This window comes from Rhea americana, unplaced genomic scaffold, assembly GCF_003343005.1.
Source record: "Rhea americana isolate MKP2758 unplaced genomic scaffold, rheAme1 scaffold_41, whole genome shotgun sequence".
In the NCBI taxonomy this organism is placed as follows: Eukaryota; Metazoa; Chordata; class Aves; order Rheiformes; family Rheidae; genus Rhea; species Rhea americana.
Genome location: NW_028186546.1, coordinates 423,938 through 495,262, shown reverse-complemented (window position 1 = coordinate 495,262; position 71,325 = coordinate 423,938). Strand labels below are relative to the sequence as shown.

The 71,325-nt window shown below is 45.8% G+C and overlaps 1 protein-coding gene across 13 annotated transcripts; it reads right to left on the bottom strand.

Annotated features, from left to right (window-relative positions):
• Positions 1-46,077: 46,077 nt before the first annotated feature.
• On the bottom strand, positions 46,078-69,200 carry LOC146590368 (uncharacterized). 13 transcript variants are annotated; one of them, XR_014897014.1, is made up of 8 exons: positions 67,140-69,200; positions 64,867-65,608; positions 64,446-64,481; positions 64,216-64,274; positions 62,459-62,571; positions 57,410-57,876; positions 56,991-57,108; positions 55,148-55,461 (listed from the first exon to the last, which is right to left on the bottom strand). XR_014897014.1 is itself a non-coding variant. In XM_085314644.1 (7 exons), exons 2-7 carry the CDS (start codon positions 65,011-65,013, stop codon positions 46,107-46,109), a joined length of 486 nt encoding a protein of 161 aa, XP_085170770.1. In that variant the 5' UTR covers positions 65,014-65,608; positions 67,140-69,200; the 3' UTR covers positions 46,078-46,106. The 13 variants fall into 13 exon arrangements, 9 of the variants coding, with proteins under 9 accessions (XP_085170770.1, XP_085170769.1, XP_085170771.1 ...); XM_085314644.1 differs by lacking the exons at positions 55,148-55,461; positions 57,410-57,876 and adding an exon at positions 46,078-46,119; XM_085314643.1 differs by lacking the exons at positions 55,148-55,461; positions 57,410-57,876 and adding an exon at positions 50,550-50,903.
• Between the last annotated feature and the right edge of the window lie 2,125 nt (positions 69,201-71,325).

Sequence of the window (71,325 nt, the reverse complement as noted above, 5' to 3'; positions counted from 1 at the left end):
TGATTCTATGATTCTATGATTCTAAGTCTGGGACTTGATCCAGACACTGTGCTACTGGTTCCCCCATGGCTGGGAGAGACTGGRTTGCAATGATGGTAGTGCCTGGTGTTAGGACAAGTCACTTCACGCAAGGAATGAGAAGTAATGACCAGTCTGCTATGCCTTGCAGAGACTCCTAAGTGCCTTCCATGGGATAATCCAGCACTTTTCCATGCTGCAGAAAGTAATGCAGAGAGGTTGGGGGGGGGGGAGAGGAGGGGAATACACACATGCAGAGGGCTTCTTGTTCTCCAGGAAGGCGGGATGAAGCTACCACACTTCCTCCAAGGAGATGTATCTGGCTTTTTGGAGCTGGCCTCTGAGGAGGTTTCTTGGCTAGTGAATGCAAGTCTAACATGCCTGTCAGCTCACAGTAGCTCTTGACTGCAGTCCCCAGCAGGAATCAGGGGGTCAGCATCAGCTCAGTGAAACATTTTTATGTGCCCTTTTCTTTCCACCAACAAAGTGAGGCACTTCTGACCACCTGGAAAGGCCCACAGGATATACATTTGGATCCAAAAATTATATGGAGATAAATGAAATGCCTTTTTCTGTATTTTAACTGATTTTATAAATTGGAAAATAGCTTCTTCTGGCTTTTGGTTGTTTTTTGAAACATGGCATCATTTTCCTGTAGACATTAGCTGGTCACATCTGGAGCTTTACTTTCTATTCTGGAATCGGCAGTCATTGTTAGATGTTTTTATGACATTACTTGTGGCAGGAGAGCCCAGATGTCCCCCTGACAGCTGGTTATCCAAGGTAATAACCCCACTGAGGACGTGGATAATTCACATGCATACAATATTCTGCAGATGAGGGGATATAGCCTCATTACAAGGCTCACGGCTCCATATAACACCCCTGTGTTGGCACTTTCCGAAGTCTGATGGCAGCAATAGCCTCTGTTTAGGGGAAAGCCCGAAGAACAGGGCTGGTGTGAAGTGATACCTTTTTGCATACAATCTTTTAATTTAGGGCTTTCTTGAGCCAGATCATGTTCACCGTGCTGCTTTTAATTACTCTTGTGAGTTATTCTTCTCTAGATGTTTTCAGCCCATAGGAAGCAGCAGTGCTGTTGTTTAGAAATTGGAAACTGCTATGTCAGAAACTTTTTGATGTAATCCCTGACTATAGATGTGTAGAAGACAGTTACAACAAACTCCAGAGGACTAAGTGACGGAAGATAACGAAGAGGTTTTTTTCTTTCCAGGCTCTGAAGGAGAGGATAGGTCAGCTGGAGTCAAACGCAACTGTCCCAAAGCACTTCAACACAGTAAAGTTATTTCATCTGCTAACAAGCCACAAAGTCAATGCTGAGAAACAATGAGAGCACCAGCGAAAGCAAGAGCAGAGCAGAGCAGTGCTGGCGTGCCTTTCCTCTGGGTGACCTTTATGTCCATAATGCAGCTACATGCTTGGAGCTTGCCAGTAAATTTCCCTTGAAAGAGGGACAGATGCCATGCGGGGAAAGGGAATCCTTCTTGGGATACCCTTTGCCAGGAGACAGAAGTAGATGCAGTTTGCATGCCCTGAGCTTTTATACCAGCCTAACTGGCTGTGCAGGATACATTTCATTTGTCTTTTGTATTCTCCTCCTCTGGCTCTATTTATTTATCATCTCYCCCTTTTCTTTCTTGTGGTTCTTTCCTACCTTTCTTCATTTTTTTCTGATTCACACTTTCAAAGACATCCTTGGCAGAGGGGCGGGGGAGAGAGGATACAACCCCATGGAAGCTTCCCTCTTCTTTATTTTCAATCTTGATGAGAAAACAAGCAGGGGTGGAGGAGAGAAAAAGAACCCACCCCACTGAAAACCCTGGAAATATGCTCCTGCTGCTTTCTCAAATGTCAGGGGAGTGTTATCTGGCCTTGCACACAAGCAATAAGAACTTGCGCCTCACGAACTGTAATAAGGAACACAGAGCCTAATGGAAAAATCATTTGCTTGTGGCATTTAATTAAATATGCAAATTTATGAGCGGCCCTGAAATCATCAAATGAAAAGGCAGAGCTGTCATGAATTTTGATCTGATTTTTCTCCACGGGCTTTCCTCCCCATCTTCCCAGGCTCCCTCTCCCTCTAATCAAAGAGGTGGTGTGTGGATGGCTCAGTGGCCTGTCAGGTCTGTCCTCAGGGTTTCCCCAGAAGTGACAAACTGACAAAGCGTTTTTGTTCCCTGCACATCGGCCAGAGGTCCGAGGAGATGTCAGATGCGCACACACTTGCACCGTCCCCCTTTCCCTGCAGGGGACGGGGTAAACAGAGCAGAGGGTGAAGTTTGCCTAGCGGAGGGGTGGTGGAGCTACTCACACCTGAGGATTAATGTGGCAAAAAATGCGGAGGTGTCAAGACATGGACTGGCTGGGCCTCTGGGTGTTATAGCCAGGCTGCAGCATCATATGCAGGGAGACATAAGCAGCTCTCTCTATCTGGCCTCCCCAGGGCCCCCCAGGGTTTGATGGAGTGACACCACATCCCTGACGACCTGCCCATCCCCAAACCCACCCTGCACGTGGAGGTTTGTGCATTGTGCCCCATGGTTCCTATTCAAAAGTGCTGTACAGCCAGAGCACTGTCCCCATCATCCTTAACTCACACACTATACCCAGTACAGCCAGTGTCTCCAGTGGGAGGCTTCAGTACTTTGCTCAGCTCCAAACTAGCATCTTGAGCTTGGTTCTCTGTGCTACAATTCACACCATTCGGTGCTACTATGGAGGTAGGTCAGCCACACTCTGAAAAGCTGCCTTCCATCTTCAGAGTTGGATGCCCAGGGCAGTTTTGTCAGACCTTTTGATTTGCAGCTGACCCAATGGAATTTGGAGGTGCCTCCTCCTTGTCTCACCTGGATCAGCTTTTAGGTCTGAGGCCAGCAAAGCCTGAAGCAGGCCAAGTTTTCATCTAACATTATCCTCACGCCCTACCAACTCTTCACCCAGATTTTGTCCATGCAGTCCTGCAAAGTTCGGGCACAATGCCTTTTGGAGGAGAAGCTGTGAGACAGAACCAAAGCTAAGAAGAGCCACCTCTCCTGTAGAGCTGATCCTGTCTTGTACTGCATTATCCTCTCAGGATCCTTAACAMCACCAGTTTCTATGAGTTTCTGGTCATTTAAGGAGGTATTTTTCTCATGTTCCATAGCAGTTTTGCTTTTGACAGTAGCCTTGCCAGCTTTAACAACTGAGCTGTGCACYTCATGGTACATGATACTCATCATATGAAGTTGGATCCTGGAATGAAGCAGTAATATTTTACTTTTGAGGGGCCGTTTTGCTTGTTTTCTTATGCAAWTGCTGAGCCCTTACTATGTAGTGAAAGGGCACAGAAAAGTGAGCTCCAAACAAATAAAAAAGACAGTCTAGAGAGAGGACAAATCAGACAACAGCAGCTGACTGCAAGGAGCCCAGCCAATGCCTGAGTAAAGCATTGCTTGTAGGGTCTTAAGGCAAGTAGCTCCTGCTGATCCTTTTCCATTTTTGCAATCCCATCAAAGACTTTTTCTYGGAGCAAAGTCTGGGCAGCTGCATAGCACCCACATTCATTTCTGCTCAGTTGTCTGCTAAGCAGCTGCAATGAGTGTTCAGGTGACAACAGAATTGCTTTTCCTTCTCTCGCAGTGGTCATCAGCCTCCTCCATGGGGTCCCTCCAGACAGGAAGTGCAGAACCGAAGAGAAGTAAGTGCTTCTGAGGGAACCAAAACTGGAGAGCACAAAGAACTGTGGGGAAGGTTAGGGATGACACAAGCACAGCAAACTCCCAYGCCTGTGTAAAGTGAGTATTGAACTCCAAATGACAGAAGAGCAAAGAAAAGCAGAATGGAGGGGAAGAAGAAAGTGGAGTCTTTGACAAAAAGGCCAATTGATGCTTTCATTGAGCTGTCACTAACACTGGAGCTATGCCCATGGGGAAACAGTTGTGGTGCTCTCCATCACAGCAACCTTGCATGAGGCCAGGAGGTCTGGCTCCTGTGATTTTTTTCCCCAAGAGGCAGCTCTCACCCAGACTGGCAAGTGTGCCTAAGAGGTGGCCTCATTGGCACCAACACTCCCCTATCACCATAACAACGCCTCCTCTGCGTGTGGATCACGAGAGAGTGATGAGGAAAATCCTGAGATTTCAGCAAGTTTCTTTTGAAAGATCCTAAAGTTTCGCTGGCTTTTCAGGGTGACTGAAGGGCATCCCTCAAACAATTTCATCAGCATTCCCACCAGCTCTAGGCTTTACACRCTCTGGCTGCTATGACAAACCTAGCTGAGGGAAGACACTTTACAGGGGCCACCCAGGGTTTCCAGGGAGCAGAATTTAGCTCCTTGTTTCTTATGTTTAGAAGAAACTGATCATTTTTTGTTGCCTTGCCTGGGCTGCTTTAGCTCTGGGGTGAACAGGTCTTAAGGTGTAAAATCTGGCTTGGTTTGGTACTGAGAGCTGAGACATTTCCTCTGCACAACTCACAGAGAAAGYGAAACACCTCACTTTTCACTTACAGCTCCTTGCAGGAGATGCTGTAAGTGGATTGCTGACTCCCTAGGTATACTCACGATTATCCGTTCGGTTTATTTATACACCTGTCCAAAGCGGATAGAAGAAATCTGTCRTTAGCATCTGGGATATACAGCAACATATTTATCCCACCAAGGTGCTRTACTGATACACTTGGAAAACAGTACATGGTAAAGGGGTGTCCTTTCTTTCAGTTCATTTGTATCGCTGGTTTTCTGAAGAGACCAGGAACAGCTCCAGCTGTGCAAATGAAATTCAACAGACTTAATAATATTTTAATGCATGCTCTTAGCATTTTTTTTTACTCTTCTTGCTTTCTCTTTGATGGTTATAAATGGAGGGGATGTCATTTGCTTGTACAGCTGCAAGGCCAGGTCTTGCAAGAAGGTAGTGAGGAAGGGGGGGATGATTTTATCAGGAGCTTGAAAGAGGCATAAAACAGCATTATGCAGGTGTCCTGATTTCCCAAAGAGCTCTAATCAGCTAATAATGTAATCTATCAGCTTGTCACAGCAGCAGTATAGGACTTCACGGTTACTGGGRTGAAACTACAGTGTCCATTGCCCCAGTTCCAACAATGAGCTGTTTGGGTCATTACTGGAGGAGACAGAAACCTGGCTACAAACATCTGCCTGGGAACGGACATTGTGGAATCGCCCACCCAAGGCCCTAACCTTCACATGCCCTTGATCTCCTGGAAATGTCAAGGGTTTCTGTGGCTACAGAAGATGGCTGTGAAGGAGATGTAGTGTCTTTTTTTTTCCTTGACACCCTATATGCACACACAAAATGTTACCAGGGAGTTGTATTGCTCACGCATGTGGTCAGTACTGAAAACGGTTGCCAGCGCATTTCAGGGTTTCTCCAGGTGGTGATGGTCCATACCATTGTACTGTCCCATAGAAGTATTTTGGTTGGTGCATTTCCTAGGGTGTTCCCTACCTTCTTGATGGACCACTGCCATTTAGGATGAATGTTGTTGCAGTCTTTGTGTTGATGTTGCAGGGTGCTTCTGTATTCATCAGCATCTGCAACCAGACTGGATCAGCTAACACACCCAGGGTGAAGGTGTGGAAGGGCAAGGTTATAGCAGCAAACATGCTTAAGCCATGCCAACTGCAACTTCTTGGCTGTTTCTCCCACTGCTACTTGTTGAACAAACCTAGTAATAGGGAGAGCCTGTACGATAGGATGGAATGAGATGGAGGAATTACGGAGATGAGCCACATCTTGGAATTTGTAATAAAGCCATGGTCAGAGGTCATTGTTGCAATTTCCTTCTTTGCCAGATGCTCTGGGTCCAGTCTTACATACATATTGCCAAGAAGACACTCRTCAGCTTCACTGTGTAATTGGGTCCTTACCCTGAGTTCTTGTTGTCTTTAAGGAGCCTGCAGAAGGCCACACTCACGCTCCAGCCACGCAAATGCAGCACTTTGGTCATTGCAAAAACAGCCAGGACACATGCGAGCTGAAAGAATTCACTGGTGACATATCCACAGGCATTCATGCTACATCAGCTTCATTATCACCTTTTGGATATCAGGATGACAGTGCTCCTTGCTCTTTGACTCTGTTCAGGCAAAGGATGTGTTCTTAGTCTGTAAGTCAAGTCACAGCATTACCTGATCGCCCTGTTTACCAGGTTTTTCCCTCTATGAGGTACTCACTCCCCATAGAAGAGGAAAGGCAGTCAAAGCCAGTCATGGACAAATGACATAAGAAAACTGCTGGATGCACTGATAACTGTGGCATCCATATCGGCTCTCCCCTGCACCACCTTGGATATACAAACCCACCCAAGCCCTTGGGTTGCCTGCACAGCCTCTCTGCTCCTGGCATAGAGTGGTGAGAGAGAGGTTTGCTGTGCCCTCCTTACCCTCCTGGGCCAGAAACATGACCAAAACCCTCCATAATAGAGACCGTCTATCTCTTCATCCTCCGGGCTGGGTCAGCGAGTGGTAAGGTCTTTCCAGTATGCTGAAGTATCTGGGCTAAACTCAGCATGAAAACCAGAAGCAAAGAAGCCATCCAGGACTTGGGCAGTTTTCTGCGTCTGAGCTAAGTCTACACAATGAGGTATGGAGCAGACTCAAGACTAAGCATGGTAACGCCATGATCCACATACCAGGACTCAATAAACTCACACTGATCTTGCCCCTTCTAGAGTCCATGAACAGGAGCTTAGAGTCCTATTAAGGCAGAAAGCATTGGGGCTTTTCTCTCACAATCCTCCTCTTCCCCAGATTCAGGCTGGAGGAGCAAAATCTGGTGGCAAAATTTGGTTCTGGGACTTGAATGCAGGCAGACTCTTAAAACTTTGAACCGGAGATAGTTCTCAGTGAAAGGCTACATGACTGTAGACACTTTGGCTTCTCTGCAAGCATTAGCACTAAGATGCCAGGGCTCAGCAGTTATCAGACATGCTTCTGATCTTAAATTCCAGACCATCCTACTCAGCAAAGTCACTGTGAGAAGGGGACTCACTCCGTGATTCTCTTCCACTTGCCCAGTCCTTTCCGTTGGGCTAGAGTTCATTCTGTCTAAGCCATAGTGAGGTCCCTGCTGCAGCTCCACTCAAGGAGGGGACGCTTCATCCTCCCTGATGGAACAATTTGTCTGGAGATTGCAAACATATGATAATGCAGACATGCTGGAGATGTCACATGGTTGGCTGAAATGTGATCTGACTGACAATGGAGGGAACAATAGCAGCAGAAATTATCACGGGATGGCCTGCAACCATAGTAAGCATGTCTGCCTCTTTAATAAATCAATAGAATCACTGTTTGGAAAGCTGTTACTAAGAAGATATCTACTTTTACTAAACAGGACTTGTGCTAAATCTACCACTTCAGGAACAGAAAGAATGAGGCAAAGTCATGGCCCGGCAGACCAAGATTGGGTGCTTCTGCCTTTGGAAAGGGCAGTCAAGTGAAATCCAGTACACCCATGCTTAGAGGCATGGTCTATAGCCCAAATATTGCCAAACTTCTGCCAAGGTATTTTCACYCAGCTTACCAGCAATGCAACAAAACATATTACAAGTATTTTTGATCTGCAGGACCAGCCATTCTCTCTTCAGGTCATAGCATAGGTTTGCAGCACCAGTCACTACCCCCGGACCCTCAGCAAAAAGTCAGTGCAGCCTTCGGACCATTCTACTAAATATAGATTTGCAACAAGTCCTTGAGGGAAAGAGTGAGTGTTTTTCTGATGCAGGGGGGCCACAGGAGTGGTCTGCACAGTGGGCATGAGCCTCACTCCTCTAGGCATCCTTTGGYCCATCCTGAAACTGGCTGAGGACAGCAAAGTGTGTTCATGACAGCTGTCAGCTCTCTGGAGATCTCTGATCATGACAGGTAGCACAGCTTATTGAGCAAACCAAATTCCTCTAGCTGGTACAGCCCAGGCCCTTCCAGTGAACTAAACTGAGTATCTGTGCAAATCTGTGGCTAGCTTTCTCAGGCTGGAAACAATTTCTCTGTCCTTTAGATAGCAATGCCCCCACCATGCAAACACACACACATTTCCCTGCACAATGCTCCAAAGCATGCATAGCATGCGTTATTACATCTCCCATCTAAATAAAGTGTCTTTGCTCGGTAAAGCCCTCCTGCTCTCCCCTGCACAGTTAATTTTCTTTCCAGAGCTCTTGCTGCTCAGTTTGTTTGGAGAATTTCTGTATGGTGCCACCAGAGAAAAACAACACTCTGCACATCCGATGAACTCAGCACAGAAGCRTTCAGAAAATTCAGATAGTCAAGACAGCCTGCCAGGAAGGGCCTCCATTTAACTTTGAAGCCAGATCTCTTCACTTCTCGAAGTTCAGCTCAGGGTTTGGTTCACAATGCTCTTGTATATTACCAGCTTGCTGTCAGTGYACTTATGTTTTTCCCCTCCAACCTCATGCTCTCATATTTGGAAGCCACTGCACCAAATGCATGGGTCTGGTCCCAGAGCAATTTTGTGAGATGTGTTGAAGCTGAGCAAGTGCTCCGAATTTAACTCAAGCAAAGTGTGAATGCTTAGGGCCTCTTCATCTGTGTGTTAGGGCCTCTTCATCTGTGTGTTGGAGCAGTGTCTCCTTTCAAAAGGTGCAGAATATCTGAGAAATTCAAGTGCATTTCAACTAGCGCCTCCCCCAGGATCTACCCCAGCCTGTAAAACCTAACCTGAAACAGCTACATGTTAAGAAATTGAGTGATGCCCAGCTCTCCTTGTCACCAGTCAGACTCAGACCCAGACCTGTGCTAAAGTGGTCACTGCTTCCCTGATCATCTAGGCTTGCTGCTGCACAAAAGGCTTCATGCAACACAAGTTTTTGGTTGCCAGCTTCACAGCAATGATTCATCTGCCTGCCATGTACTTTGGTGACCTACTACTGCACCAGAGAAGGTATAGTTGCTAATAGAGGTGAAGGTAASAGGCACTCCTTAAAGACTAGGAGGCATGAAGAAGCCTCAAGAAGCATGCAAGTAGGGACAAGGGGTATTCGGTGTAGTGGCTGCTGGCAGTGTGTTCACAGCTGCAGAGGTGTGAAGCTGAGCAGAAGGAAGGGAAGTGGCAGCGAGGAAACCACTGTGCCTGGAAACCACAGTGAGGTTTCCTCACAGTGAGGAAACCACTGGGATCTTCCTCCTCTCAAAACTTCCTCTGCCAGACCCTTTATCCAGTTCCCTTCAGCTTTCAGGAAGAGTTTATGCAGAACTAAAAAAGCTATGCCAAATCTTTCCCTCTTTCTGCTTTCTTCCAGTGCTGTCATGGCTGGCTTGCAACTCCTGACTCTTCCCAAAATSAAGCTGGATGTGATGCTGCAGGCTGAGCAATCACTCAGCTTCCAGCACTATAACCTACTATAACCTCCTCTCTTCAGCCACCCTTCCTACSCTTGCATTACCTTCATTACCACTGGTGATGGGCAAAGGCAACAGCTTTTCTTATTCACAGCTGTATATGCCAAGGAGGGCTGGAAACTTCGCTTGTACAGCTCCTAGCACAACGGAAACCTTGTCCATGCTTGGGCTGCAGGGTGTCACCATAGCTCGTAAATACAATAATGCAGGAAGGTTCTAACAAAGGCAATTGGCCTTACAGAGTCCCCAGAGGCTCGGAGTGAGGCTCATGAGGCTCTTCTGCTTCATCGCAAYGGCTTTGGTAACTCTTGGCTCCACTGGTAAGGGAAGTGGAGCCTGATGGATTAAGTCCTTTGCCCTGACGCCAAGACAAGCCTGGTAAATGCTGAACAGGCCTACACAGAGACATGGTTTCCTCCACAAAGAGATTAARATATTTCCAAAACCAGATCTACCAAGGGAGACAATTCACAAAACAGCTGAACTGATTTAACCAGCCACTGAAAGAGGCAGTCTGTCCACCAGCCTCCTATTCCTTCTCTCCTACATAGTTTTGCCTCCTCTTTTGTGCTGGCTTTGGGAGGTCTAGGGAGTCTGACCCCTCCGTTGCCTGGTTCACATCACAAAAACACCCCAAAATTAGTTCCTTCTTCMTCCTGGACAGTGAAGCTATGCTTAATAGCTGCAAAATGTTATAAATGCTCCCCTAAGACCTTTGGAAGCCTAGGTCCCAGCAAAAACCTTCAGGAAYTGGGGTACTGAATGTTAAAAACAGAAGAAGGTTGAAGGGTGACCCCCACCCTTCACAAATCCCAGTTGTGAAGRGTGTCTGTCACAACGGTCACTCACTCTGCTTTTATATCTGTTACTGAAAGTATCTGGCTCTGCTGGTTTTCAAGGTGGTCTCCTAATTTTGGAACTTGAGCTCCTCTGAGATGTGAAGAAGAAAAAAATGTGATTTTTTTTCTCTCTCAAAAAAAGCTTTCATTGCTTCCAGCAAAGAGAAGGTGGCAGAGGGTTTCTAATTCTGAAGCTGTCAGCTCATTTGTTTTTGTGGCAGCTGGAGCAAGCCGAAGTGACGAGGATCTGGAAATCGGTGTGTCTGAAAGCCGTGCCTGAGCCAGCAGTTTTTGTCTGGCTAATAGTATTTATAATTGGGTGACTTTTATTAGAGGGAGAAAAAATAATCAGAAGGTTGCAAATCTTGCCCGGAGGTTTTAACTCTGTCAAGTACCATGCAATCTTTCCTCATCATTTTTTCTCRCTGGCCAATATCAAAAATTGTTCTGTGACTTTCTTGAGTGGAGTTGTCTAGTGAAATTAGTGTTTGTTAATTGAAATTATTCCTGGCAGGATTGAATCAAAGTGGTTCTTTTGGAAGGAAGGAGGCAGGGAAGAACCCTATCTCCTATCATCTTTCGTTGGTTGCTAGGGCTAGAAGTGTTCATCAGATCTGACCTCGTGCCCCCTGCCAGGGGACTGGGTGTCCGGTGAGTGGGAAGACACAGACACGGTGGTTGGGGAAGCTGAGGCTGCCTTTGGGTGCAACCTGTATGGTTCATAGAGCATGGACTGCGGACAGCAGTCTTGAAAGTGGGGGGGTGGACCCCATTCTCCATACTGTGAGATGGAGGTGACCTTGTAGCATGCTGAGCCAAGCTGTGAGAGCCCAGGCTTTAGTCCTCATACYTGCAACTCCCTTTCAAACATTCCCACATTGGAGTAGCCAGCTTCCCTTTTCCTTTGACTGCTGACACCTGGATTTCCAGCCCAGAGAAAGAAGTCACAAAAAGCCCAGAGGTCTCGGAGGATTTGATGCCCTGATGATGTCTCCTGGTCCCCAAGACCTCCAGGTGTACCATGCTCTGGGATAGGAGGCTGGCTTTCTGGGACAGAGGCTTAGCAGGTCTAGGGATTAGTCATCAAGGCCAGCAGGATGCACAGATCAGGGACAGATTACCCCATTCACCTAGCAGCTGCTCCACATCTCAGTAGCATTGGCTGCTGAAGGTCGGAAAACCAAAGTTCTGTGACTGCAAAAAGAGATTTTAGCCTTTCAGGACAACCCAGGTTTCCGAGGCAGCTTCGTGGGGTTTTAATGGGGGGTAGGTTTTCTCTCTTTTTTTGTTAGGTTGTTTTTTAGGGTATTCTCATAGAAGTGTTGACGCTTGCTCAGGGCAGCCAGARACCTTCCAGTGAGGAGAGGAGCAGGATGGATGAAACTGGTAGAGYTGACCCTTTAAACTCCTTGCCTTGTGTTTTAGCAGTCTGCTCTGAGCAGGAGAGCTCAGTTCAAAGGCTGCAGCCTCCGATCTGTGCTAAGTAGAGCAGCAGGCAGGAGCAGCTTCGTGGTCACCATTCAGTAAATGTGAATTGCACTGTGTGGTCCAGCAGGGGAACAGGGAGCCAGTGCTGCCTGAAGTGAGTCACAGAAGACAGGAATCAAAGGCAATCATGCCAGTGGGGAGCCTGGCAGACACAAAAACTTCCTTTTGAAGAGTATATTTAGGACTCCAAGGATACCCAGTGTGCTAGTCTCCTTGTCAGCAAAGCATCCTCTGCCCCAAAAGATGACAATGCTGAAGTCTCACCCCACGTGTCTTCCTGAATACTGTGTGCAAGATGGAAGGGTGACCTTGTCCCTGTCTGACTCGTGACAGCCATGGAGACGCCTTCTCCCCCCAGACCCCAAACAGAAAACGATACTGAAAAATGAGGCTGGCCACAATGAGACACTGGATTAAAATTATTTGAGCCAAACCTCTGGAAAGGGGCATAGAGATCTGTTGGAAGAACTTATTAAAATAGCCTGGTCACCGATAGGAATTTATCCCTGAAKGTAAGAGTGCTGAGGCTGTGGTCCTCTTTGCCTTTCAATGACCAGTTCACAGGACCTCTGTGGAAGTGTTGGAGTGATGAGTGACCATTCTTTGGTCACTACCCAGCTGAGCTACACAACTTGACACAGGATGCTATGCTTACAGGGGTTCAGGAAAGGGCCAAAGGGAAATCCAGCAAGAGCTAGTAAATACAAGGAGGCCACCTCTGCCTCTGGAGGGAAGGATGGAGGTGGTACTAAGCATGACAGTCCTGAGTAATGTTTTGACTGCTGGGAGCTGGGGTGTCTCCGAACACACCCTGTGTATTAAATGGCAACTCTAAAGCTCAGTCTGTGAAAGTCTTTAGTTTCTTCCTCATTCATCTGCTGGTCAGGGACAGGACATTATTGCACTTGCTTAGAAGGACCTTTGATTGACCCAGGAGGGCTATTTCACATTCTTAGGGCCGTCAATATCAATGAAGCAAGGGAATGAAGGCAGGAGAAGCTCTCAGATGGATCCAGCCTGATCACAGAACTGACACACTGACCACTGGTGTCTGGGAAAGGTTTCTGAGCTGTTTGTCCTCCACCACCCAGGAGGCTTTCGTGTTCTTTATCAGAGGGAAAACCAGCCACCTAAACTGTGTTTCCTCTGAACACTATCTGCTCTTTGCCAGCCTGCACAAACGAAGGTAGATGTTGCAATGGAAAGCAAAGATTGTTGAAGCCTTTTCATCTTCCCACATTGCCTGGTTCCATCTCTGTCCTCTGCTAGGAACCTGTAGAGACTCGTGGGCTAATTAAACACTAAATTATTCTTTATCATTGCTTCTTTCCATCAGTGACAGCAATAGCCTGTAATGGCACAGACCAGGTCACTCTTAATTAGCTGTGAGATGAAGTGATAACCTTGAAGTCCATGGCTAAGCAAGGCTAATATTACCTATCAAACTGGCAGCATCTCAAAGGCTGTCAGCTGAGATGTGCATGAAGGAGGGAAAACAAAGCAGCCCGCCTGGGCACTCACRTCTCAGGAGCAGCAAGAAAAGAGGGAAGGAAAAGAAGCAATAGTTATCAGTGARTCAGGGCCCCCATCCTGTCCCTCACACAAAGCTGTTCATGGTGTCTGGGCATGCTGCATGGTGCCTTGTTCATTAAAGCAGGGCAAGCTTTGCCTTTGAGCCAGTACGGCCAATAGTTGTGCAAACAGCTTGTGCCATGCCGAATGGCTGCAAACAGCACCTGCTTCTCCCAAGGCCTGATGTGCAGCTAGGAGGAAGGAAGCAATGGGGCACCCCTGTGACCCAGGAGCAAATAAAGCCTGTTGCCTCAAAGCTTTGCCTTACAAAGTCAGAAGCTGCTGCAGGAGGGGCAGATGGGCAGTCACCCACAAACACACAAAGAATGATCATCAACATTATTTCCTATGGAAACCAAGCTGTAAAGTCTCCCTGAGACAAACTCGCTAGTAGCAACCACTATTTAAGTTCTCATTGGTGCAGAAACTTGGCAATGTTTGCAACATATTTCAACATCTCAAAATCCTTTGGTTCCCAGCTCAGCCTGTGGCCTTGGGCATGGCAATTCACCCAGAGATTCCTTTATTTCACTGTCATTTCACATCCAAGTGGTCCTTTTGCCATGGAAGTTTTGTGCTGCAGGAGCTGCCTCCGTGACAGTCACCACTCTAATGTTGCTGTGAGAAAGCACCGCCAGCTTTTCATGGAGAGAGTGTCTTCTTTGCAGAGGCCTGGACTGACCTGTGTCAGTCCAGTTTCATCAGCCCAGTCATGGAAATTGCAGCCACTTCCAAAAACAACTCCTGAAACCTGTCTTCAGGCATCCTTCTGCTGCTTCCCTCTGTCCTCAGAGCCAAGTTGCTTCTCTGGGATCTTCTCCCCCTTTTCCCACATGGGCTGGGGATGTAGATTCCAGATCTGAGCTGCTGTCACAGCATCTGTGCCTCAAAGCACAGGGTGGGAGAGGGGTGATGGATATGCCTTTTCRTCTCAGGAAACAGACTTGCTTGCTTACTTCCAGCTCCCTCCCAGAGGCTGCACATGCAGACACACACCCCCCTCCCCTTTGCCCTGCGACACCTTCCCCTTTCTCTCATACATCACTCAGCATTTTTCTGGCTGGGAACTGGGAATAAATGAGATRTAAGTGGCCCTACTAGCCTAAAAGAGATGTGAATTAGCTGCCCAAGACAGGATAAAGGAGAGAGGAGTAAAGGGATGTAAAATGCTGCAGACAGTTGGGGTGACAGTTGTGTTTCCTTCCCTGCACACAGTGCTGGAGATGGGATCTGGGGCTGGTGCCCATAGATGATCCAATCTGGCAGGCTTGGCAAGCTCCTCCTGCCTCCCAGAGACAAACCCTAAAAGACAGGAGGGAACAGCTAAGGCTGTTCTTTAAGGAGGATATTTTGACAGCTGCATGGCCTCGGAGAACTAAAGGTCCCTTTCTCCTCTCTGGATTGCAATGAACTCTGACTTTCCAACTGACAGAAGAGAATCATCATTTCTCCTTCAGCCAGAACAGCCTGAAATAGCTTACAGTGACTTTGGATCTTCCCAAGCTCCCCTGAGAATAGCAGCAATGCTGTTTGTACTGCCATCAGTGTATCTGCCACTCCTAAAAGCTGACACTCTGCAAGCAGTGTCCTCCAGCAACCCAGACAGGAGAGGAAGAGGCAGGACTCCTAGGTCCTGCTGTTGCTTTAATTGTCAACTTTGGTGCAGTCTCTAAGAGTTGCACTGAAGAATGCACCAAGTCTCATCCTCCCCATTGTGAACTGGATGAATAAAATAACCCAGAATATCATTTTATGTGCTGACCTTAGAGCCCTAATTGAACAGGTAGATGTCAAAGTCTAGCCAGATTTCATCCACCAGTTTCTATCCAGTCCCTTAACAGCTATGCCTGTCCTAGTCACCTAACCAGGGCGAGGCCCTTCAATCATTTTCTAGACYAATTAGCTATCTATATTCCCCTGGTATGATTTTGGATTTTACCAACCAGCACTTTCATAATCAGTGCCTTGATATGACTGAAAGAAACTTCATTGGTCAGCAACTGGTCCTACTAAGGAAAATGCATATTTCCACTTCTTATTTAAGAGAAACACTGTTTGGATGTTGCAGGAAAGCCCAGTCCCGAGTGGATTATCTGGCAGCCCAGGGGCAAGAACAGACCCAACAGAAAATATTGGCTAATGGCATAGCACAGTGCCCAGCAGCCAAATGTCTCATCCCAGACCCATGTATGAAAAAGGAAACGAGTGCTATGAGCTCCTGCTGCTATGACAGCATGGTCCACAAAAATAAGAGAAGAGAGATCAATRACAAAAAGCTTGTATCCCTCTCTCAAAGCTAAAAAGATGGGATTAACTGACCTTCATCCATCAGCTCACTCTGTGGCCTATTCTATCTAAGATGGCTTTAATTATTCCCTGTGGATAACAGCTGCTCCAAACAACCATTAAATGAGGAAGGATGTGGGATTAGTGTGTGGGATTAATTCAGTGAATGAGCTTTCCCTGTGGCCTATTAATGGAGTCCAACCATACAACCATAAACAGCTATAGCCACCTGGTGTGGTACTGAAGACAGGGAGGAAACCCAGCCTAGAAGTTAGGTGTCCTATCTCCCACTGACTATAGGAGCTAGGCTCTTACCTTGACTGCAGACTCCCAGTGTTGAGGAGAAGCCTGAAGGGTAAGGTGTTATACAGAGATGGTCTTGTAGCAAGAATCATGTCAGAAGGGCTTAGGAAAGGGTGTCATACTCTCTCAGGGTCAAAAACACTGTACTATATCTACTTACAGCTGRTAAGCAAAACACAACTCAATATGCAATAAGGCTGTCCATTTCCCTGCCTGAATGATCATCTGGTAGTGATTTTTTCCAGCTATGCTCCCTGGAGGAACCATCAATGTGAGCCATGTATGTGAACAGACTGTCAGACGAACAACCTCAGATTTTAACAACACCCTGAAATGCCCTATGTGTTACTGTGTGTGTAGATAAGCAGGCAGACAGCCCAATGCTTCAATCAAGCCTCAAAATCTGTGTTAAGATCAAGTTCAGAGTTATTATGGACCTCCTTATTACATACCTAAATAAAAAGGGTAAATGCCAATAAATCCCATCACAGGCYTGCCGAGATGAGGCTGATGTTGAGCTTCCCCCTGACCTCTCCACCAGCCCTACAATGGATGCAGCATCCTCTATCTCCATCCAGATGTCAGTTCACAACATCGGTAAAGGCTACATGCTTTGGTCCAGGGAGGCTGGAAAACATGGGAAAGTTTTTCAGGAGGAAGGAAAGACCTCAGCAGTCTCCCCTAACATATCCTTAGAGAACAAGCAATAGTTACAGCAATGTCACTGCCCATAAAGTGAGGACTTTGGGCTGCTTCTGATTTCCACAGAGAAGAGAATAGCTGATGGCAGGGAGAAGAGAAAATCGTGAATGTGTGTGTGAGCATGTGCATGAATAGAGAGAACATGTTTTTACCTAGGTTTTCCCAGGAAATAAGGCATACACAATCACAATTATATGTGTTTGYCTAATTATGCCTATCTCTTTTCCCTGCATATTTTGCACCTGTTGGCCAAATTCACCAAATTGGGTATAGCAGCATTAGCTTCATTAGCCATATCATCGTATCACAGATGTCCACTAAAGTCCTGGTCCCATAACTGTGGGGGCCAAGGAACTTATGGAATGGACTAGTGCTTCCTCAACTCACAAGGCGCAACTTGCWCTGAATATCTTCCACCTAAAGATATACAGTGGCTCCAGCATCTGTGAAAACAGAAAGGGAGAGACTGTCTGAGATCAACCTTTATTAGACATTAGAGAGCCCACACAGGAAAGGCAAATAGTACAAAATGGAAGAATGCTCCCAGAAGTATTTTCACCTTTTTAGATGAAAAATCCAATTAGCAAACACAAATCCAGAAGAATTGAGRCAGCATTCATCCCTCTGCTCCTAAAATACCCTGCTTGTATTCCAGGAGTATCTCTGATAACGTRCCCTCTTTGCTCTCCTTCCTGGGAAGCTTTAGCAGCTGCTGTTGAGCTACATGGATCGCCCCTCACCAGAGGGAATTAGTACCTCTACCCCAGCTGAGCCCTAATTAGGGAAGGTCAAGCACCCTTTTAGCCAAAGCTAGAGAGAGACCTATATAGGAGTCAGGCCTGGCACACAGCTTCCAAAGCGGGAAGTGCAGTTTGTGCAGCAGCTGGTGTGGAGAAGGGGTGCTCATCTTAATTCAGAGCAGTCTATACATCCTCAGGTACAGTGGTGGTGCAGGACCTGTTCCCTAGCAGCTGTTGGTGTTACAGTTCCTGCTATTTTGGAGGCTTTGATCCAAGCAAAGCTTCAAAGAGAAGAAGCAGCCCTGCAAGTTTTAAKCTGCAGGGAGTGCCTGGGGCCTCTCCTTGAGGCTGGAGTAGACGGCAGGAGGTGTGCTGCTGTGAAAGAGCTGTGTCATCTAGTGAAGGAGTTATAGGAGGAAGCCAGCAGGCAGCACAGTTTCAGGAAGGATGAGAGAGAAGTAGACAGGATCTTCTTGAGCCCCAACAGCAGTGGAGGCACAGGCAGTGTTTCTGCCTAGCGAGATGGAAGTGGAAACTCTGAGAAAGGCATAAACTGGAAGCTGATGATTTTTGGTGCCAGGAGAGGGCTTCCTGCTCCTCTTGAAGGCTTGCAGCTACAGATTAGGTTCACTTTCCTCAAAGCTGAGGTGGATCTGGGTTCACTTTCAATAGAAGCATCTGGGCTGATGGACCCTGAGTCACACAGGAGCACAAGGAGGAAATGGTGAGTGATAATAGGGGTGAATCCTCTGTGAGGGGCAGAGGCACCCACCTACTGACCAGATTCCTTACCTAGAAAGGTGTGCTGCTTCCTGAGGGCTCAGGTCCAGGGTGCTGTGGAGAGACAGCTGAAGCTTGTCTGGCTCTCTGRCTGTTACCTTCTGCTGTTTACTGTTCTTCCACGCGAGCACTAATGACACTGCCAAGGGCACCTTGGGAAACATGACTACAGAGCTCTGGGGGTGACTTATCAGAGGTATGGGGGTGCAGATGGGGGTGCAAATGGTTTTCTCCTCAATCCTGGCAGTGACAGTGGTGATCTTGGCTGAGATATAGACTAGGGTTGTGGTCATGAGATGATCTCTACATACCAGCAGCTCTTCATGTGCTGAACAGCAAGCAGTCCCCAATAGTCAAGGCCTGCAGGCAGTTTTCTTCTTGCACAAGTCYCTGTACACTTCTGCTCACTAAAATCCAATCCAGTTCTCTGATACAACATTTCAGCATAGTCAGCTTCACCTAACTGGACAGCAACCTTTTTTTTTCTTTTTTTTTTTTTTTTTTTTGGGGGGTGCCCTCCCATTCCAAAGACAAATGTTGCTTACTTTAAATATACTGCCTTCCACTTCAAATTACAAACCATGTGAATACTGTGGGAAGAGAAGAGGGTCAAGTAGGAGATGGGAGAGAATATCTGCAACTTACTCTAATTTGACCTCCTCTGGAAACCTCCGAAAGTGGGAGGGAAGGGTGAATTCCACCCCCTATTGTTTGCTGTATTTCAAACTTAGCTTTTTCCACTACTTCCTCATCACTGYTAAGGACAGTGGTTGACAAGTGACAGCATCTCCTTTGTGACYCCCAATGTACTAGGACAGACCCTATCCTTCTGCCTTGGTAGTCTACACGTGCTARAACTCTTCATGGAGCTCTTATGAAGCCTGGTCTGCATCATGAGCTTTAAGTCCTTTAAAGAAAACCTTCCTGTTGTCTACTTTTATGTTAATACAGTAGCTACAGCACTTACACTACTATTGTGCCTAAAACTYCCAACTCAAGACTAAGGGTTTGTTGTGCTAGGTGCTGAAGAAAAAACTGATCTGAACCAGAAAGTCAGGGTGAGTGAGTGATTTTGTGCACGAAATGAGCATGAGAGAAGCTTTCGCATGCCTGACTTTCAGGTGTGAGACAACCTGCAGGCAAAGTGCTGGGTACTGYATTGGTGCCTTGCTGAGCATCCATTGCAGGGGGAGATCCCAGCGGGGAGTCAATGGCAACGCCAAGTGGGGACAGCACTGAGTAACTCACATTTTTTGGAGGCACGAGAGAAGGTTTCTGTGCATTTCAGTGGACTGTCAATCACTCCTGCTAAAGGCAGGCTTTTTGCCTGCCAATTTCTGAACCCTGTAAGGTAGATGATTCTGCCTCTCCAGAGCAGAGATCCAAGTTCCAATTCTTATCTAGGAAGACACAGATGCGTCACATTGGGCTGCCTACCTTCCCTGGGGGTCATGACTCAACTCTGCTTGCTACCAGATGAGGATGTGTCTAGAGCCAGCTGATAGGAGGCAGGAGTTGTGGGGGTTTTGCTTTTTGCTTAGCTTTTGAGTCAGGGCTCTACAGCTCTTCAAAGAGCAGCAGCACACTGGGGTAGTAATGGTGGGAGGAAACTGGGGTAATCCCCCCATAATACAGTGACCACAGTCTTTCCTGGTGAGGATAGTGTCTGGTGATGGCTCCCAGTGTTGTTTCTTCCTTCCTGTAGTGGCTCTGATATGGAAAGCACAAAGGCAGCCCCGAAGAAGGGTCCTGAGTAGATGTTTCTCCTCTTCGTGGTAATTCTTGGTTCAACAAGCTACCAGCCCTGGTAAATTGACAAATTGAGGCTATCTGTTGCCCCCCCTTTCCACCTTCCCATCACTACTCATCTATCACCCAAACAGTCCTGTAGCCAAATGGCTAAAGATACCAGCAGGAGTTGGGGATGTGTCTACCTCTTTGGGTCTGCCTCTGGGACTCTCAAAATGCACAGGACTGAGAGTTGTGGTGAATCAGCTGAACTGAGGCAACCTGCATCTACCCCAGGCCCTATACTGCTCCAAATCCAGTCCATCTGCACGGTGAGACCTAGCAGTGTTTGGTAGCTATGGAGTTAGCATGATGTGGATGTGTGCCTAGAAAGAAGAGAGATGAGACTGGATGCCTTCCCAAGGACAGGCATTGACCAGCCCCTTCTCCTCCAATATATCTTCTAGTGTGTCTCTCCCACTGTCCAGCTTCAGCAGGCAAACACTTTCYTGCAAACATTTGCAAGGTCACTGCATGCATACCTCCAAACAGAAAATGAGGAGGGATGRTGGTCCCCATGGGAACATCCCACCCCCTGATAAAATGCTTGGCTTGACATCAGGCAGCTCTCTTGGCCTTCTCTAGGATGTTTGCCTCTCCCAACTAGTACTCTGGAGGAATGTAGCTCTTATTTTTCATCTTCTGTGACCGAAGTTTCTTTCCAGCAAAACAAATGCACAATGGGATCTCAGTATCCACTTTCTGTAAGCAAACAACATGTGTGAAGAGTCAGTTTGAGCTGTGGCGTTTGTGCAGAAGGAGCATGGGCTATTTTGTTACACCCYGCCAACTCAGACTGCTATAAAAGCAATAGGAGAGAAGCTCACGTTTCTACAAACCCACAAACTTCCATCTTCACCATCATGTTATTATTGTAAATAAAACAGTAAAATCCCACTCAGCCTTACAGATGGAAGAAATAATTTCTTGAATATATGTTTTTTTTTAAAAAAAAAAGAGAAAAAAAAAAGAGGGGGTCACATAGGAACTACTTCATCCAACTCTAAGAACATTCAGTTGGAGATGGTTCAGAGGGTGGAAGGATCCTTTATTTCCATGATGGGCATTTTTCAGCCAGAACAAGCCCTAGGAGGAAACAAAGGGAAGGAGGTGGGTTTTCAAAAGCATTTCTATCTCTGCCTCACAGAAAAGGCCATGTGATAAATCTGTGGTGAAGCTGGGACTTGGTCCAAGACATTCTGCTGCCAAGTGCCTGCTTCAGCCACAGAGCCTCCCTTTTTTTGCTGCTGTCTACACCTCCTGTAGGCTCAGCTCTCGGATAACCTTAGGGGAATTAATTAATCTCTAATCACACTTCAGGACCTCTGGAAACAAATGCGGTTTATCGGTCCTTCTCCCCCACCCTGGCTGGCCTGCCTGCYGTTTGTGCTCCCGTTTCCCCCTCCTTGTGCAACCACGTCTCCTTTCCACTCGCTCTGCCATAGCTGCTGCTCAGCCTGAAAAATGYGATAGGACATTTGCAGCGGATAATTGACCTGAGTAGAGGTGAAGGACTGTATTTAATGGGAACTGGCGCCTGCAGAGTAGCCAGGGAGAAGTGGGGTCTGCTTCTCGTCAGATGGAGGGGAAGGCCAGCTCCAAGAGCCAGGGGCCTGAGGCAAAACGATTGARAGATTCAAGCATTTAAGAGATTTTGAGCAAAGATTTTCACTTCGATTGACCTTTAAAAGGCCAATTCTGTTGCTTTTGTAGTTAAAGCTGACCAGTGGGGGATGTTGTTAGCAAAATTACTTTTTTTTTTTTCTTTTTTTTAAAACCTTTTTACTATGGTTTTCAAAAACAGCTGTAAATTCTGTAATCACAATTCCACCTGCACTGGTTGGAAAAACAGGCTAACACCTCAGACTCTTCTTTCTGTTTTGTTTTTTATATATGATATATATATCCCTGATCCCTCAACTGTATGCTCATGGTCCAGCTTTTCTCCATCCCCTTGCCCCTGCATAGACTCAAACACAGATTTGTCTGTCAGTGTCCCCGTTGACTGACACTGTGCCTGCTGGCTTCAAACCGCCACCCCTGAAGACCCTTCATGAAAAAAACCCAGCTCTTTTTYGCTCTTGCCAGCTCTGAGACCAATTTAATGAGCCTGGCAGGGGCCAGATGCCTCAGTCAGAGGCAGGTAGGAGTTTTGTGGTTCTAGTCTCAGGAGCTTTTAAATACAGGTTAGCCTTGTTAGATCTGGAAATTAACTACCTGTTGCATGAGGGAACACTCATCTAYTTGAGCTTGTCAGCTGTCACTTCCATATGATGCTCTTCATCTTTCATACTGGAAAAGACAGTGAGCAGCAGATCTTATCTCCCTTTYGTGTGTGCATCACGATTTTGAAGACCACCCTCACACAGGTCAGCAGACAAGTAGAGAGCATGCTGCCCTGGGCTGCACCAGCCTCTGCTGTATCAGTAGTCAGTGTTTTTACTTGTACTTGGAGTTCAGAACTGTCTCCCTGTTTGCTAGGTTGTGCCTCACTCATAACATTTCCCAGTTGTCTTCCTTTTCTGCATGACCCTAGAAACATCTATCTCACCTGACCGGCAATACAGACGTTGGCTGCATGGAGTCCATCGTCTAGGCGCAGAGAGCCTGCACCAGCAGCAGGACCCTGCGCTTCAGAGAGCCCTGAGAACATTCAACATAGTTCACCTGAGTATGTGTATGTTTATATGTGTATGTTTATATTTCTGCATAAAAAGGGGAGGAAAAATTCCATCCTTATAGACTGAAATGCTCCAAAAATAGCTATTCCCAGCCTMCTGGTTTGTTTGCATCGAAATTCTGCTAATGAACTTTTACAGACTAAAAAGGCAGATGTATTACCTCCAAGTAAATTACCTTATCTTCCCCAACCGAGAGACAGTGTAAAGAGAGCACAGAGAACAGGTGAGCTGTGGAAAATCATACAAAAGATGTATTGATTTCTTTTTTTTCATTCTCCCTCTTTCTTTCCCATCTCCCAGCTGGTGCCAAAGAGGAGATGAGAATTGCTGGGATTTCTAAGGGGATGAGTCATGTTCTTTCAAGCCCCTGTGACTTGACTTTAAAGAGTCAATGAAAGAAAAGCCTCAACAAAGTGAAAACTAAAGTCAATGAAAGAAAAGCCTCGAGAAAGTGAACACTGGAAGATCCATCAAACCAGTGCAAAGGAGGAATTATCTAAGGAAAATCTGCTAATGGGAGCAGAAGGAGGAGATAAGGAGTTTTGTGTGGAGATGTTTAAATCTTGGCTCTGCCTCAGGCTCCTGCTCTAACCTTGTGCCAGCCTCTTGCTTTCCACAGCAGCCACCCTAGTCCAAGGTCTAGAGCTCAGTAGTGGGACAAAGCATCTCCTTAACACCATGTAATTTTATATTTCTGCAGTTTGAACAGATGAGGTGTGAAGTAGGGCCCAGGCTCAGTCCTTTCTGAACAGAGCATGAGTGTTTTCGTAGCTGCTAGCAGCAAGGAAGACGGAAAACACGTGTAGCATGTTCACAACAGGAAAGCAGCCAGCTGTGGTGTCAAGAGCTCCATAGAGGGGTGTGAGGATGCAGAGGGATGTTATGTACCTTCATGGCACGGCCGGGCAAGGAGAAGGTGAAGAGTAAAACGAAAGGGAAGTGACTGAGAAATATTAAGTCATTTCACATAACAAGGAGAGCTTTACTCTTCACCCAGCTAAAATCCAGCTGCAGTTATTTCCAGGGCAGGGAGCTTGCAGAAGAGGCAGAAAGCAGAGAAGATGTAGAAAGGGCATTTCCTTCCATTCATCTCCATCCTCTATTGCACTGAAGCCTCAGAATAAGTGACTTGGTGACTCACAGGTCTTTCCAAGGAGGAATTTTCCCTGCGAGATCCCTCTGAGGGCTCTGGTGACTCACAGGGTGCCTTTGGCCATGTTGGCTCCCTGCTTGCCTTGTTGAGCCCTCTTCTGCCCAGAGGAAGGCATGGAGAAGGATGCTGCCTCCAGCCCATTTCTCTCACAGTGCCTYGACCCATGCATGGTGCAGTGACCTTGGCTACTGGCCCTTTCCCTGCCACATCAAGACTTCTGGCTGCTTTTCACCATCCTGTTGCTCAGTTGCCACAAGTCTAATCTCATCTTCCCCGATATCTGCCCAGAGCTGCGCTAGAAAAAACTTATTCTTGCACAAAACAATCATTTTCTACTTTCCGCTGTTTTTTCAGTCCAGGGCTTGGCCCTCCAGCCTTKTGGTTTCAAGAGGTTGAATTATTTGTGCCTTCAACAGCCAGACYTCTATCTGTCCTTGAACAACAACTCTGACCTCCTTCATCCTGAATTCAAGGGATGCTTCACATCCCTTGCTCTGCCAGCTTGAGCTATTTAAAAGCTAGGTTTAAAAAGACAGCATGGATAAGGTTGTAATGCCAGTACTCAGAATTGAGAAAATGCCAAAAGGAATGTTTCTTTGCCACTGATTTTTTTCCTTTATGTATATATGTGTGTATGCTGCAAGGTGAAGTCTAGGTATAGGATGATRTACCATTTCCACCCACTCCCAAGAGCTGTGCCTGGCTCAGTGTAACGAGGCTCGGTTCTTGCTCCTTGAACAAATGACTGCTCCAAAGCTGCTTAACTYTTTGTGCAGGACATAACACCAGGATGTCTTTATTATACACTGTCCAAACCTTGCTGCGGAAACCAAATCTGAGATCTGGTAAGACTGTTACAGGGCATCTGCTGCAGCTTAGGAATCCATATTAGACATAGACATGCCAACATTTTGGGTTTTGGCTTTGGAGAAGACTAATCCAGCGTAGGGCTACGAGGATGATCAGAGGGCTGGAGCATCTGCCCTATGAGGAACGTCTGTGAGAGCTGGGCCTCTTCAGCCTGGGGAAGAGRAGACTGAGGGGGGATCTGATCARTGTGTACAMGTACCTGAAGGGAGGGTGTCARGGGGACGGGGACAAACTCTTTTCAGTTGCCCCRTGTGACAGGACAAGAGGCAAYGGGCAGAAACTGAAGCACAGGAAGTTCTGCCTGAAYGTGAGGGGGAATTTCTTCCCTGTGAGAGTGACGGAGCACTGGACCAGGTTGCCCAGAGAGGTAGTGGAGTCTCCTTCTCTGGAGATCTTCAAGGCCCGCCTGGATGCAACCCTGTCTAACGTGCTCTAGGTGACTGTGCTGAGCAGGGAGGTTGGACTAGATGATCTCCAGAGGTCCCTTCCAGCCTTACTGATTCTATGATTCTATGATTCTAAAAAGCAGAGCACTGAAAACTCTATATAGACAGCAGAAAGGGGTAGAAAGCTCAATTGTCTCACAGGCAATCCTGACCCCCCAGATTAGACACCTGAATAAAATACGATGAATCAGAATCTTAATCATGAACTTCCTAGCARTGCTCATTATCACCACATCAGGGTATGTCACAGACCATTAATTAACTAAAGTTTGGATCCTTTGAGTATATTATCCCTACTTACAAATGGAGAAATGCAGTTCAAGAAGCTTAATAACAAAAGTTTCCAGGAATTTTTAGTGCTCCATTTAACACATAATCCAGCATGCTTGCCAAGAGAGACAGTGCTAAGTGATACATAACAGAGATGGTACTTTCTTCCAGTCTTTGTGGCACCAATTCATCTATTTGTAGTTTTCCCCTTTWCAGTTTTTCTTTCTGACCCCTTTTTACATCCACCTCTTTTCCTGCATTAAATCTATTTTATTTGGCAGAAAAAATATCCCATSACTCCCCACATTCTCCTCATGACATCTGTGACCTTTAGGCTTGTATTTAAACATGAGATCCATGGCAGGTCCTGGTTGATGCAGATCTGCTAGTGGTCAGAGATGTGACCTGTAGCTGACATGCTCAACTCTCACTCCCTCTGGGGTACTTCACCCTCTTCAAATCAAGTCTTGCCTTAGCTCTTGTCAGACTTTTCCACTGGTCAGCATTTAGAACCCTTCCCTGATGTGGCAGTGAGAAGGGAAGAAGATAAGCTGGGAGTTTGCAACCTGAGTCCATGCACAATAATCAGGTCAGTGAATACATGACAACCTGGGACAACTCTTGACCACCTACCCTCCACAACGATGCAGGCATGGGGTGGGTCTTCTCTAACCATCAATGGGACAGTGGCCTCCCTGTTCTCCAGATCCTCCCACCATAGTCCTGACACCTCTCCTGAGAAGGCTAGTTGTTGAAGACAAAAATTTACCCCTTTGCTCACTTCATAGAAAGCTAAAACTGCCTTAGGAAAAGCAGTCTGAGAGGTGGCAATGGCATCTCCTGATAAATGCCAAGAATACAACAGTTAGCCTCCTTATGTCTTCATGTTTGCATGTACCATCCACAATCCTCACAAGTAAGAGAAGCCCTTTAGAAGAACAGCTCTGCTCTGCTCTGAGCTATCCCCATTTATACTGATTGCACACCTGAGCCTCTCTTCTCCAGGTGAGTTTACATCCCATGAAAGTAATGTTATCCAATAGCAATCATTAGCTATACAGCTTCAATTGACTATGAAATGGAGAAATTCCCAAATGGGAGTACAATCTGTGAAGCATTTTTTTGATGGATATTTAATGTGAATATTGACTATCTGGGCTTTTCTGCCTAACAAGTGGAGTGGATTTATGTGAAGGCTCATTGTTCAGCCTTCAGTGTCATAAAGCAGCTCTGTTTTGATTATGGTGATTTATTCTGCTCTGCTGCAGTATCTGTAACAGTTTAAAACTGATTCTGTTCCCGGTTAGCTTCCCCCTCCCCCCCAAAAAAATCCAACATTGGAAATTCATAGATTTCTCAGAAAAGCACACACATACAAAAAAAATTGTGATCGTTTTGTCTGCCCCTCTGGTCAGCCTAACCCATGAGCTTTGTGCATTAATTTCCACCTCTGATCCAATACCCGTAATCAAACAGGGATCCCTCCTTCTGAAACACAATTGGTCTCAGTACAGCTAGAGATAAATAAYGCAACACAGCCCCTGTCCTCTGCTCCTATGGTCAATTATCCTCATTGTTAAAAAACTGCATTTTTGCCTGATCTGATTGGTCTAGCTTGAACTTCCAACCACTGAATCTAATACTTTTACCCTCAAGATGAATGATCTTCTGCCATTGATTTCGGTTCTCTGTGTAGTCATTCATGGACTCGCATAAAGTTACTCCTTAAGACTYTCTTTTTAGAATCATAGAATCATAGAATCAGTAAGGTTGGAAGGGACCTCTGGAGATCATCTAGGCCAACCTCCCTGCTCAGCACGGTCACCTAGAGCATGTTAGACAGGGTTGCATCCAGGCAAGCCTTGAAGATCTCCAGAGAAGGAGACTCCACTACCTCTCTGGGCAACCTGGTCCAGGGCTCCGTCACTCTCACATGAAGAAATTCCCCCTCACGTTCAGGCGGAACTTCCTGTGCTTCAGTTTCTGCCCACTGCTTCCTGTCCTGTCACACGGGACAACTGAAAAGAGTTTGTCCCCGTCCCCYTGACACCCTCCCTTCAGGTACTTGTACACATTGATCAGATCCCCCCTCAGTCTGCTCTTCCCCAGGCTGAAGAGGCCCAGCTCTCGCAGCCGTTCCTCATAGGACAGGTGCTCCAGCCCTTGGATCGTCTTCGTAGCCCCACGCCGGGCTCTCTCCAATAGCTTCATGTCTCTCTTGTACTGGGGAGCCCAGAGCTGGACACAGTACTTGAGATGAGGCCTCCCCAGGGCTGAGGAGAGGGGCAGGATCACCTCCCTCCACCTGCTGGCAACATTCTTCCCAGTGCACCCCAGGAGACCATTGGCCTTCTTGGCCACAAGGGCACATTGCTGGCTCATGGTCAACTTGTCATCCACCAGCACTCCCAGGTCCTTCTCTGCAGAGCTGCTCTCCAGAAGGTCAGCCCCCAGCTTGTACTGGTGCCTAGGGTTATTTTTCCCTCTGGGTAGGACTCTGCACTTGCCCTCATTGAACCTCACGAGGTTCCTCTCCGCCCAACTCTCCAGCCTGKCCAGGTTTCTCTGAATGGCAAGCTGAATAACCTGGAGCTTCTCACAATAAAGCAGGTTCCCAATCCTTTAGGCATTTTATTGGCTCTTCTCTGAACCCTCTCCAATTAACTCTTGATACTGCTTTGGACACAGTGTTCAAAAACCTTTTGCAATCATGTCAAAAACAGTTAATACAGCCTTCTTTTTCCTCACGAAAGTATTACCTTATTTAGCCAAAGCCTCAGGCAGAGAGCTCAAGTTCAGCTATTTACCATGACCATAGGTCTATCAGGTCCTTTGCAAACTCTGCTTTTGGGGAAATATCTTGTAACTATGGACCTGATCTTGGGATCTGGTGCTTAGATCATACCCAGGTCCTCCATAGGTCTGATGCCCAAAGTGTTATTTCTGGGRTTCAAGCAGAGAAGCTATACTGAGGCTGATCTCTCTATACATGTTGCATAGGTTCTGTCTACTCAGATATTTAGCTGGATCTCCATATCTGAAAGTGTTTCAAGCTGTCTTGTGTCTGTGAATTCTGCTCCTCTGAGGATACCAGACCAACACTAAAGACCACAGACCTGACACTTTGTCTAATGATGTGTGAACATAAACAGTAGCCTAAAATTTGAGTTCTGTGCAGAAGCATCTCCTCATAAAAGCGCATGGTGAAGCCAGGTGAAGAGTAGCCTCCATTGAATTCCTGTTAGGCATTAAGTTAAACTAGCTGCAGATAAGCCTTCTCTCCATCTCACCCCCACCCCTACCACCTCTCAGCCCTGGCACCAGTGTAGAGAGTGACTTAAACCATTTGCAATACAGCACTTCTAGGAAAATCCTGGATCAACCAGGCAGTGAGTAATAATGTTCGCGTTCAGCCATCATACAAGAAATGAGGCCACGTTCTGAAGCATTGCCAGCTATCGTTTCTCCTAAGGACTCAAGTTTTTAAGTCATTGGTACATATTAGRGCTCTTTAATTTCTAAAAGACTGTCGGCAATTAACCAGGGAACGGGAGAGGAGCAATGAATTTTGGATGCAAGAAGATCACTTGTTTTCTGGACTAGCTTAAAAAAAGAGATGACTCTCAGGATTCCAGTCCGTGTCCCTCCTTTCTTTATTTCTCAATCCAGTCTCTTGTAAGCCATTTCATTGCTTTCCCTAGAATCGTTGGCAAGCTAACAGACCTATCATAACAAGAATAACAACTATTAACCACCTTAAAATATTGATACCTTTGTTTTCTTCCTGTCTTTCAGAAGCTTAAAGACATAATGAAGATCAGCCTGAAAGGGAAGGCTCATTTTGCCTAGCTTTAGCCATCTTAAAGTTAAGAATATAGTTTAAATTAATATAGACTAGATAGACACCAGAGGAAAACCAGCAGCTTCAGGAATTAATTCAGCGTATGAGGAGTGGGCTTACGCAGGTGGGTTAGGCCAAGTATTTGTGTCTGGGGAACACTTTTCCTAACTGCTTTAAAACTCTTCCAGGCAAATGTTTCCCACTTGTTGGTCAGTGTAAGCTACCTGTCTGCAAACGCTGTGGCCTTGTCATGTCTTCAAGGCAGCTGAGTGACCTCTTCAAACTCTTTGCAGTCCTAGTCCATGAAGCAAGGAGCAGCACAGGCATGAAAAACATCTCTCAYCTGAGAACATTAATGGTTTCCTGTCCAAAACTCTTGTTAGCCTCAGACTCCGGGACATAATTGAAACTTTACAAAAACAGAAAGGGRGAGAGACCTCACCAGAAGACAAATTCTCTTACATATTCCACTTCCCAAACTACCACTTGGAAGAACTCATTTATCCACCTATGCTATTGCAGGCTCTTGGAAAGAAATGTTTCCAAGGAGATATCTTTTCCTCCTCAAATCACTAGACTTTATACTTGGGAAACAGAGTTTCAAAACTTGGCTCTGCCTCAGTCTGCCCATGTGATTTTAAACAAGTTGTATCAGGCCAGAGATTTCAAAGACCTCAGTTTCTGTTAGAAACTCCCCAAAAGAGCCAAATTTATTCCTGACCACAAGGCATCTGGCAACTCCTACTGTGACATGAAGAGCCAGATCTTCAAAAGGGTTGGCTGAAATCCAGCACTCATTCACCCCAGGGCTTGTCTCTTTTTTCATACAAAAGGAGAATGCTATCTCAGATCACCAAACTGTTTTGAGGCCAGACTCACTAAAATCTGTGGACAGTCATACAGTGAAGGAAGGAAGAGCAGATAAGATATTTCGCTGGACAGACAGAGTGATTTTCCACTTCTGTATTACAGTCCTTGTAGAGATGGCAAAAGGATTTTGCTCTGAGCAAGAAATACTCATCCTTGTCACAACATCTTTCCTTGCAAGGTCTGCAGGAACATTTTTGTRTTATGACAAGAGCTCTCATGAGCACAATCCCAGCTTCCTGAACCAGAGTTTCCATGCATTTAGTACATCTCTCTTCAACAAACATCTCCAGTTTCTCTTCCCCGTTAACTTTTRGCATAAGTTAAACCACGCTGCTGAAAGTAAACCATCCTGATAATTTTAGCACCTGCTGCATGAAGAACCTTCTCCTTTGGCCTATTGTGAATCTGTCACTGGCTGGCCAACTCTAGAACGTGATAAATCACCCTTTTGCCACTAGGAGGGCATCTTACAGGAGATCTAGGCCATTCCTTTCACTGAAATGGACAGGAACAGAAAAGGACCTGTCTCAGGAAACAAAAAATTGCCTTGTGATGCTCCAATTAAGCTAGGCTCAGGGTTGGAATGCAATCAAAAATCACTCTGTTTCAAGGATCTGTTTATGGATTGTGACTTCACCAGTGAAGAGAGGCTTTAACAAATTCTTAAACAATTGCTGAGGAGCCCAAGAAGTTGATCTGTGCCTTGTAAACACGGCTCTTTATGCACAGAGCAAGTACAACACGCTGTAGKTCAGACTGCCTGACGCTTTCCATAACAAGAGCTTATTTGCAGTAACTTATAACTTTGCAAAGCTGAAACCACRTAGTCTAAAATTTTCTAGGCAGGATGTTTTACCTCAGGTTGACCTTACCTATARAAATTGTTCAGTTATTTCCAAGAACAAAGTTATATGAATATCTACTGGTTTCCCTGTATTTGTAAATTTGTGGTGAGATTTTTGTTCTGAAAATTCTCTTGCCTTTGTACTCCACAACAGGGASTACATGGGAAAAAAAGACATCTGATCAGCAAGTTAGTCTGCATCATATGTATAGTGTGGGGCAATTCGGATTATACAGTCAATCTTACAGACAGCCTTTCACATTTTCATATTTTATAATCTTAACACTGTATCACTTAGTTGTTACGTAAGATTATATTTTTTGTGGGGAGAGAGGAGGAAGGGGAAAGCAAGGTAYACTGTGTAACGCTTATAATGATATCTGTGTCGTGGTCCACAGGGCCTATTCTGCTCATAACCTCTCAAGGAATTTACCTTTTAATGAAAGACCTCAGGCCTTTGTTTTCTGCAAGGAACAGTTTCTGATTGTCTAAAATTGCTTTAGCTTCTTTGCAGCTCAGCRTGGGTCGGAAAGTTCTCCCATGTCTGGAGTCAGGTAACCACCAGGTGCTTGGCAGCAACACAGGATGGGTTTTCATACCAAGCCRGCTTCTGCATGAGTAACCTGAGATGACAGCAGAAAAGCAAAACTAATAGGTGTTTCCATTATGGCAATATTGTCTGTACCACCTACCCAAAAAGCCTTCCAACAGTTGATGCCTGGGAACCAGTTTTTATCACTTTTGTCTTTGCTTCAAGCTGTCATAGTGCTGGTTTGATGATGTTTTGCCTCCTTATCTGCTAGATCCTACACACCAGCCTGGTTTTGGGTCTTCCATAGTCTCCGCATACAAAAGCGTGGGTCTAAAAGCCACTACTTCCGCTTCTGCTGGTTTTCTGTCATTGCTTCCTGCTTTCTGGCTCCTCCTAACTTCCTGCAGCACTTTGGCCATCAGTTTTATCTCTCAAAGGTAGTTGCTAATTCTTCTAGGGAGGGATAGCAGCTTTCTCTTGCTTTGGTGGATATTTAAGTCCTCAGCAGCCTGTACCTCATTAGACCAGTATTTATACTGCAAAGAAGAGAGGCAGGCAGACTTTCTAATAGAAACACAACGTCTAATCCATCTGCGTGAGGATTTCCAGCTCTGTATTTCTGTATTATTCAGTGATCCAGCTCTCCATACCACAGGCAGCCCAATATGCAGCACCTCTTGCACAGAAAATGAAACACAGAATAACTCTCCCAGATGGCCAAGTGCCAAGAAATAGAAAACTTGTAACGAGAACTGAGAGAAAAAAATTGCTCCTGTCAGAAACAATCCAGCTGCCCTTCCCATCTTCAGCAGAGCAGGGACTTCAACGGCAAAATAAAAGTGGATGCCCAGAATGAACTCACTGGTGATGCCTTGCCTCAAGTAATTCTTGGTATTATGGTGATAAAGTTCTCCAAAAGGACAGCAGAAGACAGCAGAGTGCAAACAAGCTGTAGATCAAGCCAAGGCAGCTCTGGAGTGACTGGTCCTTTCTCGGGATGGAGATAGAACGATGCTCTGTGCAACTGCTAAGGTGGCATAGCAGGAAAGGGAGCTGATTTTGGTGCATGAGATGAGTTTTCTGCTGTGAATGCCTGAAGTCAGGAGCAGATGTCCAGTCCAGAAGGATCCAAAGAGGTATCCACCCCACGTTCCTAACRACATAGAAAACAACCCCAGTCCCTTAAGCTGCATTATTCAGGAGTGGTTCATCACAGCTGCTCTCTCCTCATACATGTCTAGCGTGTTAGCTTGGACAAGGTACATTTTTGCAATGGGCAAGGAGAGATGACTATGTATACATGAAGCATTCATTTATCTGAAAACTTTATGAGGCCTATCTGAAGGCTGCCTGACTGCTAGGATGCAGCCTAKGGCCTCTACTGAAAGAGTCTTATTTGTTTGCATGGATCAGGCCTGCTCACTGTTCTCTCTCCCTATGAGTACAAGATATTTCCACAAACTCCTGAAACAATACAAAGAAGGACACTGCATACATCTCAGCGTCTGACATCCCTTCTTCCTTTGCAAGATGCAAATCCCTCAGAGACTGACCCAGGTAACGAAAGCAGATCTGTCTCTCTCTGGTAAACAATGTCCACTTTTGTTTCTCCCAGTAACACAGGCCATCTCCACTTTGAACATTACCAAACCCAGCTAATTCCCTAACCTACAAACTGCTGGAGGCTGGGAGCACTTGCTGGGGCATAACGCTTTACGCTGACCCTGCTCTTACAGTTTTGTCTAAGCATCAGTCTGGGTCATCCTGTGGCACAGTGGATAGGCAGGCTACTTGGTCCAATCCAAGACCTTTGTCCTCATCAGAGAGGCCAGCACTGAGATCCTTTTGTGCCAAAAGCATGCAACCGATCCACCTACAGTGGAGTTTTCATTACAGGGCAGCACTACAGAGGCTTGAACAGATAGCTGAAAATATTGGATGCTATTCAGAAGGAAGCTTTTACCTGGTATCACACATTACAGCTAATTCAGCAGCACTTTTTCCTATGAATCACTTACAAAAACAGCAATGACAAAAGATATCCCAACCCAGCCATTTCAAAATCATGTGCTCTTGCTGCTATTAAATGGATATCTAAAAGGTCTGAATTGTATAAAGTAAAGTGAATATGGAGACCAGATCCTCAGGTGGTGTAAGAGAACATCCCTCTAAGGGAATCAAATGATTCTTACTGATTTTTGCCCAACTAAATGTCTTAAAAACTCAGCAGAGAAGATTGCGTTGCTATTGATCAGATACCAGCTATCACAAACGCAGGGGGAGATTTGTGCTTCTTGGGATGCAATAGAASAGGCTCACAGACCCTGCTGAGAAAAACAGCAATTTAATAAGTGTCGAAACATGCTGTCCACTGAAAGGAAATGGAATAATCATGCACACTGTTGAGAAGCAGGACATGATTCCTACAGAGGGGGAGTTTTCTTTGTGAGAACAGGATTAGCAACCAGARTCTGAATCCTGGTGCCTCAGCTTTGGAACAGTAGCCTCTGCCTTTCATAAACCTGTCAGTACTGAAGATGGAGTCACTTAAAATAACATTAAGGCAGCAGCATCCACACCAATTTGTCTGATAAAGCCTGTATCTTAATCTTAATAGGAGCTGACAATTGTTGTCATCATGGGTTAGCAGCTCCGAGCTGCAACCCAAGACCTGCTGAAAGGACTAAGCTGCAGCTCCTAAGGGTTTTTTTAAATGTGTTGAAAATATGTACAAAATACAGATTCAGGGCCCAATCCATCTCAAGCAGTCTGCTGGCCTGATTCTCCGGTGTCCCTCCTTGACATAGTCTGTGACAACATGGTAGAGGTTGCAGGTGAGACCTAGCTGATCTCATCTTCCCCTGGTGCAATTGTCTCTGCAAGGCAGTGGTGAGGCTTCAGGGCTAGTGCCAAGCTTGTTATAGGGGACGAGGCTGTACAAAGCCAGGAGAAGTCGCTGGGATTCTTCTAGACCCAGCATGACACCAAAATAGAGTTCAACAGGGATGGGGAAGTCCGATATCTAAGAGACAAGCTGAATCTRTGTGGTGGGCTTGTGGATGCAGGTGCATCCTTTCAGTTCCATTACAGCCCACAGGGATAAAAGAAAACACATGGCAGCAGGATGCTTCCTACACTGTAAATGAGCCTCTCTATGTATAATGATGTGAGACACTGATATGTTCATATCACCTCTATTTCTGTCTTGCATTTCTTACAACTTCAGATATTTACAACACATATCCAGTTGTCTCGACTCTTTTTCTCAATTCATSTTACTGCAGGTAGACAACTAAAAGTAGGTCATATTAATCTAAATGTGGACAAATGAATCCCACCCTAAGTGACAACTCCTGTCACATGCAATTCCCCCTTCTCACCTTTTTGTCTCAAATGTGTCCAGCAGACAGTGTTATTTTGGTAACACTACTGTTGCGTGTGTGTCATTGACAAGGAGGTGCACTGGAAAAGTGTCTTGTCTGATGTCCACAGGCAATGGTGAGTAGACCACAAAACCATTTCATTTTTACAGTGAAATTGAAAGCTTGGTGACAAGACTGAGGGTGACTCTCAAAAGGTTTAGAGAGTCCTTTAARCTGCATCTCAGAGATCAGTGTTTTACACATTCCCGACTGTACCTATGCACTAACTGGTAAGTCAGGATGCCACCAGTAAGACCACCTCAGATGAGAGGAGACCCAGAAGAAATTGTTAAACAATGCCTATAAATGCCGTTGATTCAGATATCAGCAATTTCCCAKCCCGCCATCTCATCATCAACACTCCTGGCTTCTGTTTCAGCTTCACCAGCTGTCAGTGGATTAGAAGGAGTATTTTTTCACTCTAGTGCTGTTTTGTCTGGCACAGCAGGCAAGATAAAACAACTTGAGCAGCTTCACCCAGCATGATAAAACCTAACATGCAATCCCTAATACCTTACTTTGATTGCAAGTGAACGCAAAAAGAAGGACATATAAATACCTATAGAAGAATCAGCATTACACAAGTTGCAGAGAAATGCCTTGTGAGTTCCATGTTGCACTAAGTGTGTCATCTACATTAAAGGACTCTGGACTCTAGYTCCCAGCTGGTTTGGGCATCTCTTTGTATTGGACCAACCTCTAGCTGCACCCAGCCCTGCTCCTGACTCTCCCTGTGCCACCGATTCTGCTCCTGAACAATATGATTCTCCCTCCCTGCTGGGTACCCCTCAGATCCATGTAGCTGGGATTGTGTGGTACACAAGGAGGTTCCTCAGATGCTCCATAGACTTTGACTTGTGCTATCTGGTTGTCCTTCAGGCAGATCCCTGACAAGTCCCACAGAGTACATGTATGGACCAGGACCTGGCTTATAAAGGTTTGTGGAGAAGACTGGGCCTGTCAGTGTCTTAGCTGAGAAGACCTAGACCAGTTTGGTCTAATTAATTCTGGCTTGACCTCTGGTCCATCCTATAGCAATTTATTGTGTCACATCAGGCATTATTTCCCTAAATCCCTGCTGGAGGCGCTAGGGGCAGGAATTCAATAGGTTGCAAGCTGGACCCAGCAAATGGAGAACCTGTGCACCCTGACCCTTCCCTCATTCACAGCTGCTTAGTGGCTGGTTATCCCGGTGTTTGGTGATGCTAACCATTAGCCTTGTGTGCCCATGGTCAGGCTGCTTAGGGGACAGGTTGGATCTTCTGATCTTCTTTAGTCTTATTATTTCCTGGGACTTCACCTCTTTCTAACTGCTCTCTATCGTCCCTGTCCCTCTCTCAGCCTGCAAATGCTCAGAGGCAGGAATACAGATGGGAAAAGGTTTTGGTCTCTCTGCTCACTCCTCTTGAAGCACATGGCATTGCAATTTTACAAAAGCCACAGAGTGTCACGGGTCCCACCCCAGATGGGTGCAAATTTTCAAGTCAAAGGCTCCCCACACCCTTCACAAGATAATCAGTAACYACCTTGCAAAATTCTTCTTACACCTTGTTTCTTCTGACCTCCGTGCAGGATGGGCAAAAYGGGCAGGAAAGATGCTGCATTATTCTCATTATTCTCTTTAAAAGACCTTTGGTGGCAATTATTTCCACATCATTTTGGCCTCCGTTGAAAGATTTCAGACTTAATTTTGTAGTTGTTGTCCCACTCCTCTCTACCCCCCAGGCCTTCTGTTTTTCAGGACAAAAACTGGTTTATGTTTTTGCTGTGACATTTCCAGGTATTTTACTGCCTGTGAAAACTGAAGAGTGACCAGCATAGCTTTAATGACGTTAGTGGGGAGTTCTTATATAAAGGCCTAAACTGTTTTCACACTGTGTTTCAAAGGCTGTAGGGGGGCTACACTGGGTTTTGTGAAGGCTACTTAAGAGCTTAGTGCTTGCTACCGTATCATTGTAGCAAGGGCCAATATCTGGCTTTTCATTTTAGCATGGGCAGAGAACTTTCCAGGTTTGTTTCTTTTCTCTCGTACTTTCACCTTGTTTCTTCTGAGACCTGCTCTAAAATAACTTTTTTTTTTTTTTTTTTTGGTCCACTTAACTAAAGATCCCTTTCTAGATCTATTTCTCCCCTCCGTCATTCACCCTTGCTATTTTGGGTGCCYTGGGATGCTTGTAGCCCCCTCAGATCAGCACTGTTCCAGTCAGACTGGGWTGCTAAAACCGCAGGTGTTTTCTAACCTGGCTTCTCTGGGAACTGGTGAAAGAGCAATCCCACAAGCAGCGACACAGGCAGATCTGCAGGCCGAAGGCAGTGCTCCTTCAGCCTGCGCGAGCGTGGGACGGACGGGGATGCAAGCCCAAAGACAGCCCAGCAGGAAACGTTAATGGAGTGGGCTGGGCGCACCTGGCCAAACGAAGATGTCCGCTTTGAAACGAATTGCTCCCTAAAATCACTGCTGGTAGATGCTGTACAAGACACAGGCATTACTGCTGTTTAGGATTTTATGGCAAATCCTTCGTGCCACTTCCCTGCACACTGTTTATGTTATCATTAAGGTGTTTCTCTAATTACAGAAATAAGCTATTACAGCATATGTCCTCTTCAAACTGCRTAAATGAGATGTGATGCTGCTTGAGCTCCCTTGTTTCTAAATTGATACGTATTAAGTGAAGCAGAGGACTTGAGTGCACACAACTTCTAAATAAAAATGATCTAAGCAGATCGCCTCCTAGGGAAAACAGTGCTGTTAGTTTTTTGGGTTTTTTTTTTTTTAAAAAAAAAGAGGGGGTCAGAGTAACCTTCCCTCCCCACCCCAAATCACCAGATTTAGGTTAAACTGTATTTTTTAGTAAGATCCAACAGTGTATGCTTCTTACTAGGCTTCTCATGTTTTAAGGTGCTTGAGGTCACTTTTCAGCTTCTCTCCATAATTACATGAGTTTTTACAAATCAGTTTTAGAGAGGGAAGAAAAAAATAGCATAATCATGTGACTCCTGGAACTGGGACTTTAAAAATACATCAAATGTCACAACATCTGTGATAAATGGTATTGCCAGCTGAAGAATTGTCATAAAGCTTTAGACCCAATGATTTTATTGGAGAGAATTTGAATTGGGGTAACCCTTCTGAATTTCTGAGCTCTTTCTTGCTCTTTTGTGGGACGAAAAGATACTACCTTTGAATCAATGTCCTCTGCAGCTTTTTCCAATGCGATTTCCCTCCCCTGTATTCATGTTTCAGGGTAATACCAGAATTTTTTGCTAACAAAGTGTAATACCCACCTCTCCAGATATTTTATTCAGGCTCTTTGCAAACGTAGACTGACCCTGCTACTCTTTCCTGTCCAGATTTGCTTCTCAGCCAAAGCTAGTAGAGTTTAAGGGCTCATCTTCGCTAGCACTTACTTAAAAAACTCTCTATACCTTCACTTTTATTCTGCCTTTTTCTGATTTAGAGAAATCAGACCCCTATCTGGGTCATGTCCATCTCTCTGTGCTGCTGGCGGCGGTAGGAACACGCGGGTGGACCGGGCTCCCTGCAGAGGAGTGGGTAAGTTCATTGCTCTTATTTTTGTGGTTCGCTTTTGCATATTGCAAGGAAGAAATACACCGTGGGCAAAAGAGCAGAGAGAYTCTGACGGCTGCGACGCCTGTCACTCGTGCCCATCCAGCTTGGAGTGACAGGTTCAGCTGCCRAGGGGTGAGGGAGCACTCTCCAGAGACAGGAGGTTTCTTGGAGGGCTTTCAGCYACCACGCCAGGGACAAGCCGTTTCGAGCCGCTGCTCTCCTCGGCTGCCAGAGAGCAACATCAGCTATTTCAGCAGCAGGGGAGCCCTGTGCTTGTCTTCCTGAGGGTTTCACAGTCCAAAGAGACGTCTCAGCTCGCTGCCTTCTGCTCTCCAAAGAGACAAGGCAGGAAGAAAGAGGAGGCAAGCCAGAGGGGAGCAGACAGCCATTTTTTTTCTGCTACAGCTACACAAGCAAATCCTGGATCAGAAGTTCTCCTCTGTGGGCAATCTCCTTCTCATGAACATGTGCAAACAGGTTTGACATAAGCTCTTGGATGTGGAGAATCAATTGTTCTGGCTAAAACACACACCTTTAGTATATTACTCCAATATTTCTCCCACCAGTTCTTTATGGCATCTATATCTGCCCACTGGTTGTTGCCTGGCCAGGTAGGACACACAGTCTGTGCTTTCTCCCAGAGGCARGGTTTTGCTCATGCATTCCTAATTTTTTTATCATTTTTAATTATAGTTCTAAACCAAATGATGTCTTCTCCCCCACCTTTGGGATTACATGGTTGCTCTCTACTGAGATATTTCACCCAGCTTGCATGGATGAATCAAGATTRTTGTGCCATGGGGGTGCAACCAATGTACTGAGAAGATGCACAAGGCTGAAAATAACTGAAATGATATCTGAGAAGGAGCATGAAACTGATAGTGAGAGGGCTGATGAGATGAAGGGCCTGTCAGTAGGATATTGGCTGAATGCCACATACCAGAGCCAGAGAGGTAGAAGTTGGGAGGAGACAGTGATGTCAGAGCGACCCTGAGATCTGAAGSGCAATGGGATCCCAGGGCAAAGGAGGTCTGGGGAAGGAGTGGGGCATGGGAGGAGGAGCATGGTCCGTGTTACCTTGGAGGAACTCCATGTTATATGGTAGGACTGCAAACACGACAGGAGGCATGTGGACATGGCAGGGYCCTTTTGTTTATAGGGCTTAATGCAATCACATTAACCACCTAAAACTGTCCCTGCCTAGGCACTGCAGAAGGACCATCTGGAAGATGCATCTACTCCCATGTATACAGAAGATGCACTTAGGGCACCAGCTCTCTTCCTGTTGGCAATGCTCTACCTTTTGTGGGGCTGCCTTGACCAGCAGATGGGTATCTTATGTCCAGATGCGGGGTGTGTTACTCATCCTAGCTTCCAGGAATGGATGTACACGTGGCTTCAGAAAAGCTTGTCCTCCTGGCCATGGCTCATCAGACCGTAAAGACTCAGTCACATCCTTTGGGCAGCACTGTGCATTTCTCAGGTATTTACCACAGTCCTCCTGGCAGAAAGCAGGAGCTGTACACATGTGAAGGTAGAAGACTGTAATTCTTTGTATCAGATAAAGATACTTCAGTATATCTTAACATCCTCCCATCAYGTTCTCACCCCAATAGACACACACTTACTGCCATGGCAGCAGAGGATGCTAGGTGTTGTGGCTCACTAATAAGAAGCACTTGCCAACCTTTGGAGGGCAAAAGGGAACAAACTGAAGCAGGGAAAGATGTGCATCCTCATGGCACAACACGTCAAAAACTTTACACCAAGCTGGCAGATCTCAGCAGCTGGACTGACATGCAAGGAAGAGTGAGGTGGAGGAAAGGAGGAGATGGAAAGAGCGAGTAGCCAACTGGGCTTTGCTGCATGTGGGGAGCTGCTCCCCTGAGCTGGGTCTGATCTGATGTGGGGTTTGTTCCAGCCCACTCCGTTATTAACCTACCTAATGGCTGGTTATTGCAGAGGAATCACCCAGCTCCTCAATTTCATGCCTGTCACTCCCTCAGAGGCCTGCGGTGGGTTTGGCTATCATCACTCATGACAGCTCTGCTTGAGCAGCTCCAAGTGATTTTGACAGATGCTGCATGGGGGGCAGGAGCGCTCAGGAGGACATACTCCAGCTTCCCTGCAACCGTCGTGCCAGATGCTGACGACCACAAGCACTTCTGCTGAATGCGGAGCATGTCACCGGCCTCCCTTGCGTTTCCAGGTGGCACGTTTTATGACTTGGATTTTCACCCTGTTTCCTCTAACCCCTGTTTCCAGTCTGCTCATCTCGTTCTCTTTACTCCTGGGCACTGCAACTTTTTCTGCGTTGTTTTTTTCATTCATTCCCAGTGTTTTTTTCTTCAAGTATAACACTCACTGGTGTTTCTTTCTTGCTGATTGTTCAAGAGGGACTGAAGGGAGGGATGGGGGGAGATCAAGAGCTCTATTCATGAGGAATGCTTTGCTGCAGATTGTGTTTTGTTTTGGAAATTGCATGCAAAAGTCTGGGTTTTTCCAGGCAGTTTGCAACCAAATTAAAACCAGCGGGTGGAGACGCATCGTTTTTGGCAGCTCTCTGTGTATGTGCAAACAGGGTAGGGCTGGGCAAGACTCATTTACCACTCTGGTTACTAAGGGCAGTAATTCTTATTTAATGTACTTCAGGTGTCAGATTTGCTACCCCACAGCTCTTTGATGAGCAGATAAGAGGATCTAAAATGACCRTGGCATACCTTAAAGGGACTCAAAACCCTTGTTTGACCTCAGCTTGTGCCAACAGATTGGGAATGTTTGTCAAGAATGTGTTGTCCCAAGGGATCTGTGCACTATCTTCCCACCTATCAGTGACCCAGAAGGAAATCCTAAGGCCTCTCATATGAAGTCTGCAGAAGAAACAGAACTGTGAGAACAAGTTGTTGATACAGGACAACCTAGCAGATATGGTAAGGAAGACATAAGCAGTCAAGGAGTGTGTTAAMATGGTGTAAAGTATAATCCGATGCAGAGGCTCACAGTGTGATACTGAACATGGTGTAGATTTTTTCGGATGCATAAACCACGGATTTTGCAAGGAGAGGTCAAAGTATCATGTCTGCATTTGTCGGTAGAGCCRCTGTGACTGACTGGGACATTGCATCTCGTTCTGGTAGCTACACTGCGAAAGCAAGAGCAGAGATGAATGACTGGAAAGTCTGAGTTAACCTGAGAGGATCTGGGAGTTCAAGCTGTTTTGTTATGAAAGAGGAAGGCCAAGGGGTGGCTAGATCACAGCCTACAAGTCCCTCATTAGGTGCAGAAATCTGGCATCATTTGTCAGTCTGTCAGACAAAGAGATAACAGGATCCTGAGGCTAGATGTTAAAGCAAGACAAAATCAAACGAGAAGTAAGGTCCAGTTGCTCTTTTACTAGAAAAAAAAGGGTAAATAAAAATGGAATGAGTTATCAAGAACCATCCATCGCTGGAACTTTTAAAACAGTCCTAGGATCGTTTTGTTCTTTTCCACAAAATCTACTCTGATTCCATTAAATAGGAGGTGAACAACCTCCTCCTGACCTGACAAGACATCGCCAAAGACTACATGTGGCTAATAGCTGCAGGGCAGTTTCCACATACACTGAAAAACACAGGGAAGAAAAGAGCTGCAGAAGTACTTTCTAGGTAAGAAAGTGCAACAGCTTCCTGATGTCCTCTCTTTTCTCTTGCAGACCAGAGCTGCATTCAGCTCTTCTCTCTGTTCCTGCAGCTCATTTCATCCTATAGCTAGGGACTGGGATTTTCCAGCAACCCTCACACTAGGATAGCATTGATGCCATCCATATGATGCCACCCCACTTTGGGACATGATCATGAGCCCACTGTGAAACTGCACATGGTCCAAGGGCCAGGATGACTCCCTTTAGGCAGCACCTCTAAGGACGCATGGCATTAATTCATGCTGAATATGCTTTATAAGAAATTCACACTCTCTACCTAACACAAGTCTGCTTGTTTCACCTACCCCATTATTATATTGAGACTATGGGTCTGGCAATGTTTTTAGTTTGTGAGCATGTTCATTGGAATGAGGTCAAGCTATGACCACTCAGAGATACTTTCCATATAAATGATGAACAGTAGCTGCTACCCCTCCCTTTTAAAGAGCCAGAATTAAATACTTTCAGGCTTGTTAAGGGCTGATTTCATCCTAAGAGATACACTCTGGAGACTCTGCACTATAAGCAGTAAGACAGCAGTATAGATCCATCTGAAACACCTGCCTGGGGTAAGCAAACTTTCTTTGGTATTGCAATAACCAGCAGAAATACTGCAAMATTTTTCATGGGCTCAACAGCAACTTCATCCCATAGCAGAGTACGAAAATGCTGAGATGAGACAGAGGAAATCCAAGTGTATGTTTATAAAGCCCTTTTAGGGAAGAGGTTGTCCTTGCTGCCATGCCCCCATGCCCTGATGTCCAGGGACGGTGTGACTCTCTAGGATGTCCTCATGTGATGGGTTCCAAATTGTAACACTACAAATCTGATTTCAGAGCTAACAAATTTCCAAAATGCAACTATTTGGAGATACTGAATGTTCACTAACTGTAAATGATAAATATTCCGTGTTTTGAATCAACTGTTACCAAAAATGGTGCTGCCCAAGCAAAAGGGCACCTGCAAGTCAAAGCCAGATCTGCTAGCTAGGCAGTAAACACTAGCCATCAGGGCTAAATCAATCTGAACAGCTGTTTCCTGATACAATCTTTTTTTTTTTTTTTCCCCCATTTTCTGTCATTTGCAGTATTAACTGCTCACTAGAAAAGTCTGGAAAACTTCTTTATATGCGGATGTTTTCCCCTCTGTTTAGTGCCAAGCTGGGTTGCACTGTTAGGTTAGAACAGGCGCACTGGATTATGCTGGCTGGATGAGAAGCCTATTAGAAGTACTTCTGAGCAGAAGGCTCGTGCCTCCTTGAGGTTGYGAGCCTGAGAAATGAGTGACCTTGATTCCTAACAGTACCCACCCTAGTTCAGGATCTGGTCTTCTGAAAAGCCATGGAGGAACATTCCTCTTCCCAACCAGTTCCAGTTGGGTTAGTTGAAGATGTTGCCATCTCTAGTGCTCAGTTCCACACATTTTTCTGGAGTTTCTTAGCTGCAGCTGKTCCAAGAGGAGAACGGTGCTGGAGCTTTCTAATTTCTCCTAGTAAAAGCCACCTACRTTAGTTCCCCATTTGACTTTGCTGGGAGCAAACTAGGGAGTGATCCTGTTTTCCCTTTTTGCTAGCTGACTTCTTGAGACTCTCATACCAGGAAAGCCTTGATAACAAACACTGGATGATTCTCTGTTCTTTYATTTGCTTCCTCAGCTGTTTGGAAAACATACCTGTTTATAACCTAAGCACCTTTAAGGTCTCCTTCCTTGGAGATGTTCAAAAGCTGTCTGGATACAATGCTTGGAAATATATTCTAGGTGAGCCTGCTTGAGCAGAGGGGTTGCACTAGATGACTTCCAGAGGTCCCTTCCAACCTCAACCGTTCTGCGATTCCTCATCCAACTTTGAGTAATACAGGCAAGTTTCTAAGACCTGTCAGCTCAAAACAGATCCCTAATAAGCTCTGCTCCCTACAGCACTAACTCATAGCCTTTGCTCCAGAAACTGCCCTGATCTGTTTTCTGGTGGGAATGACATTGAACTATGGGCCCTTAGCTGGAGCTTAACAAGGAATCAAGACAAATGGAGGCTGTTTTAAGCAGGATTCCTGGGATTTGCCATTAGTCAGGCTTTACAGCTTTCTTTAAGTGAAAGGTCAGAGTGGCCGGCAGAGGTGATGAACTGTGCTGCCTCTTCACTTCCACTCTTCATTATTTAAATCCTTTCAAAAGAAACAGAACAAACATCTCAGAGCTTGGTATCATTAAAACACCTCTCTCTGTCTCCTGGGCTGAAGGAGGGAGCCAGCAGGGAACAGTGCTTTTTATATGTTTCCTCTAGCTAGAAATGTGGTTTCCAAGAAACAGCAACCCAGYTGTCTTGTAATGGCACTTAAACGAGAACACAGAGTTGTCTAAGAGGGAGGAATAAGAGAGAGTCTCTACCATGTCCTAGTGATCAGTGGCAGATGATCTAAAGTCCCCAAATCTTTTTGAACTAGGCAACTGAATGTCTGACTGACCACCATGGGCTCACCCTTCTCGGGGAACTGTGGTCAGTTACACATGCTTTTTCCACCTTCAGCTCCTACGAGGACATATTCCATAAATACTCCATTCCCTGTGTAGTTGCAGCTRTCCCCAACCTCAAGGAGCAGGGCAACCTATGTGACGTCTTACTGAATTGTGGATGTTACAGAAATGCTGAGAAAGAGAAGGCACAYGTGCATGTGCATGTGTGTACGTGTGCAAATAGCATGCTGCATTGCAGGCACTCTGCCTTCTCCTCTAGGCCATGTAGTTTAGCAGCAATGAAGCTTTAAACTGCTTCTGTCAATCTCAAATCCTCTTTCTTATTTCCTCTTCCTCTGTTTGGCTCGATGGTTGGTTTTGCTTCGTATCACTCCTCCAGGTTGTTGCATCAATGGCCCCATTTTCACACTACTGTTCAATATGTACTTGATGATAGCATGACTTTGCTCTGCTCCATGGCCACAGGCAGGATCACTACCTATACTGTCTAGGGCTCAGGTGCTTTCCCATCAGAAAACGTGTTCTCCTGTATCCATCACTAGATATGATAGCAGCAACAGTGATGAACATACACTGTTAAGAAAAAGAGAGAAAGAAAATAAAGCAACACCTAAAATMAATGAGCCATTAAATAGGTGATGATCATTTCCAGAGAAGCTTAGAGTATTTAATTAGAACAAACTGGAAAAAAAAGATAATAAAAAAACCCACTTTTATCTGGCCTCTAAAGCAGCCCCCAAAGGCATTCCTCCACTCTGCTGAGGACAAAAGCATCTTTCTCTCAAGAAAGGTGGGAGTAAGAGGGTGGAGCTATAAACGAGTGAAAAGACCCAGCTCTGGGTCCCCGTATCAGGTCCTCTCTGCTGTGTAGGGGACAGAGTGAAGAAGAGATCTCAACAGGCTCTGGAGAGGGTTCCCAGTCAAGGGACAGCAAAGGGATAATGTGGACTGCTTTAGTCAGCGTTAAGCTGGTGACACCATGACTGCTCTTTGCTATCRGCAAGGGCACTGGTAACACCACCACAGGGGACTGGCCCTGTTCTGCACGTATTTGATCCACTGATGCACTAAAGCYTCTTTGCCATCCTTCTCCTGGCTGTGTTGCCTTTTTCATTTCCCCCAGGATACCCAGAATRGTACAAAATGGGAGAGTTCCTGGTTTTACCTGGTTCTCTTTTTKCATTTCTCCTTTACCTGAGTTGAGCTGCACTCCAGCTGGTCTGCGGTTCAAGTAACATCCCTGTAGAAGGGTTATCTCCTTGTTCTCAGACCAGGTGAACAGTAGCAGCAAAACCTGCTACTGCTGCTCAGGTGCTGCTGCTCACCTACTTTCCACTTCCTTGGGCTAATGGATGGATTCTTGTCTGCTTCCATCTCACCCGATGAGGATGCTTATTTCTTGCAAATAAAGGCCAATGTAAAAAGTTGTTGACTTCATTTCAAAAACATTTTCAAAACAAGTTAAGAACTTGGAGCTACCAGTAAACCATTTGCAGCATGTAGCGGAACCAGCAGCAGTGGTAGAGGGGGTAGAGTTCCCATCCAGATCATTCTTCACTGAGCCGGTCTAAGAATAGGGATAAGGGCTTATTTAAGGACTGGTAAATCACCCATCAGAGGTGCCAGTCACTTTCTATTATCCCTAAAATGGCAGCACAGAGAACCATCCTGCAACAAACCTGTTGGTCTGTTTTATTGTCATTAACTGTAGGTAGTTAAGTTAGGCAGGACAAATTCAACCCCAAGGCCTGTAAATGGCTTTTTTTATATCAACCCACAGATGGTGCGAGCTGCTGCTTAGCTCATAGCCCACCCCCAGTTATACATGCAAGAAGGGCTGGTAGTCCCCATAGCAGTCATCACTGATTTGTACAGGGTGCCTGACTATGAATTTTGGCAGCCCCGTGGCTGGTCGTGTCCTCTCTCCTTGCCATGACCCCAGGAGCAAACCTGAACAGACTGGCACTCTCCCCATCTCACTTATATTTGCATCAATAAAAGGCAAAACCCACGTGCCCGTGAGGGTGTTTCTGGGAGACCATYCCCAGCCCCAATTAGATTGCAGTATTCTGCCCTCTCATTAACACACTGGGCACCTCCGGAGAGCTTTTTTTAAAGCAATTTATTTTCCTTTTAAATGAACACAAGTCTGACTATTGGAATGAGATGAGGAGGTTGAGGGGGAGCAAGGGGTGTGTTCTGCAAGCAAATCCCCATTGGCTCTGGCTGTTATGTTGAATTGGGCTGCATCTGTCACATCTGATTAGGTTGTGTTGTCCTTTTTTATCTCCCTGATCTAAGCTATGATTCTTCCATTTTTATGTGACATTTCCTTGGCAATATAACTGCTTGGATTGTACATTCAGAATGTTTCCCAAACTATAAAACATCCAGATTGCAAAGGGTATTTATTTGCACAGTTATGTTTTTGGTTTGCCTTTTGTTTTATTTTGTTTTGCTTTGTTTTAAAACGTTGCTTCTTTTTTTGTGTTGCTATTACTTGGAAAGAGGATCCGTGAGGCTTTGTACATTAAAAAATATTACTGGATAAACTGGAGCAAGGCTATCTATATCCTACTTGGGGTTTCAGGACCAGTGTCTCTCTCCTGTTAGCCTGTTAGGAGAGAGTAAACCATGATATCCTATAGGTCAGCAAAGGTTTAAGGGATGCACCCTCCCAGAGTGGTCATGTCTACACTTGACTTTGTTAGGAAGTCTCCAGGCTACATCATCAGTTGTGGAAACCATGATTGGTGAGAATACTGACACAAACGGGGATCAGGTGCTGCTGGTTTTCAAGCTGTGGTATCTCCAAACCCATTGGTCACACAGTGGGCTGCCCTGGTAGCAGTAGAACTATCATCCCAGCTAACTCTCTGTCTGATTGGGGTATGCCCACAACCCTGGGTGCAGGTGGTCACAAGCCAAATCCGTCCATGCTCTGAGTTGCAAATAGGCTTGATGAGCCCAGGTGCACTCCTGAGTGAGCATTTCTAAATCATTCAGAAGATCTAAGCCATTATAAAGGTCCATCTAGCCCTGTCTACTGCCTTGCACGTGAGCCAAATGCAATGCCTCGGGAAAAGGTACAAGAAGGAGGACAGCAATGGGAAGGTCTTTCTCCTCGCTTCTCTCCAGTGCAGAGCACCCACCATTACATAATTCTAGTTGTGCAGATGGGTCCCAGGTTGCAATGAGCTCTCATAAACACCCTAGTTCAGGGCCTGGGAGAACAAGCTGCTCTAGAGGGATGAAGGATTGTGCCCATTCTCAAAGAGTATTCACACAGAATCACAGAACGGTTGAGGTTGGATGGGAGCTCTGGAGATCATCTAGTCCAGCCTCCCCACTCAAACAGAGTCTCCTAGAGCACATTGGACAGAATCATGTCCACGTAGGTTTTGAATATCTCAAGAGAAGGAGACTCCACAACCTCTCGGGCCAACCTGGTCCAGTGCTCCGTCACTCTCACAGTAGAGAAGTTTTTCCTTAAAGTCAGACAGAACTTCCTGTGSTTCAGTTTCTGCCCGTTGCCTCTTGTCCTTGGCACCACTGAAAAGAGTTTGTCCCTGTCCCCCTGACACCCTCCCTTCAGGTGCTTGTACACAGTGATCAGATCCCCCCTCTGTCTTCTCCTCCCCAGGCTGAAGAGACCCAGCTCTTGCAGCCGTTCTTCATAGGGCAGGTGCTCCAGCCCTCGGATCATCTTCGTAGCCCTATGCTGGACTCTCCCCAGTAGCTCCAGGTCTCTCCTGTACTGGGGGGCCCAGAACTGTACACAGTACTCGAGATGAGGCCTCCCCAGGGCTGAGGAGAGGGGCAGGATCACCTCCCTCCACCTGCTGGCAACCCTCTGCCTAATGCAACCCAGGAGACCATTGGCCTTCTTGGCCACAAGGGCACATTGCCGGCTCATGGTCAACTTGCTCACCAGCACTCCCAGGTCCTTCTCTGCAGAGCTGCTCTCTAGAAGGTCAGCCCCCAGCTTGTACTGGTGCCTAGGGTTATTTCTCCCTAGGTGCAGGACCCTGCACTTGCCCTCATTGAACTTCATGAGATTCCTCCAAACACATCTCCTGTCTGATGGTCCTGTCCTTCCAACTCCTCAGCATGTCAGCCAGCCCTGAAAAACTCAACTGTGCTCTGCTCTGACCATTGCTTGGCCATGCTGGCCTGCACAAGTCCATATGAAAGGTTGTCCCAGCCTGGCACGGCCCTTGCTGTTCCTGAAATCCAGTCCTGACTACAAGATTGCTGGAATGTTTCATATTTTTAGAAGTTTTACACTAGGATTTCCCACTAGAACGTGTGTCATGTTGTCCTGCTCTCCAGGTGGTTCACTCTTTTCATCGCCATCTCCGAAGGACCTTGCATGTCAGACACAATTAAAAACGAATAGTAATCACACAGATAATGAAAATAGAGACCCTGGGTCAGCTCGTCAGCTCTATCAATAAATGTTGCTTTATGAAGGTGGATAGAGTTAAACTGATTTATGTCAGCTGAGAATTTCAACAATTTATTTTCTCCAGGAAATCTCTGAGTTTCCCATCATCTTTAAGCTTTCTTAATTAGTTTCTTCCAGGCTCCTCTCTTCTTGCACTTCTCCTGTAAGCTCTCACACCGTACCCCACTAGATCATGCTGGGCTCCTTAGGTAACTGACTTGATGACTATATCACTGTGGGAGATGATTGGCAAATGCCTTTTGGTCTTCTTAAATGCTTCAGCTGAAGAAAAGCTAATTTAATTTTAACTTGAAAAGGTATGCAGAAAAAAATGGTGTTAAAACAAAAAATGAAAAAAGGAGAAAAAAGAAAGAAGTATTTTTTTTTTCCATTCAAACTTCTAATTAAAAAATATCCATTCCTCATTAAAGGTAGATACACAGTGGTAAAAATATGCTTGGCTAACAGAAACTTCCATTCTGCTGAAGAGCTGTTTTCTTCAGGAGAAAGTTCTTTTAGCTAGATCTAGACCAGCTTCCTCAGTGATGAGTCATGTCCCATGCGTCAGTGGGGCTCAGACTCTCACTCTCGGGTTGGAACACACACCACAAGGAAGAAACAAGCTATTTTACAGACATGTCCCCAAAGGTGTCCCCCTGCCATGGTGTTTGGCCCATGGGCCCCTGAGGAGAAGAGGAGTTGGGTATCTGTAAATGTTTTGAGCAGACACCTGGCTGCAGGAACCTGCAAGGTAAGGGATCTTGCCGTGACCTTCATGTTTCATCCTGGTGGTCTATGATAAGTCAACACCAAGCTTTGTGGAGGAACAGGAAGGAGTGCCAGTGGCCAGGRTGGTGAAGGATCCAACAATAGTGATGATCCCACACGGCCCCATTCCGGCACTCGGTCCCTCAGACCTGCAGATACCRAGACCAAACGCTGCCCTGAGGAAAACCTCTGACACATCTCTCTGCTGACCTGATGCCATCTCACTAAACCTGGTCACATCTTTGTGCCAACATAATCTTTCTTCATTTTCATCCATTAGCAGCAGAGGCTGAAAGAGCCCTATTAAAAAGCAACTTTATGCATGTGTATGTGTGCTCAGAAGATAAATGTAATCACTGGGACTGATTGACTAATAAACTCCTTTCTAGAGTCTGCTGATTATTCCTATAGAGGCAAAACCATGCTGATGAATTAGCAATGGATTATTAGAGTAGTCCTGTGTCCTGTCTGCAGGGCTAATTTTGCTGCTGAGGTAACGTGTGTTTACTAAGCCAGATATTTGACTGTCTTATCTTTGTCTCCTTGTTTGCAAGAAAATAATTCAAAGCTTCCTGACCAAACTGTGGTCAGGGATAGGAAAATGATTGAAAGGTTCAGCTAATTTGACAGTCTGGGAAAAGAGGTTGAGTAAAGAATTGCATTGCAGCTCAAACACAAGACATTTATTAAATAAACTGACAACAAAGATAGATAAACTTGCTCCCACAAAGCCTGAGTGCAGGTTTGGTTCGTGTGTTTACCAAGTAAACTTCATACACATAGGACAGAGATGTCACCTGGACATTTGGTACATTGTCAAGAAAGTATAACATCAGAAGAGCAGCTAACTCAGGTGCCAAGGCTGTCGGGAGCCCTGGTGACCTAGCTAAGGGAATCAAGGGCTCACAAAGCACAATTTTCTTGTAGCTGAGCAATGGTGAGACTTTGGAACCAGACCAAGGAATATTTTCTTCTGAGAATAACAGACTGGTAGAAGTGCATTCTTCAGYTCTTCAAGGTCAATGACTTTGGTGGACCACTGACAGCAAGCCATGAGTGGATAGGACAAGAACAACTAGGAAGGCTGGCCCAGGTAGGGAAAGAGCTGTTCTTTCACTTGGTGGTGTATGGTATCCCTGCAGAGTTACAGAAAACAGAGCAAAGTCCAAAGCTCCCGTTCGCCCACAGGCCTGAAAGGGAGTGTCTACCCCCAGCACAGAGCTGCCCTCACTCCACCTTTGAGGATGAGAARGCCAAGGGAAATGCAAACGCTTTCCTCTGGAAAGGCTTTTTTTACAAGCCATGTCTAGCTGAGAGCTCCTCATTCTGGAACAGTATAATGGATGCTGCGGGTGAGTTACTGGAGTGATATTTTACTGAGGTTTTTTCCCACCCAATATACTATACTCTCTGCCCTTGTAAGGTCTTAAATCACTACTGAAGCCTTTAGGTCCCTCTTCTTGTCTTTCCAAAGCATATTGAAAGCTTTTCAGGCTGTATTTTTCTCCGTCTGAATTCTGTTGTCAGTTTTGCGATGCTTGAATAGACTGGACTGTGTGTGACCACTGGACCCATCCCTAGTCAAGCAGTTACACGGGACAGTAATGAGGCCAGACTCAAGGGCTCAAATCACCTATGGTCTGGCACGTGTCTAAATGCCAAGTCTGCCCTTGACACTTTGCCCCAGCCCAGTCTCTCAGCTCTGGAGTCAGAAAAGTGTCTCCAAAGCAGGAGAACAAATGGGAAGACAAATGATAGAAAATATGACATGGGGCATACAGGTATAACAGCTGTGTGAACAGCCCATGGTCCGCTTTCCACTCTGGATCTACCTGGACAGGCGATTGTAGAAGGACTGGGGACCCAGGTTGCTCCAAGCACTGAGCCAGGAATGCACCCCTCCCCTCCCTGGCTAAAAACATGACAATATTTGCATTTAGATGAGAATAGCTATGAACTCGAATGGCCTTTTGTCACCACACAGCTGCTGCACACAGCTGCTCCTTGATGCAAAAAGGTCCCTTATGGTTGTTACACATCAGGGCCCTGCAGTCCTTTGGTGTCTTCCCCCATTCATCTGAATAAAGACGCCAGGTGGAAATGCCGGAGACCAGCAAGATTTCCCTGCGGAGTCTTCTTATCAGTCTGTGATCACAGCGTGTCTGTGCCTGGCACCACCCCGCATGCCAATGCTGCAGGCTGAGTTAGAAGAGGGGCCTACGCTCCTAGATTCAGACACCTAAATGTAAGCATCTCTGCGTGATCTCAGTGCTCAATTCAATTGCTTAAATGTGGCAAATGATGTGAAAGATACTTTATATTCCCCATGGTACCTCCAGCCACCACACTAGAAGGTCTCTGTTGGTCTGCAAGCTCTGTGTGGATGTCTCAGACGTCTCTGAACATCTCAAATGTGAATATATATCTGTCTTTAGGAARCTGAATCAAATCCCTGCTAAAAACACAATGGAGTTTGGAAAGCAATTTGTTTGACACAGTGTCTGCTCCCGAGTGAGCAGAATTATTCTCCAGRCTCAGACTTCCACTGAATTTCAACCCTCACTCCTAGGAGACATCTGCAAGTACAGGGCTAAACTTAGGGGTCTGAATCTGGAGCTGAATCTCTCTCAGAAAGTTTTTGGCATCAGAAAGTTTTATGGCAGGGTCTAAAAAAACGCTTTTCTGGTGTAGCACCAGGAACAGCCTTTTCTGTAACGCTCTGAGAAATTGGAATAGTATCAAACAGAGAGAAAGCCCCCAGAAGCATAGATCTGATTTTCCTAACTGGCACATCACACCCTTCATGTCAGTAGTAGTGGCTCCAGATCTACCCGTGGTGACATCCAGCACTCTCCAGCCATTTCTGTGACTCAACAAGACTGCAAGATCCTCTTGGTGAAATCAGACCTCATCAGAAAATCCTGATTCACTGAAACTGAAATGTTTTGCTGAAACACAGTGGTTTGGGGGATGTTCCTGATTCATGAGCATGTGAGAGCTCAAACTGTCCATTCTTGGTGTTGGAGATGGGATAAAAGGTAAGCATCTAAYACAGGTACCTTATTAAGGCCCCAGAGTCTCGTAAGTCTCCAGCTGCTGGAAACTAAAATCCTCCACTCTGCAAATTCAGGAGATGTGTATTACCATCTCAGAGGCTGTAAGTTGGTGGGCTGGACTTAGCAGAGCCAATATCCAAGGTAATGGATTTTGGATGTCTAAAATCAGGGGCTAGTTATAAAGCTGCAGTAAAGATCTCATCTGAATGTTGTAGATTTTCACATACAAAGATCAGTTGAAATCTTTCTGAATGTAGATGCCTTCCTATCAGCTAGCACTGAATTTCACTGCCTCATCCCTTCCCTTCCCTTCCCTTCCCTTCCCTTCCCTTCCCTTCCCTTCCCTTCCCTTCCACTAAAGCAATAGCACTGGACATTCCCTCCCCCCAAGAAGCATCCCCCTCTGCCCTTTGCAGAAGCACCTTCTATTTGTTTACCAGTCTTATTTTAGACCTAGGTATTAAACCAATATTGGTCTCTTGCCAGAGATGGTTTTCCCCTCTCAATAGTGAAATTGCATGCGAATTCTGCATTTTCCAGTTAATTGAGCAAGCTAAGCACTGGCAATGTAACAGGCCCCTGTAATGTACATATGCCTTAGTCTGCTTTTTCTCGAGAGGCCCATATTAAAATAGTCATAAGGAAAAGAAAAGAGGAGACAAGAAAAAAGGAAGGCATTTTCCGTAACTTGCAAAATTGTTTCTCAGAATTCTCTGTGATCTTTCCCAGCTTCTACTGTCTGCACCTTGGAGTTACCTCAGTCTGCCCCAGAAGCAGTATTGTATCTATCAGTGGAAAGTATAAAGTAAAAACGGGTCATAAGGAGATGGGAGTAACAGAACTGATCACAAATGTGACACCTGTTCAGAGGCAAACATCCAGAAATGCCCTTTCGGCAATGGAAACTTCAGTCTTTCCCATGGAACTGGAACTCCTGAGTCAGGTATAGAAATTCAGGTGCGACCTTGGCAGCCTCAGCTCTAGGATGTCTCACAGCTGGCTCAGACCTGAAAGAGGGCACCCAGCAGTCCCATCTCCAGCACAGTTGACCTATTTGGCCATCTTACCACAGAATCAATCYTAACCCAGGGAACACTTCAGTACTGGGGGTTTTCTCTCAAGGAAAGGCAGTCCATCAGCTCTGGAATATAAAATCCATCAGTTCCAAGGCTAAGAGTAATCGAGGGCCAGGTTCTTCACTGGTGTAAAGCACTGTGGCTCCATCAACACCCAGCAGTGGGAAGTCTGTGGAACAAAGCCAATTTACAGCCAGCAGGGAGCTGGCCCTGTATCAAAAAGTGCATTAAATCTCCATTTGGGTGATAGGATTTTACTTAACATATGTTCCTCATTGGCACAGTTTGCTTATGAAGGAAAAGACTCACAGTGGGATGATCTGAGAGAACAGCAGGTGCATGTAAACACCACGTTCAGTGATGGGTCTGCCCCCAACGCTGGAGAGCAGGACTGGCTAAGCCACTAGCTTGGGTACAGCTCTGTATTTTGCAAATAGAGCTTGCTTTCTCCTCCAGCCCTGCATCTGAGTGGTCAGGCAAAATGCAGGTCAGGTGTGACTTCCATTCCCTATATTTATCTATTTCAAGTGCAAGAAATTCCTTTCTCTTCCATAAAAAAAGTATTATTTCCCATCTGTCTGGAGATGGGGGTTTTGYAGAAGTTCTCCTTCCCATGGCTGGAAAGCCAGGGATGGAAAGGCCCACATCCTCCATCTGAAGAGTCGTGTTTCAAAGTCTTCAGTGGGCATGGGGTATTCTTAAAAAAGGAAAGGATGGGTTTCCAACCCCCTATTTTTAAACTGAATCTTCACTGTCTAGAGTTTGCAAGGCATTTCTTAATTCACTTACTCTCTATCTCAAAAGACTTTGKTCATTCCCTAGTCCTTCCATTTCCTTTTCTGCAACACACTGGATATTTGGGAAATTGGCTCTATTTTACCCCTTCACCTTTCTCCTTCTTGACCAGCTCTCCACAGCAGGTTCCACTGTCTTTCCTTTCACCAGCCCTAGCTCAGACCTCACCTACAAATTTACTCCTCCTCCCTCGAAAGGGTTAAGAATAAATCACCTCCAAACCAGCCTAGCCGCTTATTCCCAGAAACCCTTTCAAGCGGGACCTGCTGCCAATGCCGGAACATATTTGTATCCCACTGTTCCCAGCCATGTGGCAGGTGATTCTTAGTCACAACGAATTTGCTTTGCTCCTGCAGGACTGTCATCTAGTGTTTACGCCGGGACAGCAGGAAAAATAGCCGGTCGGCAGCAGGGCTTGAACACAGGCACTACTCATTTACTGTCTTGCACAGGGTGTCATAATTTTATTAAAAACCAGACAAGCCTGACACCTTAGTGACAGAATATAATTTCCCTAACCAAATGCCTTGACACCAAAAATTAGGCTAAATTGCATTATTTTAAAGGAGCAGATGGGGAATGCTAAACATTTACCCAGGGAAACACTTAGATTGCCACAGTCCATTACTGCCACAGCACGGCAGGGTACTTAACTGCGCCCATTAGAGAGTGCAGAGAGGAAGCTACAGGTAAAGGTCCATCCCTGGGCAGTCATGTTCCTTTGCAAGAAACAGCTTTGCCCCTCACCGAACACAGCAGATCTGGAGCTGCTGGGAGAGAAGACCATATTTTAGTGAGGTTGTGAAGATAAGAGAATAAAGGGTTAAGGCATGGCCCTTATACATCCTTGTGAATGCTGTGGGTGATACCAATAGACCTAGGCCTGCCAGTGGCTTCCCTGGCCTGATTGAGATGATGGAGGTATTTGTGCCCCGTTAGCCACTGTTTATGGGCATGGAGTCCATCCCTGTCCTTCCCTGCCACATCCACAGCTGTCCTGCTGTAGAAGTGTCAAGGGTGACCGTTTCACCAACTAATACCATCAGAAACCTCCCTTTCTCCATCAGCTGAACCCTTCACGAGTGTATCCAGCCTGGGCAGTTTAAGTAAAGACATGACTACAGCAAAGGGGACCTGGACTCACACAATATTTTCAGTTTTTGCTCAAGTTGGAGTGACAAGGTAGACTCCTTGGCAGGAACGAGCACTACTGCCTTTCCAAGCAGGGCATGCTGTGTGTGGCCAAGGCTACCACGGCCCRTGTCCTTGCCATGGATGTCAACAGCTGGGCCTCACTCTGGATCTTATTTTCCCTAACTCTAAAGCACCAGGATCAAGACACATTTGGAAACTGTTTTGGGTTGAGCAAGCTTTTACTTTTTACAAGAATTTACAAAATTTCCAATACTTTTACAAGAACTAGATATTGGGGTGCTTAGATCGTCAGGCAACAGATTTAGATTCTTGGCTTCTCTGCTCTGCCATCTCTGACTTGCTRCACAAGATATGGAAGAAATATTTGACTTCCTAAGAGAGCAAGTAGTGCTACCTACTGCATCTTGATGGAAGGGAGGTACATACCAGAGACTGGCTGAGTCTTTGGGATCTTCAGCTAAGAAAAGCTGTTTGCTTGTGTTAAACCATGGTATTGACTTTAGCTTGGGCAGCTGGCAGAGTTGCCCTTTCCCAACTTACAGCCCATCATCTGGGGCCAAATTTTGCCACTGCAAAATGACAAAAACTGTCCGATGGACAAGGCAATATATTGAGAATCTGAAGATGACAGTTTTGGCTTATCCTAATGTTTATAGCATGACTGCATGCCATGGCCTCAACCTATACAGTTGTGAAAATGCCATAGCAAAAGCTGTACATCCAGAAAGTGAAGTAAGCTTTATACTTTGTGCATTTGCTTGCTCACATTTCAGCACCCAGCTGGTCAGCAAACCAAGTAAAAATAAAAACTTCCATACATAGCAGAGAGTAACTCACCGCYTTGTCCCTTGAAGCAAGAACAATCTGCCGAGCTGGCTCGGAAAGCTTTTTTGCATCTGACTCAGAACAGGAACACAGCTCACCTCTCACATTTAGGAGTTAATTTCTTGCCCCTCACATCCTTGGGTGATCGTGGATGGAGGGAAGAGAGATGCAGGTCAGTCCAGGCTGGCTGCAGACCTGCGCTGCGCAGGCACTTCAGTGAGGCCAGACACGAGAGGGTGGCAGAGCTGCTGCTCCTGTGGAGTGAAGTGCATAGGTTCGCGTTTCTCAAACAGGCAGTAGCAAAGACACATGGTACTTGAGAAAGGAGAATGGAGGAAGGCAGGGAGAAGAGCATGAAAAATCTCCTGCAGCTGTCATCAGTCTCCTGCCGAGTGAGAGGGGTCCATGTTCCCACAGAACCACGTCTAAGGAGGCTGTGAAAGGTAACAACATTGGATGAGACCCGAACTCCTTGTGCGGTTGAGGACAGCTGTGTGAGTCTATCCTTCTTCCAACTCATACAACTTCCCCTCATCCCAACACGGGTATGAAGGAAAGCGGTGCCATGCAATTAACCCCTGCTAAGACACAGTTGAGTTGCAGGCAAGAAACCACCCATCCCCAGGAGCCAGGAGGAGCTCTGCAGGCCATAGCAGAGCCATAACCTGAGGAAAGCAAATAGGCCAGGAGGTGGAAATCCTCKGCCCAGGGCTCTTTTTGCCACCACTGACATACTTGCAGGTTTTTCTTGAGGCATAGCTGAGCTCACTGTGTCCATGTTCAGCACAGCTGCCCAAGCAAGATCTGACCTAAATCATAGCTTTGTTAGAGCASTGCTGAGCTTTAGTAGCCTGAGAAAGCTGTTGTGCTAGCCAAATCTACTTCATTTATGCCTCAGAGCTGTCTTGCAGTTGGCTTCAACTATGGGCACAGTAAAATCCGTGTTGACACATAACCCACGCCTTTCCCTAGAAAGTGGGTTTCTCACAACTCAGATCTGTCCAGTGGCACTTTTCTGAACGCTTTCCAGATTGTCAATGTGTTTTTTGAATCACGGGCTCCATATTCAGCTAGTGATGTCAACAATTCTGGACGAGGATGGCATTTTCTAGTCTTCCTGGATACCCTCCCATTACACATCCACAGTTCCTCATGACTTGCCAGTTCCATCCCTGGCCTGAAACACCCTCAGCTAGAAGTGTCTGTAAAAATAAAACAATGCAGAAAACTCAAGGCAATTTCTAGAAACGCAAACCTGAGTCCAAATTGGAGTAGATTGGACAATTTCTGTACATTCTGAAAGTAGAAATGCAAGGAGCATTTAAGGAACAGTTGGGGAGAAAGCAATCAAGAGGACAACAACAACAAAAAACAGAGAAGTAGATGAAAAARAAAACTTGGTGTGCTGAAAACAGAAGTGGTTTAGCTGTAAAAAGTCCCCCAAGAGAGCAAACAGACGATGGTTTGAGATGTTGGAGGCGGGGAAGCAGCATCAGACAAAAAAATATAACAAAGAAACTGAGCTGAGGAAAGAGAGAGCCACAAAATAAGCAGAGAAAACACAAAGTAATCATTAATTAGAGAAGCAAAAAAGAAATAATGTGCAACAAATTGCAGAGAACATCAGCAATTAGCAGCAAGGAATCCATTCCCTTCTGCACGCAATAAACACAAGATAAGAACAACCATTCCAGGCTGTTTTGCTCAAGTACTGCTTGTGTGTGGGGGGTGCAACTAGCCATGCTAATGGACAGTTGTGCTGACACTGCCTTTGCAAAAAAGAAGAAAGATTTGTCATGAGGGGGAACAACTAGCTGGGGAGCTAGCAAGGAGATTGGAGAAGTATGGGTGGCAAAGGACGTAAGGAAAGTATTCCTGCCTGGTAACTCTCTAAGTAAGCTGAAATATGTATTTAAGACCCATTAACATCAGGCAACTGCTTCCTGACTGRGACTCACTTGGATGTTGGTGTACTTAAGCCTGATTTTGTAGCCCTTGAAATCTACAGCAGTGCCCCTCATCATTGCCTTGAGCGATGCAGGACAGTGCAGGGGTAGCTGCCCATATTCCTTCTGGACAGTAGCTCAAGTCCTTAAATAACTTCAGTAGCTGCTTTGTGCTGGAAGGCTCTACAGTGAATGAAGGAACCAATGCTCCACCCAGATGGTTCTTGAACCAATGCAAGGTGCTTTTCATAGGGATCTCTCCAGGGCCGTGACRCAACATGAGCAAATTACCACCGCTCCCCAGTGGCTAAAACGAGTACACCCTAAATAAAAATGTGCAAGGTCAGTTTTCATCGTTCAGCTGATGGGTGGTAACCTTTTAAGGCACAATAGCTCAATTGTTTTTGATCATATTGCAAGGCTTGTATTTATCCAAGTTTCCTGGAAGACCCCCAGCTCCATTAGTCATCTTGGCCTACAATGAAAGCTGGAGAGGATAGAGATTTCTTTCTTCACCTTCTGCCCAACAAACGCATTGCCAAGTTACAGCCAAGAATCTGAGTGTGGCTCAAAAGCGAGTCAAGTACAAATCACTCTTCACTCACCACAGGTGGGATTTAACTCACAGATTCCACTCTGCGTATTTACACATCTCCATGTAGGCATCCATATGTGCACCAGGTGTCTGAGTACCCATTATAGACTTTGGAGACCTAGTCAACACAGTCAAGGGAGTTTGGAGGACTGTACCATTGACTAGAGATAGAGGTCTAATTTAGGGGGAGCTGAGTGGCTCTGTAGATATCCAATGATTAAATGGGAGCTTAAACACTTGGTGCACATCTGGGCGCTTACATGGGGCAGCTGGAGGCCAGGCAGGATACCTACAGGTGTTTCAATGGCAGTAGGTATGTTTAGGTAACTGAACTGGCCCTTTAGTGAGCTGAATCCCCACATGTAGCATCCAGAGTTCTTGGAGATGGTCTTGGGTGTCCCACTTGCCCTCAAGCTTCTCATCCAAAATGAACTGCCTCTTGTCCAGCATCATCTTGGAAATCCAAGGGAGTCTGAATGGTTCTAAGTACCCATGTCTTGGGGGATGGGGCCCCAGGGCTGGAGAGGWGGGAGGCATGGAGGAGGGAGAGGGCATGTGATAGAAAACAATTCTGGAATTACATAGAATACAGCTGAGAATGGCAAAACAAGTAGGAGACTTTGACGTCCAGAGAGGTGTTTCGGGGCTACCATCATGGTGAGGCCCTGGGAAGTATAATGCTGGAGCCAAAAGGAAAGGTCAAACCCTTCTGTGCTCCTCCCAGAGCTGTCATCCTCTCGAGGGTGGAGGTAAGTCTGACAGTGAGACAGATAATCTATCATCTCCCCCACTTACCAGTTCACACCTCTCAATCACATTTGGCAAGTTCAACACCACTGAAAACCATGTGGACACTGGAAAACCCAGGAACCCTGACTAAAGGCAGCAGAGCAAGAGCGGGGATGAGAGACCAGATTCAGGTGATTTGTTAAACCTCTCTGAAGTCATCAGTACTGTGGTATCAGAAGGAAAATGAATTCGTCGGCTGTTACAGCTTCCAATTTTTTCAAAGAGCGTCTCAGGTTTCATCTGTGAGATAAATGGCTGAAGTGAAGGCCGGGGAGTGAGAGGAAGGAAGAAAAAGCACCGACTGGAGAACGAACTGGTTAAAGAATAGGCAACAAAGCGGTGCTAGAGACAGAAACAAGCCGAGCTCCGAAACGCGCCACAGAACAGGCTGCACCAAAGGGGCCATTGGGGGAGCTGTGATTTATAGCGGACAGGCAGCAAAAGGCTGTATGTCGCTAGCAGARTTGGACAAGGCACTTTCAAATGTACCGAAATGACTTAGGAACCTAAATCACTTTTCAAAATAGACATAGGCACATACTTTTCCCCCCCCCCCTTCAGATTTTAAAGACCTTTTTCCCTGACTTTTTCAATAAAGCAGGTACACGCCAGAGTGCAGCCTTTAGCCCTCATGCTTCTGGGGGAAAACAAATCCAACAAACCCAAAAATCCCTTTGAAACTAATTGGTTTGAGATATAAAATATAGCGTAGGATTCCTTCCCTGAGAAGGGAGAGGGAAACGTGAATTGAGCCAAAGGGGGAAATGGGCAGACACAGTATCTGTCTGTTTGGTAGAGCAGAACAACATTTCAGATCCAAATATTCTAGGGTTGAAAAATGGACATGTCCTTGAAATTCTTTTTTCTAAGGAAACCTCTCTAGTTTCATCATCTCTCATTCTCATGCTGGGAATTGATGAAATATTCAGGAAAACTCTCATATTTCAAATATGAGTCTTTTGTCACTTTCCAAGAAAAACTTTTCAACAATCAAAATCCAAAAGAAGATTTCAATWTAAGCCAAACCAAAGGGAACATCTTATTTCGTTTCCAAATTTTTTGGCAAGAAATCAAATCTTTCCATTTAAAGTTTCATTCTACCTTCATATTAGTATTATTCTGGGGATAGGGCAGGGGAGAGAGTGTTTGGAAACCAGAGTTTTGTTAACCTGCCCACGCTATCAGGAAATCATTCCCTCTGTACATTAAGAACAGCACACTGACACCGAGAAAATCTCCTACATTAGATATCAGAAAATGAACTTCATCCATATACTAGATATCTAGCTAACATGCATCATTTTACTTCTTTTCTTGAATTTTCCAGCTCCTCTATCAGAGGTGTCATTCACTTTTCAGCTGAATATTTCATTCAGGAGCAAGGGATTCTTTTTTTGGATAAATATCTGTCACTGCCTCCTATCAACAGTAATTAAAGTCATATGATGCAGCCCTCAGCGTCACAGGTGATGAGCAGTTCGTGGCTGTTGTTGATGGGTAACAAATTCTTTTGGGGAAAAGAATTGACGGTGTCTGTCTCTGTACTGGTATATAACACATTGCCATCTCCTGGATCCTCCCAGGACAGCGAGGCCACCCAGACCCACCATCACCCTATACCCAGGATCGAGCAAGTCATTCGTTTCAGTAAGAGATATGGAGGCTGGAACAACGTAATCCTGCTTTCCTAGGTCACCCTGCATCCTCAGTGCAGTCYTTCTCCAACCCTACAGCTTTCTCAGCCAGCACTGAGTTATGTTTTYGCTTGTTCAAAGGTCATCTGACCTTCCAGCTCCCTCTCCCTGACCTCACACATGGACCACCTCATGCATCCCCATCCAACCCAATCCACCTCTCCATGCCCAATTCTTCATCCCATCTCTCTGCCTCTGTATTGGGCATTTATTATTTCAACCTTCTCCTGTAAAGGGTTTTAATTGCTTTTGATATTCCTGCAGAAGAAAAGGTGGCTGTGACATCCAGCCATTTCATCACAGCTCAGCCCACAATCCCATCACCAGCAGGGCGGGGGCTGCTGCTGATGCTCTCTTTCGCAGTAGCTTCATGAGCACTTTCAGTCAGCCACAACCCATTGTGCCACTGACGCCTCCACCCTTCCCTTACCAACACCAGCGTTTGGTGGGATATGAGAAGGGCGGCAGATTAAACCTCGCATTTTAGGTATTTTTTTTCCTGCATTAGTTTTCAGTGTAACAGACAAAGACTGCTGAAAGGCAGGGGAATCTGTTGCACTGACCAGAGATATTTCCTGGAACAACTGGTAAAACTGGGAATTTAGTTAGTAGTAGTGGTAGAGAGAGGGAGGAGATGTTCAGACCCAAYGTCCCCTCTTCTGCTCATGCATGACATAGCCCATAAAAACATCCAACATTTAGGTTAGCAACCCTGCCATGCTGGTTGCAGGTGTATCATTGCTTAGAGTTAAGTCCTTACATGCTGTCTCGCAGTCACCATTGCACGGAAGTTCATTCTCATCTTGTCCAGAGTCTGAGCTGAATCTTCTCCGCTGGAGAACTTGGGAGTTCAGGCTAACACCTGAGCTCTTCCTAAACAAGGTAGAAGGCGGGAGAGCCTGGATTTGAGCTGAGCAGAAGCCCCAAGCATCACTGGCAGCATGGATATCAATGTCATGGTCAGTCAGCAAGACGTTGGGAGCTGGCTGGTCCATCTCAAGTTTCTGTGTCTATCACAGTCACCTTGGACCTTCCTGGATGAAGTACATGGCTTACCCTATACCCTGTACCCTACCTTGGTATTTTACTCATCCATCAGAGTTCTGTCTCTAGATATTTTGTGCTGTTCATTGACTGCAAGCCAAGAAGGGGCCTCTCTGATGATTACTGAGTCTCTCAGATAGCAAAGGCTGATGAATTCCCCTTTGTATGACCTTTCTCTATATGGAGTCAATCCCACACAAGCTAGGCTCTGCACTCCTGCTGTTTCAAGGCTGAGATTTTTGTCTTGTTTTCCAACAAGTCTCCAAAGCATGAGCATGTCCCATGGATGCCCAAAGGAAAACGAGGCCCAAGAAATGTTCCCATCCTAGTGAAAGGAAAAYCAGCTGCAAAATGCTGATAACTTTTTCTATCATTCTACAAACCAGTATATGTTAAACAGTCCCAGTGCAGCCAAGAAAGAAGTGGCAGGAGACTGGGAATTTATTAACTGCATTCCCTTCTACCCAGAAACACGAATGCACAAGTCACGCAACACAAACTACACATACATCTGCCCACCGCACTGCTAAAGACCTCCACTCTCCCTCCAGAGCAAAAACRTCAGTGAGAGCATGGAGACCGAGCAGCAGAGATGGTGGTTCTCATTTTCATTCCAATTTAGTTCAACATCCTTGAGGAGTAAAGCCACGTACAGGCACTGATAGTGGATTTCATACAAAGTAATCAGAACGTAATAATATTCTCCCCAGTAACTGTCCTGGCAAAAGCCTAGGAGATGTTGACATTATTTGCATCTTTATTGTTCCTGAGCAGYAGAGCAATGATGTTGTCGTGTTTTGACTAAATAGACAAAGAGAAATATTTTGTTGCTTCCTTGAGTACGGGAAGATTAAGCCCAATTACACATTCACTCCATCTCCTCCCATTCACACATACAGATTCCACCTTTGCCGAAATTGCAGAAACGCCCTGCAAGTTATTTAAGGCAGGCATTAAAGGAGAGCAAGTATCATTTGTGYGAAATGGAGGAGAATGCCACCCATCAAGCTGGATTATTATCATTTTGTCCAGACAGGTCGAGAGTGGTGGTGCACAGGGTGTCCATGCCTTCCTAGGAGGCTCCACAGTCCTGGTCTCAGCCCTAAGCAAGCTCAGCGTGYCAGCATTAGCACATGGCCTACTAGCAGTCTAGTTGTAAAGGAAGCCTCACTGTGTCCTCCTTCACGCTGTCTGAGCAGAGAGGACACCCTCCTCCCCCTGGCTCTGTAGGAGCATGCAAGCATCCCCATGGAGGACTTAGCAAAAACGGAAGCAGCACTAATTATTCAGTCGAAGAGGATGAAGCCTCATCTCCAAATCTGCTGCCTTCTAGAAGGAGCCACAACGCAGCATACRCCTTGGGCAGTCCAAACAGCCCTCCAAAATTGTAGATAGCTTTACAAATCRGGTCTCATCCTTCCTTCCCCCTTTTTACTGTGCAAGTCCTCAGACAACCCAAACCTCTGCAGTTACCTTGCCAGGAAGGAAATTATGATATCTCTTTGGCTGTCAGGCTTCTGGCTTGGCATCGGCTAAAGACAAAGGAGAAGGAGGTCGGGGGGATGGGGAGTGAGGAGCGGGAGAGCAGAGAAGAGGAAGGCGAGTAAAGGTTTGTGCAGTAAATTAGGCAACAGCTGGTGTTGCAAAATATGAATGGCAAAGGGCCAGAGCAAAGGATGGTTTTTGCTCTCTGGCCTTCTCACCTGGAGCTGGGAAAGAAGGGGCCATTGGCTGAGGATCTGGAAGAGAAAATTAAAWTCCAGGTGGCGAGGCTGACTGAAGGCAAAAGGAAGTCTGGTTTTCCCCAGCTTCCTAAGAAAACTAATCATTCTTTGGCAGTCTCAAATCTGGTTTGGAGAGTGCTGGGCRGTAAAGTTGAGATCTACACGCAGAGTAAAGATGCAAGGGTTGCAGTAGGGTGGGATGGACGGAGTTAGTATGCCCATCCTCAGTCCAGGAGGACAATTCCCATCCTGCACAGTATCTATCCACTTTTTTTCTGGTCCTCCAAGTCTGGCATTTGTGCACAAGGGGGCCATGGCCACAGCAGGCACTGTGGAAGAGCACAGCCCTCACAAGCACACAGAAAACTCCAAAGGATGGTGCCACATCTCCTCAACCCACCTTCTGCAGGGGCTGAAGTCCACCTGTCATGCTGAGCACTTGCTCCACCAGCCTGCTCTCACGTGTCTCTGCAGATGCAGAGCTACTTGAGTCACCATGTAAACAGTGCTTGCCTGCCTGCCAGGTGCCCTCACGCGTCATGGACATCTTTCTCTCTGAGCAAGGCAGAACACAGTCCCTTTCCTTTCCGGCCTTTCAGGTGATTTATTTAAGCTCCCTGATATCCCTCTAGGAAAAAGGCTTTGCTAAGAAACTGGCAGGTTTAATGCACGGCAGCAGCTGCTCCTTTTTCCAGATACATTCTTCCAYGAGTCAGCCTGCAAGTTCCTCTCCATCCTTCTCTCTCTCCTCCAGAGATTTCCAGCCTACAAATTCCCAAGGGACTCGTGATCTTCTAGGGAATCTGAACAACATACCCAAGAAATGTAGGTTCAACTGCTCAAGAACACCTGTGAGCCTTAGGGATTCATCCTTTCATAGTAAAAAAAAATAAAATAAAATAAAAAAGAAAAAAAAGGAGAGAGAGGGAGAGAGAGAGATTTACAAAGAAAAAGGGTTCAAAACAGCAGGTGTAGATTATTCCTTCTTGTCCTCTTTCATGTGTCTCAGAAAGGCCAAGGCTCCAGTGAACCTTCTTAAATCCTTTGCAGGTGTCAGTTCTATCCACTTGTCCGTACAGATCTTTGCCTTATCCCACAGATATCAGCTTGGTCTATCTCAGTGACTCTGCCACCAAGGTACCCTGGGACAGAGGAWATAGAAGGAAATTCAAGAATGTTCCCCATGGTACTTTCTCCAGATCTTGGCAAGAGCAGCTTTRGTTCCATAAAATACCTGCCTTTTCATAATAAAAATAACACCAAGGCCATATTTACGGGATGGCCTGGGCTTTGGGCCTCCAAGGGTCTGGATTCATAGAGCAACACATTTCCACATGGGGGAGGAACCCAACATTGAACACAAAGCTGGCTTGTGGCCTGGTAATGCAGGAGTGAACGTTTGATACAGCCCAGCTGGGATGCATGCAAATAAATCTTGCCACAGCAGTGAAGTCTGGGAGAAGGATGTATTRCCCTACAATAACTGATCCTGCAAAATGAGGGAATTTGTAGAACTGATGTAGCGTAAGATTCTAAACTGGRAAGGTGTCCTGTTGGACACAAGACCCCTGAAACGTCACTGTTTCTAAGCTGATTAATCCRTTATCTGTTCTATTCCACCGTGCCACGAGGCTGCTGAGTGAGAAGCCCTCTCCACCCTCCCTCTGATGGAAACACACCTCCCACCTCATGCAAGGTGAGCAGGGCCCAAGTGGGATCACTACATGGATGGCCCCAGAGGYAATGGTTTTGGTCACAGGATGAAGCATCTTGAGGGTTAACARCACCTGGCAGTTTTCCTTCCCCAATTCTGTCCCTGAAGGGTGAACGCTGTGAGCTGAGCTCTCTTCTATGAGCGGGAGATTAGATCTAACAAATGAGCGCTGCATTTTCTGCTCCCACCACCACCTCTTCCTAGAATTCAGGAAGGCTTTCAAACAGCACATTTTGTCATTAGCCACTGAAAAAGAAAGGTTAGTTRCCTCTCTCCATGGGTTGCTGCTACTTGAAGGCTGCACACTGAAGCAGCAGTCACAAAGCCACCGTCAATGGCAGCTGCTTTCAAGTGCCACTGGTGCTCAGTGGAAAATGGGGAATGAGACTCACTAATTAGACAACCTCAAAGCCCCTCTGCAATTCTGCTTTGCTGGGATGGTTTTTTTCTGCTCGCTTCAGGTAAAATACACCGCCGGGGTAAGAGCCTGCATAGACCTGTGCTTCAACCTTAATTTGAAGACRTAACAAGTACACCAGCCTTGTATTGGCATGGATTTTGCTCTGTTACCTCCCTTCTACCAATTTACCAATCCTTTTCCACTCACCCCTCACCACTACCCAACCATTATACTCTTTCCAACAGTGAATTTTTAAATATCTGTCCCTTTCTACCCCGGGAACAAGACCATAGTGCTACCCAGGAATTATTTGGAGCCTGTGAAATCCAGGCATAAAATTTCTCTACCTTTGACAGTGCGGTTTGTGCTTGTAAGTCTTAGTTCTACTAATATTYAGCTTTTGCTGATCCTTGGCTTCCTTAGGATGGAGAGATGCCAGTATATTTATGAAAGAAGAACATTAGCCTCATCCCCTGATTTCCCCACTCTGCTGTCCAGAGAGGAGCCCAGTGCATGTCCCCATGTAGCCACATTCTCCTTGGCTTGAAAGACGTCTCACCCTGGCTGTTCATCTGGCTGATCCTCTGCACCCCTCAGGCATAGAGTGCACATATCTCTCCCACTCTGCTTTCCTCAGGGAGCAATTTCTGTGGTGAACCTGAAGTTAAAAATGGGCCAAAAATGCTTATGTGCTTCTAATGTGAAGAATGAGACTAGATGAAACTGTTTTCCAACCCCAGGCACCTCATTTGAGAGATGCATTTGTATTCACACTTCACTTCTTGAGGTTGAGCATTGGTCCTCTTCTTTTGGAAGAACTTATCAATGACAACAAAAGCAAGGCAACCAGGATCATCTCCCCTATAGTCCCTGAAATCTGTGGTCAAGATTTTCCAGTCTTCTCYGGTGTGACAGCCCCCATGGGCAGCATGGACATCTGCCCAAATGCCATGTACCAGGRGATTACCATCTTACAATATTCCATATTACAAGCTACTACTTTCACACAGCTGCTGCAGCGTCTCCTTGACAGCCAGGATAACACTGCCCCACTTCAGGTACCAAATACATCAATACCTCTCCCTAGCTGTCTGGGCTGCTGGGGTCATCAGTAGAATGCAATCAGCATGATCTAGCTCATGCTTAGGTGGTTAAAATGAAGGAGATAACCCACAAACATGGCTGTTTCTCCTCAGTTAAGGTAAAGGGTGTCTGGCCACCCCAGATCCACAAAAGCAAGGTGAGACAACCCCCCACTGCTGGTCTTGGTTGAAGACACCTTGGAAGAAAGCCATCCTTTTGGTTTACAGCTCTTCTCCTGGTGCCCAGTGAGACATAGCAATAGGAGAACTCATGTGGGCTGGCTTTAACACCCTGGGTCATGACACATTCATATCTGTACCCACCAAACTCATCTGAATCCCAATAGGAGCCCACAGAATTTAAATGTATTAGAAAAATCAAATCTCTTTTCTTTCTCCCCAAAGTCAGGGGACTTTCAAAAATTTTTCTTCAAATTGGCTTTCAGTAGGTTGTGCTCCAAAATCCATTGAGTGCCCTGGGAAACTCACCCTGAAATGCCAAGCTCTTCTGCTGAGTTTGAGCATAGAGGACCTTGCCCTAGGGACTGACCTTGCTCAGGTATCTAAAAGCTGCCTTAGTTAACAGTGAAAAGATTAGAAAATCCTTTCTTGCTGAAACAGGGTTTAAATGGCAGCATTTCTGCGCTTTTCAGCGACACAGGGATGACGATTGTGGGGTAGAGGGGTGAGAAAAGCYTTGTGATTAAGTGATTGAACTGAAGAAAAACATTCTTTTGGACTTATCTGAAAGGTGTATTTTTCCATTTTTCTCTGGCAAATCATTTGAAGAAAATAAGCCCATTTTGTTTACTTGGGAACTTCTTTCTACTTAAAATAAATACTTTTGTGTTTAAAGTTGAAGTGAAGCAATGGAAGAAATGTTGTTTGAGAAGTAGATACCAAACTGTTTGGGGAGGAGGGGAATGAATTGAAGCTTTTCTTTTCAGAACTGTCTGTTTTGGTTATTTGGACCCAAACAATGAATCAAGATTGATATAAAGCCGTAGCATGCTGCAGGTGACTTGAAACTGTAGTTTTCAGTGTAAAAAGTTTCAGGAGAGAATGTTTTCTGGGCTCCAGCAATGATTGATTTAGGAGCACAATTAGGATTTAAAGCCTGGGCCACGTAGTTTAATCCACTTCTCCCAAACCCAGCCAAATCCACACTGAACACGGCCAGGGTGGAGGAGAAGGGGGGGGTTCAAAGAAATCTGCAAGGAAAATACAAGCGCAGCCTTAGAAGATGCTGGCATCCACTTAACTTGAAAATGAAAAAGAAAGCAATATAAAACCAGGACAATTAGATCCTGAGCAACACAGACCTTTCCAAAAATGAAAGACAGCAGGGGGAATTAATGGGCATAAATGCAACCTAGTAATTAATTGATAAATGGCACTAGAGAGTTTTCTAAAGAAGAAGAGTCCAACGTGACTTATCTTTTCAATGGCAGGAGACAATTTCTCTCTTCTTTCACCTTGCAGATAAGGATGCAGAACAGGGATCTTTCAGTTTTGAAGCTTAAGAGGGATCTGGAAGTTGAAGACAAAAGAGAAAGGAAAAAAACACCATGTGATAGGAGGGAATGACAGAGGGGCTTGTTGAGCACTGAAGCTGTTGTTATTGCCTGAGCTGGCAAAGCTGGAGAATAGCAGAGTGCAGTTATTTACCACCAAATAATGCCTCTTGCAAAGGTGGGAGCAAGGTGGGGGCAATCCTGCTGCAAAGGCAGGATTATACTTTGTAGGAGAGAGGTAATCCAGAAGCTGGCACAGCCCAGACCTTTCTGGATAGACCCCTTCGCCTTCCATGTTGGGCAATGGGGCAGGTCTGCAGTTTGGGACCTGTTCTGCCTGCTACAGGTACAGCTTCCTGGGTGATCATTCAAGCATATGCATTGCCCCCCTCAGACAAGACAAGACTCAGCAGCAGACTCTCCGTCTCCTCTCTTTGCTGCCTCCATGACCACACTTGACCGCTGCCAAGATGCCCGTCCCACCCTCCAACAGCTAACCTGAGGGGTYCACCATCTCCTGAGACATCCTGAAAGCAGCTCTGTGACTGACAATCCCACAACAGTGCAGCAATGACTTTTTCAAAGCTGAATATGCCTTAAAATTGGGATGCTTCTCCTCTGCCCCACTAGACAACTATTTTTAACAACTAAAGTGAATCCCTAGGTGGGACCTACCCCTAACTGGGACCCCCCTCYACCATTCCTTCAGACTCTACTCATACAGGGTTCCCTTCTGAACCATGCACAAGGATTTTCTTTGTTTGGAAAGCAGGATAGGACTGTGAGGTGGCACAAYACTTGCCCAGGTCTTATTTCTACATGGACAATAAGATTTTGCTAGGACCCATTTCTGGTCCTGGAATCTAGGAAGACCTTGGCTTCCCTAATCCAGGAATCATCTCTCATCCCAATACCTTGTGGTGGTGAAATAAGGTCTATAACTGGAAACCATTATCTGACTCTTTGACCCTTCATAGAGCAATTCCTCGCTCCCCAGTCCCTCCGGGTACTGGGAAGACGGAACAGTTCAGGGCTATTMATTCTTGTCATGAAAATAGGTGTAATCTCTAGCCAATGCACCAAGCCAATTCAGCAAAAATGTGCACAATTGCCCTTAGCTGAATCAATTGCCCCCCAGCTTCATTGCTGGAACAGGTCACTCTCTTATCAAGGGAGAGCTGAAATCATTCACAGGATGTCCATAGTTTCTCTCTCCTTGTATTGGCTTTCCTGAACTCTGTCCAAACCAGAGACATGTCATTTAGATTCTATTAAAACAAAGCCTTCCATTAAAGTTGCACGCAGGAAGAAAAGAAAGGAAGAGAAAAGGAGGAGGTAGCTGGGTGTCCTTGAGGTCATGTAATCTAACAAATCGCGGAGAAGCCATTAACACCACAAAATGACAGGAGGCAAAACAAGGCAGAATGTTAAGCGCCCAGCGCTACCAAACCCATCAGCTGCCCCCATTATTCTGATGGTGTGTCGGCGCAGTGTATAATCATCAAAATTGGTATTCTACTGCAAATCATCCATCTCCTGCTTTCACTCCAGGCTGAGTTTCACTGGTCATGAAGGATCAAGGAGAAACTATAGAGACCACCTAGCATCATTTCTCGCACAAAGTTTCCCAGGCCCTCCCTGAGCTGCTTTTTATCAAGAGAAGAAGCAAACAGGGTCCTAAATACAATCACCTGTGTTGTATTTTTGCAAAGAGGGGAAATAACTGAGCAAAAAGCTCAGTCAGCCCCAGAGCCAGGAAGACTGCAAGCACGATTTGCTTTTGGAGATAGATGATAGTAAAGCTACAAGGATACTTGACCTTTAAGGCCTCAGCGCTAGGTCAGTGTTCAGCAGTGTCCYTGTCTCATTTGGAGGCCTGCAGTGCCAAAAAGGTGGGTTGTTTTATCTTTTATGGTGGTGGCATAAGCCACAGACATGCACATACAGCTATCACACTGAGGAGGGGGGCTGGAAAAAGACCCCAAGGAGTCCTACAAGGATTGACTGGTTGTGACTCAGCACAGGACCTGCTCCTCCATCACAGCCCAAGTTTTACAAGACTCCCTTGTTAAAACTGGCACTGGTGTTAGAATTGACCAGACACTAAATGCAATCAGTCCTGCCCTTTCTCTGGGGAGGAAGAGAGGAA

Excerpts from the sequence above, each read along its gene's own strand:
- LOC146590368 (XM_085314640.1), bottom strand. The coding sequence starts at position 65,013 with ATGTCCATGACGCGTGAGGGCACCTGGCAGGCAGGCAAGCACTGTTTA. Across the intron at positions 57,109-62,458 it reads TGGTGACTGCGAGACAGCAT|CCTCCTTAGACGTGGTTCTG; the intron begins GTAAGGACTTAA and ends TACCTTTCACAG. Across the intron at positions 55,465-56,990 it reads CCTCCATTCTCCTTTCTCAA|CAGCTCCAGATCTGCTGTGT; the intron begins GTACCATGTGTC and ends CTTCTCTCCCAG.